A 72,089-nucleotide genomic window follows, 5' to 3' on the forward strand; every position below is an offset into this window, starting at 1 on the left:
GAGATTTTAAATTCCTAAAGTTGTGGTATTCTTTTTGAATCACCCTGTACTTTAACACATCATGCATGTTTTTTTAAGACCAGTTGCTTTTTATTGGTGATATCGGATAACATATTCAAGTGTAAGTGCAGTCTCTCAATGTCTAGGTCATTTTTGAAAAGCTCAGTTGATTTTTCCAAATTTGTTTCACCTTTGTTAACTAAAAGCAATCACTATTGTTCAACTTCAACGACCTGTGTGAGTCCAGTTAAAGCAAACCCCTCAGTAATGAAAGGTGGCACCGTTTCACAAACTTCAGTGTAAATAGCTTTGTAGCATTCCATTGGGGTTTCGAAAGTGTGCGGTGAGCTGGATTCGTTGTTTTCATAGTTCTTTGGTTTACTTTGATTCCGAGTAAGCGAAGGATCAACAACTAGTGAAGGTTTTTTTTAAAACTAAATTCCCAAAAGTGTTAAGAACTATCACGCCTTCCATTCAATATACAAATCAAGCCGTCATATATTTTTTCCAGACCATCAACACTTAGATGAGGGAATTGAATTTTTTCATTGGCATCCTCTACTGGGTTGACTGCATGGCAATAAAGACGTAAAAATAAATAAGTCTTGAATTGTAACATTCACTTAAGGTAGCCTGCATATTTGTAACCTGCATCTGTTTTGTCCTCTGCAGAAAATGTTTCAATAAACTCTAGAAGTTCTTCAAAGTTTTTCAATATTCTCGAGACACTAGGTGCTTGCATAGTCCATCGAGTCGGGCAAAGGGGTCATAGACCAGCTTGGTCGTTGGCGCTCTCACAGCGTATGCTTCTGAGAAGTCCCATCCTTTGTTGGAAACCCTTACGGGGTTTATCAAGTCCTTACCTAAAGCCATAATATACATCTTAGACGTCAGATGGCGGAGACTGTCAACAACTGCCAAGTCTAATCTGTGAGCAGTGGAGTGCACTTAACGTACTTTTGGCTGTATATCCAAAACTAACTTTTTTAGTCCTTTGAACTTACTTCTTACATTCGAGGAACCATCATAGCACTGTCCTCTTAAGTTATCCATTGACAAATGAAGACGAGCAAAAACATCTTTTGAAATACTAAACAGAGATAGTGATTTAGTGTTGGGGGTCTCGTATAAGCCAATAAAGTCTTTGTTGATGATTAAGGAATCATTGACAGCACGAATAGAAAATGACACTAGTTTGTGAATCGAAGAATCACTTGTTTCGTCAACCATAACAGAAAATTGTTCAGTCTTCTTGATTGAAGCCAATACCTTTCTCAACACAGACATTCCTAGTAGATCAATGATCTCGTTTTAAATATCATGGGACGCCCACTTATATCCCAAACGCCCTAGCCAATCATTAAACTTAGGTATGTCATTCGTTTGGAGCTCCAGCAATTGAAAAAAAATTGAGTTTACATCTTCATGCCCTCTAATTGCCAATCCTTGTTGGCACAGAAATTGCATGGTAGTAAAAATGGTCTCAAGAGCTAAACGGCCTTTCAACATATCACTACCTAACTGTTGATTCAATTGGGAGGCCACACATCAGTTAGTGATATAAATTAGTTTCAGAATACCTTCTTTATGCACAAACATAATTTCATGTAGATGGTTTTTTCCCAAGCCTTTCTTCCAGTTAGAAAACTCTACGGAAGGAAATGCATCTTCTTTTTTTTGAAGAAAATTATAATAGATTTGTAGCATCTGCCTCCTTGCAGGTTTTGCAAAAGACATTTTCGGTAGATGCTTCATATTCTATTTGATCAACCAAGACTTCTGAAATGTTCTTCCCTTACCGGGTTGTCCAGGTTTCAGCTGTAAATGATTCTCGCCTGAAGACGGCGAAGCAAGTGACGACACAGTAGTTCTTGGAGATTGACTTGCAGTATCATAAACTTCAAGCGCGCCTTTTTGGTAACAAATTTATCCATTGCTAACTTAATTCACAATACACTAAGAGGCTAAAGTAAACGAATAAAATATAGTCATATAAAATAGTGCACTTGCCACTAAAGTCGGAACACTAAACATGTCTGCAGCATGCACTGAATGGAACTATCCACACTGAAGGACTGCGACAGCTGGGTGGGCTTTATATAGCCGCGGCGTCGTAATGTCTCGAAGTATCAAGACGATGCGAGGTGGAGGGTTCCAGGCGCTTCTGCTCCAGTCCTTTTGATGTCCCCCCACCCGCAGCTCCGGCCTGCTGGCGCCAGACTCCAGCCGAAGGGTTCGCGCACCGTAACACTATCATGATTCACACACTCGTTTTCAGTTAACCTGCTTACTACCGTAATAATTCTTCGTTTTAACTAATATAATGGTTCAAATGGCTTAGAACTACTTAAACCTAACTAACCTAAGAGCATTACACACATCTATGACCGAGACAGGATTCGAACCTGCGTCCGTAGCGTTCGCGCGGTTCCTGACTGAAGCCCCTAGAACCGCTCAGCGACAGGGGCCGGTTGCTTTAACTAGTTACTGAACTTATTTTAAAAGGTAACCATCGTGAAACAAGGAAAATAAGGAATTCCAACATAATTTCTCTGATTTTACAAAGCTTAATATACCTAATAATTTTCTTAAATTATTGGGGGGGGGGGGGGGGGGGCTCCGCCCCCCAAACGAACTTTTGAGGGGGTTCGGGCTTTGAAACCATAAGCTACGAGCATTCCGTGTGTTGTAGAAGCGTGCCGTGTGTCTCATTATATCGCAGATAACTGCAGTTCCCCATTATCAAAGCATTAACTAAAGAAGCTATATGTACACAAGAAAATGCAACTTAAAAAGTTGTGAAACCGGTTGTGTGGGTTTATACGTAAATTTCATTCCGTTTAATTTTAATAGTTTTAAAACCTGTACTTAAAAAAAAAAGAAAAATGAAAAGAAGAAACCTTTTTTCTATATAAATTGTCAGCAATCGTATACAGTTTTCTTACCTGTAAAATTCTGTTCGTATGAGTGACTTGCCCTGTTATAGCAGGGAAAAGAATGAAACCAGCGGAAAAATGCTCAAATCAGAGCACAAAAAGGGTGAAGATGCTATAGTTAAAAGAATTTGACTGGTAAGTGAGATACCAGCTGCCCTCATTCTATCTTTCTCATGACCTTTAAAAATTTGTAATGGAACGTATGCACGCTTTATTATGCTGAGAGAGAAGGAGACAGGGGCAATGGGAAAGAGACGGAAAAATAATAAATACTGGCAGAGAGTGGTTTGCTATAGAATGTGTGAAGGAGATAATAACAGTGAAAGAGAAAGAGAGGGACACAGTGGCCATGAAGATAGTTGGAACTGACAGCACAGGGCTAGGAAAAGAGTGAAGGAGACGGCACCAATGGGAGAGGGATAAGGAGAAGGAGAGAGTGGAAGTGGGTTAGAGCCAGTGATAATGAGATACAGAGTCTATGACAATGACCACTAGGAAGAAGGTGATAGTGACAGTGAGAAGAGGCAGCAGCAGTGGAAGGAATGAAAGAGACAGTAGCAGCAAGGGACAGCAGGTGGGATACAGCGACAGTGAGAGGAGGCAGCAGCAGTAGGCAGAACGAAATAAACTAGGGCTATGAGACTGGAGCCGGTGAGAGTTAGTGAGGCACAAAGAGATAATGGCAATGAGTTGGGCTGAATGAGTAAATGAGAATGAGGAAATGCGGGTGGGTTACTATGAGCGACATTCAGCGATGGACTGCTGGGTGTGAGCGAGTTACAGTTAGGGGAGCCTAAAGAGCTGAGAGGTGAGTTTCTTGTTAAAAAGAGCGTGAATACGTACGCATGGGCCAAAGTCTTTGGGAAAATGTTTAAAGGGGCTGAGGAAGATAGAATGAGGCAGCTGGTTCCTTATTTTTCAATCAGTGTTCAAAACACTCTTTTTTTGTTCCCCGATAGGGCATTTTTGCCGTTGTATATATGTGCGAAGTCACTTTCACTCATAACTCGCATCGGTGGCCCAAAGAATAACCACACGCCTTTGTGGGAAAAAATTTTCAAGAACACTTCTCCGTAAATACGTATGGTAAACAATTAAATGACAGGGTCCATCATATTACTATGTCATGTTAAAAGGTCCACTTAGCTAGAATTTCTTGAAAACCATGTTCCAGTACCTTTGGATGAGGTTCCTTTGGCTACAATGAAACCTAGGTTATTTAATCTGATAAGGCGCTGCCCATTCTAAGCACTGCTTGATACTTTAGTAAGAAAAATACTTCTAGGGACTCGTGCTGCAAAATGGGATTTGCATAGTGCATCCCTAAGCGATACATATCCAAAGACGTAGTGTCTTAACTGAGACATTTGATCTATAGAATAATGAACGTTTGGCATTGGAGAGGAAGAGGGTGTTCTCCAGCATATATCACAGTTGAGCTATTTCCACAATCCTGTATTTTTCTTTTAATTTCTCTAGAACTCTTAAATTTCCCACTATTTCCATCTTTGACTTTTTCAAGTTTTGGCTTTTTTTAAGTTTCCCACCGTCCGCCATCTCTGACTTTTAAATCTCCTGACAGTATTTGTGTTTCCTACTATCCGACATCTTGGATTTTTGAAATTCCCTCCAGCACCAGCAACTGCAATGCCACGACTGTGGCGCCAGCTACTGGCGAGTATTTGAGCTATGGCTTAACTAGTTTGTGTACATACTATAACCATATGGAATAGTTTACAGTTTAGTATGAAAGCCGGTAGTAAGTAAAGTATGTTGTTCGCTAAAAAGTCAACGTCTCTTTCTTACAGACTTCGATGGAAAAATGCAACTGATTCCCTACGACTATCTCTGCTGTGCGGCTACACATATTTTTAACTGTTGTTATGATTATGATAGCTATCACATGTTATGTTCCGGTGTGATATCACTATTTGAAACAAGCGTTGACCATTAGCTATTATTTCTGCGTTTTGTAGTAAGTTTCGCAATCCTTCTCTTACATACCAGCTTCAATGACACGCAGCCTAATACAGCCAGACGTTAACTGACCGATTATTTATATCCAATGAGCACCCAGCACATGCCTAGTGGCCCACGCAGCACGTTTGACCTTTCACGTGTAACACGCTGAGAAATAGCTGTTTCTAACTTATCAACGAGATTAACCCTTTCAGACCCTAATTTGTTTTTGGCAGAAGGAAAATTTTTGATTATTTGGTAATGCTCTTAGGTGATTTTTAAAAAGGATCTTAGATGCAAGATTTATAAAAAAATATGTACTGTTGTGGTTGGCAGGAGAGCCAACACCGGGTTACTAGAGGAAGCCGAAAGGCACGCGTTTTAGCTCACGCAGGCTGGCGTGAGGTCTGGAACAGGACAAGGATATTAGAATTCAGAAAAAAACGGACTTAGCTGGTGGAACACTTAACTTTAATCCATTAATGGTGAACATCGCTCTTGACGTTACATGCTTCACAGTATCAATAGTAACTGGTAATGGCGCCTTGCTAGGTCGTAGCAAATGACGTAGCTGAAGGCTATGCTAACTATCGTCTCGTCAAATGAGAGCGTATTTTGTCAGTGAACCATCGCTAGCAAAGTCGGTTGTACAACTGGGGCGAGTGCTAGGAAGTCTCTCTAGACCTGCCGTGTGGCGGCGCTCGGTCTGTAATCACTGATAGTGGCGACACGCGGGTCCGACGTATACTAACGGACCGCGATCGATTTAAAGACTACCACCTAGCAAGTGTGGTGTCTGGCGGTGACACACATGTACCAGTTTTCAAAACATACTTTGTACCCTTGGCTTCGTTTTAAGGACTAAAATAACTAACTACGAGATATTCTCTGTTGTACTGAACAGTAAACTGATCATTCAATAGTTACCACGCAAACTGACAATAACAATATTCAGTTACACCATGGAATGTAGGGAACCACCCACATCCACGTATTCTGGCGGGCACGAGCTGGTGCACACTGCTATACTGACTTCCTGATATTTGCATGCGATGACCAAAAATTGGCACTAAATGCGCGTGATAAAAAGGTTGAACATTCACAAATGTGTACCTCAGGTTTCCATGGGAAGAAATTCTTCTCCTACAGCTAAGAATCAGTAAAAGTTAATGTACACAGTCGTAGCCAGAGGGTCTGGAAGGGTAAACATTTAGAAACAAGGAAAACACCAAAATATGGAGATATTTTTTGAACTTCTAACATTACACAAGCCTTTAAGAAAACTGTGATGAATGTCATCAACCTGGTAAACCAGAAACCTGCTTAACAAATGCCCCAAAATGATGGATTCCTATCAAAATCGTGATACAGCGCCGCAGCGCGTCAAGAACTAGAGAGAAAGCTGCAGCAACCAAACGAACGGGGAATCCTCTCACTCGTGGTCGGCCTTTCAGGAGCGCCCAGCCACAACGAAACTCCAGCAGCGAATGCCACCAATGGACAAGGATGATTGAGCTGGAAAATGGAGACTTATGATGAATTAAATAGAAATACATCTCTTCCTTAGTTATCAACTTGTACATAAATTTTTGGTATCTCATTATTGATTTCAAGACTTTGCTGTGTAAGCGTCAAAACATTTCCGTTGCATGAAGTGGCTATCGTTTCCGCTTCACAAAGTTAAAATGTTGAAGCAATTACGTGAAACTCGTAAGATTACAATAAAAGTTACTTAACACCTTACCTCCGGCGGACACAACGGAACCTCTCGAATTAGACCACGTGCGCTGACCTAAGGACATCACACACATCGATGCCCGAGGCAGGATTTGAATCTGCGACCGTAGCAGTCTCGCGGTTCCAGACTGCAGCGCCTGGAACCACTCGGCCACCGCGGCCGGCTGATATCAATAGTGAAATTTAATTTCTCATGTAATATGCATAAATGGTTTTAGCTCCAGTGGATTCTATACTGGGACGATAGTAGCCATAATATAGTTTTAAATATTATAGACACTTAAATACACTCTGTGCTAAAAATTCCTTCCTTGCATAGTATTCACATAAGCTACTTTTTCTTTAATCTCTCGGCCTTTCATAGGTAAACTGATTTTTATGTATCGTTCAGACTTTCCTCTAATATTGTTGAAAAGCAGCTAGTCATCCACAGATAAAAGGAAAACAAATCCAACACACAGAAGATAATCAACTCTCTGTTAAAGCACTGTCTTGCGGGATTTCAAAACATGTGGTGTAGCCCTCAACTACGCATCCTCTGACTCAGTTGAAATATTAAAAGTATTGGCTGGTTTCGTTGTGTAGGGGCTGGGATACGTAGTTGCCGCATTACAAGCTAAATAATGCTGAGTCTACAGTATACAATATCAATATACACATGAATCGAATGATCGAAAGTTCCTATGACTCGGCAATTGCGAATTTTGAATGTTATGTAGGAATTTATAAATGAAAGATTGCAATTAAATAAAATCTTCAGCTACTATTTTAACGACTTTAAATGATGAGTACGATAGCAGAAGTGCCTTTAATAATGTCATTTATTACTGTAAAACACTGGGCGTGTCGATGCTCCAGCAATTAAATAAAATTTAAGTTGAATAACAGGGAGACAACACGTAATTAGTTATGAGCAACAACATAGCTCGTGAGATATTCACTTCTAAACGCATAATCATTTTCACTGCAGAAGCCACGGAAATCTCGCAAGTGCACGAGTCAGCACTACGAAATATTTCTATGAAATGATAATTAAATCAAGACCCTAAGCTGTCGACAGGTGTTGATATACATCAACGGGGACAGTTGAAAATATGTGCCCTGACCGGCACTTGAACCCGGGTTCTCCTGCTTACATGGCAGATGCTCTACCCATCTAAGCCACCGAGGGCACAGAGGACAGTGCGGTTGCAGGGATTTATCCCTTGCATGCTCACCGTGTGACCTACATTCCCAACTTAATGTCCACACACTACATTCGTAGTGACCCTGCCCATTACACTCGATACTCTCTGCAGACAATCTTACCGAGTCCCGTAAGAGTTTGGGCAATGCGTGTGCATCCAACACAGAAGAAGAAGGTCAATGGCTGGTTAGCCTTAACTATATGAAGATGGTATCTGTCCTTTCGGACATGTCTGAAAGAACAAATACCATCTTCATATACATATTTCTATCTCCAGCGACCACTCACAAACTGCTCCACTCTCCAAGTCTATCCCGCTACCGTGTGTCTGTCGCGCCGTACCGTCCAGGACTTTCATATGTCCTCCCCCCTACTATTCACAGCTCCCCTGCCCTCTCTCGAAATGATGTTCCTCCCTCACTCCCATACAGTCTCTCCATTAACAAGCGCTGTGATTGGCTACAGTGCTCCCACCATGTCTTCAAGCCAATGCACACTAACAAACATATTAAAACACATATATAATACTGGATTACATTTAAATAACTTGAAATTAAATAAATATTCCTATGGCTGGACAATTAAAACGCTCTAACACACATTATTAAATACATAAACAAATTAACTGAGCATACATCAAAGGAATAGAACAGAAGTAAGCCAGTAGCCTAATGTCTCTGTGCTTTCTAAAACACAGTAAATAAATGACCAAGTTCTTCATGAATAGCATACATCAGATATAAACAAAGACATTGATGAATATATTTATAAGCATGCTGCTACCGTTTTTTGTGTAACTGTGGAGTACTTATGGCCTGATGCGATTAGTAGTAATCAGCCCATTGACCTCCACTAACTCATGTACTATTCAAGTTACATGCCTGTAATTCATAACCAATTTAAGTTCACTCTAATAGCTTTCTAAAGACATGTCAATCGACCAAATCGGATGAACAGTTTAGATTTTGGAAATTCGTTTGTGGGTGTTACGTGCATAATTTATCATCAGATACTACACTTTAAACTTATAAATATATTGGAAACCTGATTACACTATCAGAATCTTCTTGCAAATAATGATAATATACATGTTTCCTTTTGAGGTATCATGATTCATCTGGATACTATTAATTTCTATACGAACTGTGAAACGCCAGCCATTAACGTTTCACAAAGTCTACCATCTTTGGCACTCCCAAAATGTTTCCTTCATCGACACAGCATCACCATGGAATTTCCAGCCACACAGTTCAGTCGGCTGGACCACGTGATCCGGCCGTTGTGCGGCATGACGCAGTTACTAAAGTGCGTGTCATTTATGACGGCGGCCGAGTTTAGGTTCGTTCTGCGCATCTGACGTCACAAAACACAGTCAGCCAATGAACAGAGAATGACGTTGCCAGAGCTCGACTGTAGTGCAGAGCACGGACGAGTGTCTTCAGTTTTAGAAACGTTCAGTCATAAATAAAGCAATGTCTTGATAGCAGACTTTCTTTTATAGAAAGTCTTGAAAAAGCATTATTTATACCAATTTCTTCATATTCTATTAATTAATTAAACCAAACAAGCAATAAGCCTCCTAATTCAGGCGATAGCAAGAAAAGGTGTTTGTATCATTCTCACTAATCGCTTTTTCGCAATAAAGAACAGCGGTTATTGTTATTGCCTATTGTACTTCGACGAAACGTGAGTAATTCATAGTCATACCACAGTGTTTGTTGGTATTTTGCGTGACATTTTAAAGTTCTCCGGGAGAAACATGAAATTACGAGCTGCGTTAGCGTAATGGTTAAAGTGTGTGTGGCTGCTATGTGAAAGGTTCTGAGTTCAAACCTTGTTCAGTGCTTAATATTTTCTTTATTGAAAAACAATATCGAAGTGTCTTACTTCATGAATTTTATTCGTTTGAATGTAATTTTTTGAAATTTCCAGTGGCAACAAAAATCGACCATATGGAAAGTATACGCTATGGACTTTTACCTCTGCAAACTCTTCAAAATTTCGTGCAATGGTTTACTACACCTAATGCTGCGGAAAGTGTGTCAAAGTTGTCGAAACACCTTGTATCTGCACAGGCGAGCAATGCAATGATGACAAAACCGCGCACATCGCGGAATGCGGGGAGCACGTCTCTGTAGCAGCGAAAGGGTTAATACGGCCGTGGTGGCTTTAATTCCTAACTGCGCGCTCCCCCCTAAACGTAAGTTTGCGAACTATACTATGGCGCTGCTTCTCTTGGCGCGTACAACTGGCAACGCAGGAATCTCCCGCGTCTGGGCGGGCATGCGCGAACCGCCAAGATAAAAGAATTGAACTATAGTGAGCCATGGCTTGCCGAGTGGTCCAAGCGGTGGCCGCCAACTCAAAATATTTGCAGGGCTCCACATCTTGCCCATTACCTCACACACTTCCACTTACTAACATTCTTGCTTGCCAGGATGTTCAGAAGTAGTATCCTTCAGTTCATAAAAGTACATATAAAACAAATTACAAAGCTACAGAATTGAATGATTAAAACGCCAGGCCAATAGTGTTTACAAATTTTTTGTAGTGGCGTGGGAGCAGCATGAATTTCGAAACGAGCTTAAAGTAACACAAATTGTGAACGAAATGGCGTATTAAACAGATGCCCGCATTTACGTTACGTATAAATAATTTTTTTGATAAGAAACAAAATTATTTAAAAGCACTTTCACTTACGTGCGATTTTGTAAGCACGTCTTGTGCCACTCACTCAGCGCTAAGGCGCCTTCTTGTACTAATTTTTACGTCACACTACACACGCTCACACGGATTTTAGCACAAAGTATTGATCAACTCACATCAGCCATTTGAGCAACTGCTCCGCAGAAGTAGTGACTGCCTCTGAATTCCGAGTTCCACCGTTCATCGTGACAAATCTGTCTATAACGGAAACCAAAAGTAGAAACCCAACAACAAACCGTTTCCCAAACCCAACCACGATCCTCGCTAAATATTTCGTCCAGTGGAAAACGATACTTTAGGAACAAGGTCACTTTAATCCTTCCTACATCCACACACCAATAAAATGCGTGCACATAAAATTACTATGTTAATAGCCTTCATCTGACCATTAAATTCTTTGCCACACTCTTATACAAAGCATAAATCAATACATATTTTACTTAAATTCAAGAGGTCACTTACCTCCACGCGCCCTCAGTGCCTAAACTTCCCTTTTACACACGTACAGTGCCACAATAAACTAACAAATTATTTTGAATCCCAAATAAATATATAAATTATCCCTCCAAAATTACTACCACTAATTACAGATTAGAACAGCTTTTCACTTCGGCCCTTCCTCTATATACCCATACAATTTTAAACTTCTCTCGTTTCTACATATGCTGCAGCAACGACCGTAATGTTCTACCGTACCAACGCCAATCAGTCTCACTAGAATCACATTCATCCTTCATATACCAATTTGTACGAACCTTACTACACAAACCATCCCCATACACACTATTTACTTCAGCCATCTCTAAATTTTCTGCCGGCCGCGGTGGTCTAGCGATTCTAGGCGCTCAGTCTGGAACCGCGCGACTGCTACGGTCGCAGGTTCGAATCCTGCCTCGGGCATGGATGTGTGTGATGTCCTTAGTTAGGTTTAAGTAGTTCTAAGTTCTAGGGGAATGATGACCACAGATGTTAAGTCCCATAGTGCTCAGAGCCATTTGAACCATGTGAATCTAAATTTTCTGTCAGTTATTCCACACACTTCGCCGATTCACTACCCACAGTATGCACAACTTCACTGTTTTTCCCCTCCAAAATATCGACCCTTGCAGCTCCAACAAAATTACACATCAATTCACTGTTAAATACTTCATCTTCCTTAAATAATGCATCGATGCCTAAGCCATCACCACCATAAATATTCATCTTAGCAACCTTACCTGTTGATAACACTGTTTAAATCACTACAAAAATTCACAATGGAAACCTTACTTTCCCTCGTCGACATATTAACTTTACATGAATCGTACACAACTTTATCCTCCGCCGCTACAGTACACAAACTGCTGCTACCTTGTTGTAGAATTTTGGGAGTTCCAGACTTGCTACATTCCGCTGTAATCGGACAAAAATCAGCACACACTGCCATTTCTACATACTTTTCATCCAGATTAACCCCCGATCCTACTTTACATACATTCTCACATTCATACTCTGACAAACGTTTTAGATCTTTACATTCATCAATAAATTACCATTACTCTGTTTCTGTAAACAGAAATCATCTACCACCACCGGTACATGTTTAACATCAACTGCTGGCGAGTCCATTGCTAAGCCTCCCTTAGTAACATTGACGCGTTCCGCTGAAACACAATCACCCTCACTTGCAGCGGCAAGGCCAAAGCTATGCCGCCTTCACTAACATCGACCCTTTTCGCCGACCCACATATACTTGCTATTACAACACCTTCCTTACTGCAATTGGTACCATTTGCCAATACCACTTCAGAACTCTTCACACAATTTCCTTTCACAAAATTCATCTCCTTTGTAACTTCTTTGTGAACCACTGGATCTTTCCAATAATAATCATTCACTCACTCATTCACTACACATTCATAACTTACATAATTCCCGGCAAGTTTATTCCCATCACTTTTACTTAAATCTCTCACAAATCTATGCTTCCGCCGTTCGCGCCTGCTTTTATTGAAAAAGCCACCTATATAGCCTTCCTCTTTAACATACTCCATTTTACATATTTGTTACCATTATCCAAACTATCAACATTTGTACCATTACCATTATACCAAGTCCATTTCTTCGCCTGTTCAGATCACCATCCCCGGACCTGAGATGGGGCGAACATCAGTTTCCCGATCGATTGTTACGTGAGTGCACTTCGCGCGAATTTCCCCCATCAAATCTGCGTTCTTTACCCGGGTCACCATGGGATTCCCAGCCATGTGGTCGGCTGGACCACGTGATCCGGCCGTAGTGCTGCATCACGCTGTTGCTAATGAGCCGCGGCTTGCCGAGCGGCCCGAGCGGTGGCAGCCAACTCTCAACTTAAAATATTTACAGGGCGCCACAGCACGCCAGTTACCTCACAGCCTCTATTTCACACATAGCGACATTAATGTACTCAAACACACCACAAGTACTTCAGTCAGATGAGATGTAGTAAACGAAATTACCTGTACTATATTATATGCCGTGATTGTTGTGTCCCATATTAAATGTACGTGACGTGGAATCTAATTGTTATTCAGATGTAGAAGATAAACGACTCAGACTTGTTAGAATACACTCTTTAAGGCAATGCTAAAAACCAGAACATTTGTGAGTTATTTCCTGTCGTAGTGGACTTATCTGTTAAAGAAATCCAGTTTCTAATTTACTTCTCTTAAGCAAAATGAATTTCAATTGTGCTTATATGGTTATGAACGAAAATCTACCTCCAACAAAATTCAGCACCTATACTGAATGGGTATAAAAATCGCAAATATACTACAAGCTTCTAGCAATCTTCGGTATAAGTATTGGACCATATGTTTCAACAAAAAACAAAAAAAAGAACTCCTGAAGTTAGTTTCTGTGTTTCATTAGGCAACAATACTAGAAGGACAACTGAACTTCCATGTCAAACAGGCTAGCACTGCCTATGAAAATCTGAAGACGGACTCAGAATAACCAAAAACTTACAATTACGTTATGGTCATAACTTCCATCAACGGATGCCTCATTTTGGGACATCAGATTATGATAGTCTCCATTGGCTCGATCGACTTGGGCCATACGTGATGTGTTATCACCAATTATCCATTTTACAGGACTTTTTACTACAGTTAATGATATTTTGTGGCTGTGGGTGTCTGATAATGTACACAACAAATCTTCAAATATTATTGTTCTTCTTTATTAAGTATTGTATTTCATGTTACGTTTCCATTTATGGGATGTGACAGATCAGAAACAATAACCAGTCATCACTGTACGGATATCTTAAAAACGTAAGACTAAAATAGTTTGATATATTTTTTCCGGTTAATTTACACACGCCCATTTTTCTCCATGTCTAAATACTGGAGGTCAGCCCGTATTTCCGCGCATGTCTTCAGTTAGATGAAACACAATTGACTAACTATGTATGTGATTCTTCAACAGCTTCCTGTTACTGATATATTTTCCACGACAAGCGATGTATTGTTGAACCTTTCTACATTTATGATATCATAGAGATTCGCTGCCACTAACTGTGTGATCTCTGTTATTCTTTCATCGTAAGTGAATGCTACAAATGCGGGAACTAGACCACTACTTTGAACAAATACCATGAAAATTCTAAATAACCAAAATATTTCTCTCGAAAGTAGCCCATTTAAAATTTGAGGCAAAAAATTTAGTTGTACCCCACTTAGCTGTTGGATAGGATCTGACATCAGATTTAAGAGAAGAAACCACAATACAGTCGCAAATAAGACATAACTCATTGGATTCCTCTATTTTAGGACGTGCACATTTATTTGCAAAGTTACTTTATGTTTAGCTTCATGTTACCGTTACAACTGTGAATAGTTCTAACTTGATTATCAAATTTTAGATTTCCGTGTTATATAAAAGCACAGTTCATTTACTATCCTTAGTCATAAATTCGTTTGCTGTTTGGTAAGAGGATTTTAAATGTTTGATATTAACCATTTTGCCGTTATTCTTCCACTCGTACTTCTAGATTCAACATCCTGAAGTTACTAAACTTCTCTAACTTCATACAAATGCTGTCTGTCATTAAATGTTTACAGCAGGATCGGTGAAGAACTCTGCACCCATGCAGATCCCTGACTCGCGTGCGTATCTGCCTCGCCAGACAGCACACTTCCAGGATTCGAACCTGCGACTGTAGCGGTCGCTCGGCTCCAGACTGTAGCGCCTAGAACCGCACGGCCGCTCCCGCCGGCCCTTGATTTCATGTTAAATTTTCACAGTAATATAGATCGCAAGCGAAAACCAACTTGCACTATTGGTTAATTGGTTTAGGTTTCCTGAAGACATATTATAATTTATATCAGGGAAAAAGTAGCGCCGCGAGGACACACGAAAATATTTTCCAGATTTTTGTCACTAAGGTAAGCACATAATCATGGCTTATTTAGTATCGTAATCCAAAAACGATATTTCACATGCATATGTTGATTGGATATGAATTTTATGTTTTCCAGTTCATTGTGGAGACGTGGAAACTCATCACAAAGAAAACTTCGTAGAACTCAGGGACTGCTTTGATGTAAAAGAATTTTTCTTTTGGACGGAAATTACACTGTGGATCGAAGGCTCCATCTGCACATGTACACTGACGTATTCAAATGAAACGCCAGACGGTCTCCAAAATAGTTCAAAAACGGATGTAAGACTGGCAATGTCCTGGAAACGTTTAGAAAATTACTTCTGTAATTCTTTAAGTGCCACAGTTTTCGTCAACACCAGAGAGCTTAGCGACATGGGCGGTGGTTTTTGTCAGGAGTTGTCCCTTCCACAATGCTATTGTCTGGTTAACTGCATCAACTTTCCTCATCCAATAAGAAATAAATTGCATCTCACCTTATAACGTCTTATTGGTGGCGTACTGGTGTCCAGACAAGTCCACTAAAAGTGTGAGTCTGTAGTCTATTCCGGGTCTTCTGCTCTGGCTATTTTGTTTCCTTCTGAAATTCCAAAAGCATTTTGTTAAATCGGAAAATCGTTCCAGGTATGACCTTCGACATAAGAAACCTACATTGCACTAATACTAGATTTCTCCATATTCTTTGTTCAGTTCGATCAAAGACTATCGAAACAGACCGTGTAATAATGGAAACGACTTCAGAAAATTAACTATTCATGTAGCCAATTTCATCATGAACACTGGTCCTGCATATTTAACAAAAAATGTTGCTTGATGTAGAAAACAGTAGATACTGTACATGCCGTCCGTTGGCCGTTGTAAATTTTTGCTGTTTCATCGTCAATCGTAAGTTTAAAGTCGTTGCGGAAGACGTAGTAATGTCGTTCCATAAATACTTCGTGATGTCCATCGATTATGCGATTGTGTAACAGATAATGAGTGTTCTCAACATTCTCTTCGAGACAGTATGGTGATTTTCGTTCATTTTGAAACGATACTGACGATAAATTGCAAGAATGTTTCTTTTCGAGCAAAGGCCACTGGACATTTCAAGTTGCTTTATACGACAAGCAAGTGCCTAGGAATGAACAGCACTGCCGAACTGAAGAAAATAGTGCCTAGCGAATAATGTCGCACCCAATATCAGAAGCAACAGCATAGCATCGCACAGTTAAATCAGCTTTCGCGCTGTACCGGGGGCCTCCGAGCAGAGCCAGTCGTTGCCGAGACGGACCTAAAGAAGCCTTGATGTACCGAGTAGTCGCGAGACAAGCCGAGTCACAGAAGGCGCACGTGCAGCACATTATGCAAGCCTGAGATTTTGCACCACGTGTTTGACCCTGGTTTATGTGTAGAATATCTTCTATCCTTCATTTCTTGGTTAGGAATCTCCATCAGGAAGACACTGCTGTCCACTCTTTAGTTTCTCATTCTTCTGGTCTGGCGTCTTGTAGTTTATCCACCTATAAATAGGGATAACTCATGGCTCAATGTAAAGTTTATCACACAATTCTACAGCATCGCCATTACGTGCCGACACTGCGACGTTTTAAGCGCAATATAATTCTGAGAGATCCTATTTCACCTTTCACCATACGACAGGCCGGCCCGAGTGGCCGTGCGGTTCTAGGCGCTACAGTCTGGAGCCGAGCGACCGCTACGGCCGCTGGTTCGAATCCTGCCTCGGGCATGGATGTGTGTGATGTCCTTAGGTTAGTTACGTTTAATTAGTTCTAAGTTCTAGGCGACTGATGACCTCAGAAGTTAAGTCGCATAGTCCTCAGAGCCATTTGAACCATTTTTACCATACGAGAAGCCCTTCCCTTAACACGTCTTTTGACAACTTATAATTGAAATTACTACGCCGCCACGTTTCATTCTTTACCGGCTTTCATAAAAACACTCACAGTAGCATACATTCATTGTGGTGTCACCGCCAGACACCACACTTGCTAGGTGGTAGCTTTAAATCGGCCGCGGTCCATTTAGTACATGTCGGACCCGCGTGTCGCCACTGTGTGATCGCAGACCGAGCGCCACTACAAGGCAGGTCACGAGATACGGGATAGCACTCGCCCCAGTTGTACGACGACTTTGCTAGCGACTACACTGACGAAGCCTTTCTCTCATTTGCCGAGAGATAGTTAGAATAGCCTTCAGCTAAGTTCATGGCTGCGACCTAGCAAGGCGCCATTAACCATTTTAAGATAGAGTCTCACTTGTATCATCAAGGAATGCTGTATTCACATGAAGGAATAAAAGTTAAGTATTAAAGCAGCTACGTACTTTTCTTGCTACCATTCATTACGTATCCTGTTTCAGACCTCTATCTAGCCTACGTGAGACTACGCGTGCCTTTCGGCTACTTCAGTGTGGCGTAACTGTCTTGTTACGCCACAACATTCATCACATAGGCTGCTATCACAATGGCACCGACAGGATCAACAGACACCATCGCCAAGACCGGTCGACAGCTGGGTCCCAGTGCGTTCAACCCCTTCGTCAATTTTTGGCTATATTACTGAAGGTTAGGTTATAATCTATTCTATAAGGGGCAATCAAAAAGATTCCCTTCGAAAGCTGTACAGTCCAGAATCCGTATGCCAGTCAGGCAAAATCGCCGTGAGCACTGAAGCGATCATCCCATGTTCGCAGCAAGTTGACGATACCCATTTGGTAAACCACCGTGTCTTGCCTGATGATCATCCTCGCCCGACAGGAATTTTTGACCCTTCAAGGCCTTTTTTAAGGGACCGACGGGGTAATGATCGTATGGATAAATATCAGGACGATAGAGCGGGTGCTCGAGTATCTCCTACTGGAGTTAGGGTAACTTCTGCCTTAAGGCGTGCGTCACCTTGAGGTAGAAACATCCATTGTAGCACCATTCCCGAATAGTGGTTTCCGACAAACATGCTGTACCATACACAGTCCTAATTCTCTGACGGATGTCTACTGGTATTTCTCCTTCGGCAACCACGAAAAACAATAACAGCGCGTTGGTTGCGTTGGGACGCTTTTGGTAATATCGTCACCATAGTTTACGTTTCCGCATTTACCGCACAGGTAAGACACGATGCGACACTAGTACCTTGCCTGGATGTCAGTGCTTATATACCCGCACTGGAGTAAGGCTATGTTATATATACGATGCAATAAGGACCTACGGAAGCTTCTTGATCACCTATTATACTTATGCATTAGGTTAAATTTCAATCTTCCATTGTGAGACGCATACCACGGTGCTTTTGTGGTTGGAGACGAGTGCTACATTGCACCTTTTGCTATTAACGGGGCACCAAAGCCATGTGAATCAGCTATATCTGTCTCAAACGAACGTGGTTAGTCCTACACACACTGTACTCAATCATCGGAATAACCAGGCAAGTTCAACGAGTTTATGAGGTGACAGAAGAAACGTTGTGTTACATTTATTTTGTATGCCATCACGTCAAACAATAAGGAAGTTGGAATATACTAGGCTCTGATCCCCATTTTTATATCAAATCGATATGCAAATTACTTAAATTGATGAATTAATTACCATCCCCCCCACACCAACCCACAACCCCTAACCCACCCCCGCCCCTCATGGAACACCTGATTTCCCCATTCAGCACGTGGGTCCCCGCCTCTCCTCCTCCCTAACCCCGTCCCTTCCAATATCTAACCTAATGGTAAGAATTCCGAATTTTGGCGTGAAATCCAAAAAATTGTGGAAATTTCAAAAATGGCGGAAATTTGTGTGTCCCAAGGTATAGATTTTTACGTTCGACTGCAGGATGCAGTTCGCATCTCTATGGCCCGCTGAATTCCGTTATTTTGCGACATCACACGAAAATAAAGTACAGCACTGCCGCCGATTACAGATGACCAAACTGCAGAGGTCGGTATTCGATAGCGATACATCAGACAGACGTATTAACTTACCTTACATCTCCTATGCAAGCCCATCCTGCGTAAAATCGAACAAACTTACATTGTTTTGCTGTGAAAACTACTCGTCACTGCACAACGTCCTCGTAATTTGGAAACTTTTATCAGAGTAAAGGAAAAGCGAGAATTTAAACTCTGAAGAAAAAACATCTCTCTTAAGTGATTTCTTTCAGTTTGATCGACAAAGATACATAGCTTGAGAGCGCCTCTGGCATTCAAAACGCTGTCTAAAAATAAATTGTCAAGCTACTGTGTATTACAAACATTTCAGATACGAGAAATCATATTACAGAACGCAGTCTTTCACGCCGGTTGCTCACATAAACCCAATCATTTTGCGTTCACCAACAACGAGCTATAGTTGAAGAGGAATTGTTCTTTTGTAGACTACGGCATGTCCCGTTTTACCAATGTGATGATATTTCGTACTGGTGTTTACGAAATGTAAAGGACAAATAGTGAGAGCATGAATTGTAACAGAACCTCTTAATATCACCTATTACATAACCCTGTAAGATTGCACAGATACACTGAAATTATCTGACATATTTTTGCTCCATTACTCGCCTCTTGCGACCTAAGAATTCCACCAGTACATCAAAAACGAATACCGTATGTGTGCTGACATCTGAAATGTTCTGCTTCATAACTAGTCTCTCTGTAGCAGCAGATTCTGATAGTTATGTTTTGCTTCATAACTCGCCTTTCGGAAGCTGCAGATTCTGATAGTTTCATGAGGTATTTATTTACCACAGAACAGTTTGATTCACAGAATCTACTCATATGTCTGAAAATATTGTCATTTCTAGGTTCCACAGGAAGTTATAATTCCAGTGATGGCTCGTTATAAAGAGAGGTTATGAATTATGGAACAACACAGGACTTGCAGTAATAATTATTTTTATACACATAATCGTTACGGTAATATTAAAAACTATCATGGCTCCATGAGAAGAGATATAGTCGATTTCAATTAGTTTTATGAGCGAAATCCGTGTAGGTTATCGGCATTCATCATGTCCAAATTATGTATGTATCAGGTGCTAAGACGACATTAGCGCATTTCGATCCATTACCTCTAAAAAAATGGTTCAAATGGCTCTGAGCACTATGGGACTCAACATCTTAGGTCATAAGTCCCCTAGAACTTAGAACTACTTAAACCTAACTAACCTAAGGACATCACACACACCCATGCCCGAGGCAGGATTCGAACCTGCGACCGTAGCAGTCCCGCAGTTCCGGACTGCAGCGCCAGAACCGCACTGCCACCACGGCCGGCATCCATTACCTCTCACAGAAAGCTAGACGTCACATGGTGTGTTACTAATACAAAACATTGGATGGTAGAAATAAAACAAAGATGCGATGTTTCTAAAGGACAAAAATGTGTAAGACATCGCAACTTATTGAAACTGGAAGCGTTTGCGGCATTGTGGAGAGTTTATAACCAGCAGTTTGAAGCTGATGACCTATACATTTAGTCTCATCTTCCACAGTGAAGAGGTAGCAGATGTCTCGATGTTCCGTTTCGAAGAGCATTGTTTCTACATTTTGGATTCATTTGCATGATCAATGTTCCAGTGCTGACAATGCCCAGAAGGTGCCGTTCACAGCATGTGCCGAGTAATAGAAATAAAAAGAGGTCAATCATTATTTGGTAATCAACAGCAAACCAGTGGACAGATGAGATGGAAAAGACATGGTCGATATGGGACGATGTACTGTAATAAGCACCGCAGTTGATAGAGTGCCCAATTTAGCAATTTCAGTAGTTGTTCTGCAATTTTAACGCCAGCCAATGACACAGTAGAATGCTTTCCAATTTCTGTATAATCTCTAAACAACCCCTCCACTACTTTGCGAATACCATATACTAAACTGCGAATGCTAGTATATGAATGTGCAGTACGTCCACTCAGTCATTTAAATCAAAGAAGATCAGACAGCGTCCTATACCGATGCAGTTAGGTTATCTAAATATTCCTAGCACACTGATCATAGTGCGGAATTACCGATTACGACTGTCATCTTTCCCTATGTGAATGGGAGTATTCTCGTATTCATTGGATAAAGTCGGAGATTGACAGATCTCCCTGCATTGTCCTCTATCAACCGTCAGTGCTACACAGCCGCCGACTTAGCAACTGATTAGAAATAAGAGGGTACTATACCTACCACATTCCAAGTCTCGTGAAGAATAAGAGTGAGATGAGTCCATAACTGCAGTTCACCGAAGACTGTTCCACACCAGTCTTACTCAGGCACCCATTGATGTGCACAAGATCTCTCCAGACGCATGCATGCCGAGGAGGTTAGCACTCATTATTGGTGTATAGTAGACATGAGAGCGTTGTAGTAATATAACAGACGGTTAAGAAGAAACGTGTGGTTGATTGATGCTAGAGCTCCAGACGTGTGGCCTTTGAAGCATTTTACGTAAATCAGCTGTGCTACTAAACTCTGGATTAGTATTCCAGTGTCTGGAGTAAATACCAAAAAGTTAACGGCAAGAGGGAATTGATTGTGGTGCGTTAACACATGCAGTCCTAAGGCTACACGATTCTGCACATAAAAACGCTACATTTCAAAGGTGTGTGTTTTCCCAAGTATTAGTCATGGGGAATGCAACGATCTTAATACTCTAATACGGGACATATATGTCCAACAACAGACGTACAACCACCCTGCATGTTGGTGACAAACTTTAAAAGGATAAAATTACTTCCTTCTACACTATGCTGGTGTCCTAGGAAGTGACCGAGCTGTTCCTCTCTACGAAGGTATTGTCGATGAATATCCACCACTCTAGCAGCTTATAAACTTACTATAACGAAGTCGACAGACTGCTGTTCTGTGGCTAAGAAAATTGATGGATTTCATACATCTTTTCAAGAGCGAAATATATCTAGCCTCAATCACATTTCCCGCGTCAGTCGTGCTTATAAGCAAAAATAGCAGTTTTGACGGGTGCAGCTATGTCTCACTAGCAAACAGAGCGAGGAAAAAACGACATGAATACTTTCGATAGTTGATACATTGAGTTACAACCCACGCCCGCAGCACCAAAATGCACATGAAGAGTCAGCGACTTCTTACGAGGGAGTAAGCACCACGATCAGCAGCCAAAGGAGATGCAGCAGACTTATTGCTGTTTACACTAGCATTCCAGCATTCCTCTTCCACACACAAGTCATCACCTGATGTTAGCAGCGCGGAGTGGACGCGTGGTTTGAGCCGCCATGTCACGGACTGCGCGGCCCCTCCCGCCGGAGATTAGAGTACTCCCTCTGGCATGTGTGTGTTTATGTGTGTGTTATACTTAGCATAAGTTAGTTTGAGTAGTGTGTAAGTCTGGGAATTCACACATTTTGAACCTGATGTTAGGTACTCCTGCTCATGTGTAATAATATAACAGTTCTGTCTCCATGTCAACAGAGGCTGCTACATGTGGCATTGGTCCACTTTCCTACCGAACACACTACGGAATGGCTTAAGTCTGATAAACACACACACTGATTCTTCTCCTCAATATTACTACTTGGGTATGACTTGTTAAAGTTTGTTTTCAGGAGTTCATAGCTTTTTTTATCTCCTCTGAATGGTACAAATAATAATGATCTTGATTGTAGATAATGACCATAGATACTGATTTGTATAGGTATTTCATTCGTCTAGAATCAATGTAATGCCCTCGTGCATGACAATTTGAGACTTGAAGATGATGAATGTTCCCAAAATACACTACTTTCGCTCAGTAAACTAACAGAAATCGACTGCATCTAGTCTCGTGGAATCATGACTATGTTTATTAATATCGAACCAAGTGTGTGTTTAAGAATATGCAATACATTAAGTCCTCCGTTATTTCATGCTTTATAAACTATAATTGTAATGTAGCGACAACTTGAATTGTAGCTTGCTGTGAACACAGGAATGATAGTGTTTTTCCAGGCATGTGAGTAGCTTGCGTGAAACAGACTGTTCTGTGATGACTAAATATATTATGGAATTACAACACTGGAATCTGCTGCTATTGCTAATGATAGTCTGCTGGGTGACAGAAACTTTACACACAGGTCGGTAGACATGAGTTATGGATCAAAACATGCCAGATGTTAGCACACATACGGTTTTTGTTTTCGATGTATTGGTGGAATCTTAATGTCTCTACGCAATCTTACAGGGTTCTCTAACAGGTGACGTCAGGAAGTTGTATTACAATACATGTTCTCGTGATTTGTGCTTTATATTTCGTAAACGCCAGTGCGAAATATCATCGGAATGGTAAAACGGGATTTGCCATAGTTAACGAAGGAACAAGTCTTCTTGAACTATAGCTCGTTGTTGTTGACTGTAAAATGTTTGCGTTCTTCCGGTATGTGAGCAAATGGCCTGAAAGGCTGCATTCTGTAATGTTATTTCTAATGCCTGAAATGCTTGTAATACACACATGCACGCCAGTTATCTACAAACAGTGGTTTTAACGCCAGGGACGCTCACAAGCTGTGTTATTTTATCCATTCAACTGAAAGAAATCGCTCAACATGGACGTTTTTTTCTTCGGAGTTTAAATTCTCGTTTCTCCTTTACTCCGATGAAAGTTTCCAAATAACTAGGACATTGTGCAGTGATCAGTAGATTTCGCAGCAAGATAGTGTAAGTTATTTCGATTTTACGAAGGATGGGCTTGTATCGGACATGTCAGTTAGGGTAACACATCTGAGATGTATCGGCACTGAGTACCGACCTCTGCAGTTTGATCATCTGTAATCGGTGGCAGTGCTGTAGTTTTTCTTCTAACGTAGTTGGATGTCGCAAAATAACGGGTAGTGGTGTGTGAGAGAGAGAGAGGGAGAGAGAGAGATGTGAAGTGTATTCTGTATCCGATTTTGGTGATTAAACACAAATAAAATGAACTGCAAATATTTTCGTTGAAACTGGACGATTGTTATCATTGAGATTGTGTTTTACTTTTTAACAGATGCTGGCTTATAAGAGGTGCATTGACATTAAACACAACTGACACAGTGACGTTTTTTCGTTACCTGGAGGGCGTGCGCTTCCACATGGAGCTACTGGAGGACCTCCATAGGAGGTCGCAGCTGCGCTTTTAGAGAAATACCTCCATCCGGATGACCACAATTTGTCTCACTTTATTCTGTGGCCCACAGGCGTTGCATCCTATTGTGTATTTGTAGCTTTTGTCAGAATCGATGGCGCTGACTGCCATACATGTGCTTTGTTGTGGATGCATTTGACTGAAGACTGTGCTCCGTGATATGGCGGGGTGAGGGGGGCAGACTGTGGTCAACATAGGCGGCGGCAACTGCCTGTTCCCCAAGCAGCAGACGTTTGAAAAAGCGACCTGGAGAGTTCCCTGGAATTCCGGTCTTGTTGCAGGACGTCCAGTCTTCCTGAGAAATAGGTTTTATGGCATGCAAGAAGCTCCTGTCTGTGACTTACTTCTGTAGACTGAAGACAGTATATCACTGCATCCCGATGGATGTCTCTGTGGGTTATCAGCGACAAGATAGAACAGTCCTGTGGCTCTATGGTGGAGAAAAGGGGTGGTAGGGGGGAGATAACACTGCCTCTAAGAAGACAGTTCGTGAGCGCACATTGAGAAGCGCACACGTGAAACTGCCACCACTCTTCTTGGTGCAATCTTTTGGCGTCAGTTTTTGTGGTAGTTGTGGTATTACGACGATTTTTTCCAAGCCCCTGTACATGTGTTGCATTATGACCGTTGTTTACAAGTTCTCGTTTTTCCACAACAATTTCGATGTGCAATTACAACAGTGAAGAACTTCGCATCAGTTTTGGTACTGTGTACAGGCATTCCTGAATTTCGAGCAGCTGGGATGCTGGGTGATTGTCAAGAAATGCACCGGGAGGCGTCTGTGGCGAACTTTCTTGTCAAACAGCGACAGACACAGTCTTCAGAGGTGTGCTTACAGGCCATACACTTATTATATTTCTCTATGTCCAATACTAGCATCTAGCATCTCGTCCGTTGAACACAATTCCCGCCAAAGTGAAGATAGTACCTTCCACTCCAGCGTTCCTCCGCCAGATTGTAGGAGAAGGGATCATCCAGTGTAGAGTCTACCACTAGGTTAGAGCAGTATTGCGAAATTACTTACCAGCAGGGTAACGCCAGTTGCATGACATCGACAATTTCTGGGGTGTGTTGCTATTTTAGGCCCTCCTTGTGCAGCGCTATGCATATACACTATGTGATCTAAAGTATCCGGACACCTGGCTGAAAATGACTCAAACGTTCGTGGCCCCCTCCATCGCTCATGTTGGAATTCAATACTGTGTTGGCCTTGATGACAGCTTCCACTCTCGCAGGCATACGTTCAGTCAGGTGCTGGAAGTTTTCTTGGGATGTGGCAGCCCATTCTTCACGGAGTGCGGCATTCAGGAGACGTATCGATGTCGGTCGGTGAGGCCTGGCACGAAGTCGACGGTTAAAACCATTCCAAAGGTTGTCTGTAGGATTCAGGTCAGGACTCTGTGCAGGCCAGACCATTACAGGGATGATATTATCGTGTAAGCATTATGAACAGGTTTTCGATCGTGTTGAAAGATACAATCGCCATCCCCGAATTGCTCTTCAACGGTGGGAAGCAAGAAGGTGCTCAAAACAACAATGTCGACCTGTGTTGTGATAGTGCCACGCAAAACAACAAGCTATGCAAGCCCTTTTATGAAAAACACGACTAACACCATAACATCACCGCCTCCGAATTTTACTGTTGGCACTACACACGCTGGCAGATGAAGTCCACCGGGCATTCGCTATACTCACACCCTGCCATCGGATAGCCACATTGTACACCGTGATTTTTCACTCCACACAATGTTTGTGCATCGTACAATGTTTACGCTCCTTACACAAAGTGAGGCGTCGTTTGGCATTTACCGCCCAGATGTGTGGCTTATAAGCGGCAGTTCGACCATGAAATCCAAGTTTTCTCACATCCTGTCTAATTGTCATAGTACTTGCAGTGGATCCAGATGCAGTTAGGAATTCCTGTGTGATGGTCAGGATAGATGTCTGCCTATTACGCATTACGACCCTCTTCAACAACTGGCGGCCTCTGTCAGTCAACAGACGAGGTCGGCCTGTACACTTTTGTGCTGTATGCCTCCCTTCACGTTTCCACTTCACTATACCACCGGAAACAGTGGACCTGTGGATGTTTAGGAGTGTGAAAATCTTGCGTACAGACGTATGAAACAAGTGACACCCAATCACCGGATCACGTTCGAAGTTCGTGAGCTCTACGGAGCGCCCCATTCTGCTCTCTCACGATGACTGCTGAGGTTGCTCGTACAGAGTACCTGGCAGTAGGTGGCAGCACAATGCACCTAATATGAAAAACGTATATTTTTGGGGGGTGTCCGGATACTTTTGATCATGTAGTGTAGATGCGTAATTAGGAGCCATCTTTATGATTAACTGTGTAATTATCACCGATCTACTTCCGTTTCCCACCCAAGATAAATGAAGTACACTAACCTAACATTCTTCTATGCATCTGGTGCGTTTCCGACTGTCGGGGGTGCACTTGTGCTTTGCATCCAGAAGGACTGTTGTTCGAGTCCTGGAAGAGCTCTAACATTTTGAATTTTTCCGCCAGCTACCGGGTGGGGGTATAGGGTGGGACATCAGCAACACCTTGCGACAAATAAATACCTGCCGTTTTTGAAGCTGCTACCTTTTTTCGAATTTCCAACCAAAATTGGAGATACCTGGACTAAATTCGAATTTCTCGTCGATAGAATACGTGGGGAATGGATCAGGGACCCACGTGCCAGCTGGAAAAATCACATGATGCCATCCGGGGTTGCAGATGATGTTGTGGTTGCTACTTAATTTGCGTATCAGATCGATATCAAAATTAGCTTATGCTATAGAATGTACTGAAATGGTGTCTTTCCTTAAGGAACATGGCCACTCAGAAGATCAGACAGAGTTACTTGTAATCTATAAAAGAGATAAAAAGTGTAGATACATGACTGCAAAAAATCGCAACAACAAAAGGTAATGGTGTAGAGTAATGAAAATTTAGGAATACATTTGTCTAAGTAACATATTTAAGTCATTAACATTGCAAAGTCGTAGGTTAATGTAAACACGCGATAAGCCTTTGAAACCGCGCGGGATGAGCCGAGCGGTCTAGGGCGCTGCAGTCATGGATTGTGCGGTTGGTCCCGGCGGAAGTTCGATTCCTCCCTCGGGCATGGGTGTGTGTGTTTGTCCTTAGGATGATTTAGGTTAAGTAGTGTGTAAGCTTAGGGACTGATGACCTTAACAGGTAAGTCCCATAAGATTTCACACACATTTGAACTTTTTTTTTTTTAAGCCTTTGAATGTGAGATGATGCTAGATAAATAACCGGTGTAACCGCCACAACGTTGCATGCAAGCATGCAAACGTGAATGTACTGTCTTTTACACATACCGGATGTATTGCTGTGGAACAATGTTCCATGTTTGACGCACTTGGTCCGTCAATACAGGGACGGTTAATGCTATTTGTGGATATGGCTGGTGTTTTCGTGTGATGATGTCACATGTGTGCTCAATTGGAGTCAGATCTGGTGATCGAGCAGGCAAATGCAACATGTTGATACACTGTCCAACATGTTGATTGGGTATGTGAAAGAGCAGTGTCATGTTGGAAAACATCTCCTGGAATGCTGTTCACAAATGTTAACACAACAGGTCGAATCAGAAAATTGACGTACAATTTGCAGGAAGGGTGCATCAGCTATCCACAAGGATGCTCCTGCGAATTCGTTGCCCAGACAGTAACTCGAATTGTAAGGCCAATGCGTCTAGCATGCAGACAGGTTGTTTGCAGTTTCTTAACTGACCTCTGTCTAGCTAACACATGATGATCGCTGATATTGAAGCAGAAGCAGCTTTCATCAAAAAACGCAGCACACCTCCTGCCTACCTGCTCTCGCTTGACTTCAATAAAGTCGCAAACGACAGTAGTTTGGGGTCAATGGAATGCACGCTACAGGATGTCTTTGAAGTACTTGATTTCAACAATTCGTTGAGGTGTCAGGTGTTAGCCCAAATTGCTGCTGCAGATGCAGCATGATGCGAGAGAGCCACACAGCGAACACCACGGTCTTCCCCCTCGGCAGAGGCCGTTCATAGCTCGGTTTTCTTGCGACCGTGCGTTCTCGTGACAACCGCTGCCAGCATCCCTGTGCAGTGGTAACATTTCTGCCAAGCCTTTCTGAAAGTCCCAGAAGGAACAACCAGTTTCTCGTGACCCTATTTTACAACCTCATTCAAGCTCAATGAGATGTTGATTTTGGCTTCCAGGTCGCCTTAAATGCGCTTTTGACTAATATAAACTCACCGGGTCCACTCTCAAAGGCAACTTACGTTCACGACCGTTACAACGTGTATTTGAAAATCTGTTTTGCGTTGTGATAGTATGGCCACTAGCGCCACTCTTATGTGACGGGAGCGAAATTGGTATAGACATGATCTTTCAGATGTAGGAAGACAACTATCTACTTTCGTTTATTTAGCATAACTCCTTCTTTGTGTTGTGATTTTTTTCAGCCAGTATGTAATATGTAGTCACATCTCACATGTTCTCATACATGCCTTATGGATCTGGGAATTAACTATAATCTTGATTCTCATATTCATATTTGTGTATCCTCCTACGCTTTGTCGTGTTTCACTCAGAGACACAGAATCATCTTCGAATTCCAGTAAAGTGCTTGATGGAACGAGGGCATACAACATTGGAGATGATCAGACTTCCCTCGTACGGATACGTTAAGCTTGACGGCGCCTTGTGCTCTTCTAGAGGCATGGCTACGTGCCGGTACATACTTTTAACCTCTACTTCCCTCAGTCACCATACAGTATAAACATGACGTACATTCAAAACTTCACCTATAATCGGCGGATACACTTAAAATACTCAAATATCATCGATTGTGCTATTGTGCGCTGATGAAGTCTTTCATTTACAATAGTAAAGGTAAGTTCCTTTATGCGTGCCACATAAAGGCTCTTATTGCGTGCGAGTCTCATGCCGCTCATCAACGATAAACTTATATGTAAGGTAAGAAAGATTTAATTCGAAGATGACTGTCTGTATATAAGATGATATGCCACTAGAATCTTCTTAATTTGTAGCCAGAGATCACAACATCGAGAATGTGTCAAAATGGACAATTTGGGTTTGAAAGAGTATGAAATAACTGAGTCAGGTACCTATATGGTGCATCATCATTATTATATTCGAAAGAAGATGTTAACCAATGAGAAACGTTCCTGCTAAATGAGTGCAGAATTTGATATAGATAAACCAAAAGAAAATCAAAAACTGTCAGCATTGTTTGGATCGTGACTGAATAATCGACTGATGACCCTGCAGTTTAGTCCCTTTACTATACAAGCTAACTACAACCAACTGAATAATCTATCTAATATTGGCGGAAATTTGTTGCTACGTATGAGGCATAGATCGTTCATTTCACATCGTGTACAGCACCATAAGTAGTTAAGTGGGAAAAAAGGCGATTTGGTTAGTTGGTGAGGCTATGATCTGCGTGCATGAATCAAGAGTGATTGGTTTTTTTGTGTTGACGTTGGAAGCGACAGTACAAATACTGCCAATAACTACACCAGTCTCCCAGGTCATCTTTATAAGTAAGTGAGAACAGGGCTTGAACTGCAAAGGATGAGGTAGAATTTTCTTTCATCCACAAAGTTCACTTGACTTCACTTACGTTATAATATTTTCAGTTCCATGAAGACTTTGTAACAGACATACACACATCAGCCGGAAGAATATGACCACCTACGTCATAGCCGGTATGTCCACCTTTGGCACGGATAGCCGTGGCGACGCCTTATGGCGTGGAAGCAATGAGGCCTCGAAGGGGTGTACGTTGTCTGCAACCAGTGTACGATAGTGCTTGACAGTCATGGTGCTTTGAACGAGCTCCACTGAACGCATGGAAAGTTCACCATGAAATGTTCCCCTCGGAATGTTCCCTAGAGTATAATGGAGCTACGGCCAGCTTGTCTCCGTCCCACAGTAGAGGTGTCAAGAAGCTGTTCCCATGAAAGACGACGGATTCGCGTCCTCCCTCGGCATGATGAAGGTATCGTGATTCATCAAACCATGCTACACTCTACCACTGTGTCAACGTCGAGTGCCGATGATCATGTTCTCATTTTAGGCAAAGATAGCGATGTTGTGGTGTTAACATTGGCACATGCATGGCTCGTCCACTGAGGAGGAGCTTCGTTACAGGTGCTCGGTTTACTGTGTGTTCAGACACACTTGTACTCTGCCCATCATCTACGTCTGATACTAGAACCGCACCAGTTCGCCGCCTGTCCTGTTTTACTTGTCTGCCCAAATTTCGCCAACCGACATTTGTACTGAGGCGCACCCCCTCACGTCTGGACGTGGTTTCACCTTGGTTTCGTTACGTGTTGAAGACACTCATCATAGCGCCTCCTCGAACACAAGTCGTACAGTTTCCAAAATACTCGTGCTGAGCCTCCGGGCCATCAAAATTTGCCCTCGGTCATAGATACATCACGCGCCTTCTCTATTGTACCCATGGACAGCATACTCACTGATACTACACTAGCAGTTATTCCTCGCCAGGTGACGCTGCTATCGCCTGGAATGATTTATACGGTAGTAGGTTCGTGGTCTTAATGTTCTGGCTGATCTGTGCGTGATGGCGCTTCAGGATATAAGTTACACGTTATTAGCGCAGACCATGTGACTTCCGTTGAATGCTACATTAGACCTCTAGGTGACACGGATAGGGAACTATTTTTCATCATTGTTACCAAGTCTCTTTAAACAACAATCGGAACGTTCTACTTAGCGTTAAACCCTCCAAGAAAGATATCTGCACCTCTACACCGTGACAATCGAGAACCGCTGCGTGAACGTCTTTATCTTTGGAAAATCACCGATTGTAGCGAATCAGTTCTCCAGTTGCCTGAATATTGTCATCTGTGATCGATGTCAGTGGCCTACCTTCTCGATCAGCATCAGCCACGTGTCTGTGGCATTGATCGAAATGTTGCACCATTTCACTACCGCTGGACGATACACCGCTTTTGGTTCACGTATCGTGGAAACCCAAGACATCTGGTCTCTTATGACAGTGCGCCATAGTTTGGATCTTAGCGTGGAACAATATACGTAATTTACTTTTTGAATACCTCTTGCTGATGAATGTCTTAACGAGTAGCCATATTACTTGTAATTAAGAGTGATTTGAGAATAACATGAAATACGGATGATACAAATGTGCTTAACAATGAACCTTAGTCGTGATTAGGTAATCGCACCATTAAATAAACATCACATTACAGCCTACTACGGACCGTGTTAATGTTTATTCAGCATCTGAAGGCTGTGAATCCCCACGAACACAAAATTTTATAAATATTTTTAGAGCGAATTTTAGATAAGGATATTTCAATTAATTTGGACAAAGATTGTCGGCCCAAAAATAAAGTACGACGATACATAAACACTGCTTTTGTTTGTAAAAATGTGTGATGCAGACAGGCAGAGAACAGTACCACTCTTAGTGGGGACAGAGTTTCGAGGCGCCTCCCCCAGTGCCAAGCAGCCAGCTTTTGGGACGCTGACGGAGCGCGCAGTCAGCTTGGGCGTCGCTAGCAAGTGGTGAATGCAGCCGCTCGGTGAGGCATCGATCAGGCGGCGGCGGCGGCGGCGGCGGCGGTGGAGGCAGAGGCTGGGGGCGTCAGGCGCTGCCGCAGCACTCCGCCTTTTGTCAGCCGCTCTCGCTGGCCTGCTGACGGCGGCCGGCCGGCCCCGCTCCTCTGTGGTACGAAAACCGCTGGCCCCACTGCACGTCAGGAGTTTTAAAACTACCGATCAGCAACCAACTATTTATCTAGGGACCAAGCTACGTTTGACTGTAGCACCTCAATTATCGAGAATACCGTCATGGTTAAGACAAGTCACTGGTAGCGTGATTATGTCCCTAATACAAAGTAGGAAAGAGACGCACTGTGGCCTCGTTCAAGTGCGTCTGCAGAAGTTGCATTCCGTCTTCACTGTTGTTGTTGTTGTTGTTGTGGTCTTCAGTAGTGAGACTGGTTTGATGCAGCTCTCCATGCTACTCTATCCTGTGCAAGCTTCTTCATCTCCCGCTACTTACTGCAACATACATCCTTCTGAATCTGCTTAGTGTAATCATCTCTTGGTCTCCCTCTATGACTTTTAGCCTCCATGCTGCCCTCCAATGCTAAATTTTTGATCCCTTGATGCCTCAGAACATGTCCTACCAACCGGTCCCTTCTTCTTGTCAAGTTGTGCCACAAACTCCTCTTCTCCCCAATTCTATTCAATACCTCCTCATTAGTTATGTGATCTACCCATCTAATCTTCAGCATCCTTCTGTAGCACCACATTTCGAAAGCTACTATTCTCTCCTTGTCCAAACTATTTATCATCCATGTCTCACTTCCATACATGGCTACACTCCATACAAATACTTTCAGAAACGACTTCCTGACACTTAAATCTATACTCGATGTCCACAAATTTCTCTTCTTCAGAAACGCTTTCCTTGCCATTGCCAGTCTACATTTCATATCCTCTGTACTTCGATCATCATCAGTTATTTTGCTTCCCAAACAGCAAAACTCCTTTACTACTTTAAGTGTCTCATTTCCTGATCTAATTCCCTCAGCATCACCCGACTTAATTCGACTACATTCCATTATCCTCGTTTTTCTTTCGTTGATGTTCATCTTATATCCTCCTTTCAAGACACTGTCCATTCCGTTCAACTGCTCTTCCAAGTCCTTTGCTATCTCTGACAGAATTACAATGTCATCGGCGAACCTCAAATTTTTTATTTCTTCTCCATGGATTTTAATACCTATTTTGAATTTTTCTTTTGTTTCCTTTACTGCTTGCTCAATATACTGATTGAATAACATCGGGGAGAGGCTACAACCCTGTCTCACTCCGTTCCCAACTGCTGCTTCCCTTTCATGACCCTCGACTCTTATAACTGCCATCTGGTTTTTGTACAAATGGTAAATAGCCTTTCGCTCCCTGTATTTTACTCCTGCCACCTGTAGAATTTAAAAGAGAGTATTCCAGTCAAAATTGTTAAAAGCTTTCTCTAAGTCTACAAATACTAGAAACGTAGGTTTGTCTTTCCTTAATCTTTCTTCTAAGATAAGTCGTAGGGTCAGTATTGACTCACGTGTTCCAGTATTTCTACGGAATCGAAACTGATCTTCCCCAGGGTTGGCTTCTACCAATTTTTCCATTCGTCTGTAAAGAATTCGCGTTAGGATTTTACAGCTGTGGCTTATTAATCTGATTGTTCGGTAATTTTCACATCTGTCAAAACCATCTTTCTTTGGGATTTGAATTATTATATTCTTCTTGAACTGTGAGGGTATTTCGCCTGTCTCATAAATCTTGCTCGCCAGATTGTGGAGTTTTGTGAGGACTGGCTCTCTCAAGGCCGTCAGTAGTTCTAAAGGAATGTTGTCTACTCCCGGGGCCTTGTTTCGACTCGGGTCTTTCAGTGCTCCCTGAAACTCTTCACGCTGTATTGTATCTCACATTTCGTCTTCATCTACGTCCTCTTCCATTTCCATAATATTGTCCTCAAGTACATCGCCCTTGTATAGACCCTCTATATACTACATCCACCTTTCTGCTTCCCCTTCTTTGCTTAGAACTGGGTTTCCATCTGAGCTCTTGATATTCATACAAGTGGTTCTCTTTTCTCCGAAGGGCTCTTTCATTTTGCTGTAGGCAGTGTCTATCTTAGCCCTAGTGAGATAAGCCTCTACATTCTTACATTTGTCCTCTAGCCATCACTGCTTAGCCATATTGCACTTCCTGTCGATCTCATTTTTGAGACGCTTGTAATCCTTTTCGCCTGCTTCATTTACTGCATTTTTATATTTTCTCCGTTCATCAATTAAGTTCAATATTTCTTCTGTTACCCAAGGATTTCTACCAGCCCTCGTCTTTTTACCTACTTCATCCTCTGCTGCCTTCACTGCTTCATCCCTCAGAGCTACCCATTTTTCCTCTACTGTATTTTTTCCCCTATTTCTGTCAATTGTTCCCTTATGCTCTCCCTGAAACTGTGTACAATCTCCGGTTTTATCAGTTTGCCCAAGTCCCATCTTCTTAAAATCCCACCTTTTTGCAGTTTCTTCAGTTTTAATCTACAGCACATAACCAACAGATTGTGGTCAAAGTCCACATCTCCCCTGGAAATGTCTTACAACTTCATACCTGCTTCCTAAATCTCTATCTTACCATTATATAATCTATCTAATACCTTCTAGTATTACCAGGATTCTTCCATATGTACAACCTTCTTTTATGATTCTTGAACCAAGTGTTAGCTATGATTAAGTTATGCTCTGTGCAAAATTCTACCAGACGGCTTCCTGTTTCATTTCTTTCCCCCAATCCATATTGACCTACTATGTTTCCTTTTCTCCCTTTTCCTACTCTCGAATTCCAGTCACCCATGACTATTAAATTTTCGTCTCCCTTCACTACCTGAATTATTTCTTTTATCTCATCACACATTTAATCAATTTCTTCATCATCTGCAGAGCTGGTTGGCATATAAACTTGTACTACTGTAGTAGGTGTGGGCTTCGTGTCTATCTTGGCCACAATAATGCGTTCACTATGCTGTTTGTAGTAGCTTACCCGCACTCCTATTTTTTTATTCATTATTAAAGCTACTCCTGCATTACCCCTATTTGATTTTGTATTTATAACCCTTTATTCACCTGACCCAAAGTCGTGTTCCTCCGGCCACCGAATGTCACTAATTTCCACTATGTCTAACTTTCACCTATCCATTTCACTTTTTAAGTTTTCTAACCTATCTGCCCGATTAAGGGATCTGACATTCTACGCTCCGATCCGTAGAACGCCAGTTTTCTTTCTCCTGATAACGCCGACCTCTTGAGTAGTCCCCGCCCGGAGATCCGAATGGGGGACTATTTTACCTCCGGAATATTTTACCGAAGAGGACGCCATCATCATTTAACCATACAGTAAAGCTGCATGCCCTCGGGAAAAATTACGGCTGTAGTTTCCCCTTGCTTTAAGCCGTTCGCAGTACCAGCACAGCAAGGCCGTTTTGGTAAGTGTTACAAGGACAGATCAGTCAATCATCCAGACTGTTGCCCCTGCAACTACTGAAAAGGCTGCTGCCCCTCTTCAGGAACCACACGTTTGTCTGGCCTCTCAACAGATATCCCTCCGTTGTGGTTGCACCTACGGTACGGCCATCTGTGTCGCTGAGGCACCCAAGCCTCCCCACCAACGGCAAGGTCCATGGTTCATGGGGGAAGAGGCTTCATTAAGACAGTGTTTTTGTACAAATGTTCAAATGTGTGTGAAATCTCATGTCACTTAACTGCTAAGGACATCAGTCCCTAAGCTTACACACTACTTAACCTATATAATCCTATGGACAAACACATACACCCATGCCCGAGGGAGGACTCGAGCCTCCGCCGGACAGTGTTTTTCTACAACATTCTCGGAACAAGTAAGAGATTAAAATACTTGTAAGTAGACTTCCGGCCCTTGGTCATTTGTTCACAAGCAGCCTCCAAGCGACGTTAACACCCAACGATACAGCAACTTAATAAACTACCGTGCGAGTTCATCAACAGTGCCAGCAACGAGATACAAGTACACCGTCCAGGGTTGTTAATCTAATGTTCGTGATGGTTAGAATACTAGGGGAAGAACAAAGCTCAATTAACTGACTATATACCCACATGCTACTCAGCAGAGTACGAAACGCTCAGCCTTTAATGTCTGTCACTAAGTACATTCTATATGTATGTGTGTGAATAATGGTGTAATTACATGCGTGGTGATTTTACCAAAATCTTGTTCACGTAAACCGCTCTGCTCTTCTGTATAGAAGATAGTTATAGACCTGCAAAAATATTCAATTCTCTATTCGTAGCTTTTGGAAAAAATCTTACAGGACGTACGGAAGAACATTTTACTGGCAATTTATATGTATATTTTTCATTAATAGGACTTGAATTGGGAATCTCCCAAATCTGTAACAAAGGTGATTTATCATTTCTCATTGTGTTACCGGTAGAATTTTTATTCAAAATGGTTCAAATGGCTCTGAGCACTATGGGACTTAACTGCTGAGGTCATCAGTCCCCTAGATCTTAGAAACCTAACTAACCTAAAGACATCACACACATCCATGCCCGAGGCAGGATTCGAACCTGCGACCGTAGCGGTCGCGCGGTTCCAAACTGTAGCGCCTAGCACCGCTCGGCTACTCTGCACGGCAGAATTTTTAGTCCTCTACGTAATATGTGTTACATTTTCGTTGTGTATGCTCGTTTTAGTGTACTATGTTTGTAAGGCTTGTTTTATGTCGGAATCAGTCCATTGTTAGACATATGTAGCTTCGTACCAGAGTACAATTTAAACTTATGTCTACTTTGAATTGTCAAAGTATACTGTAATTTCTAACATCAAATTTCCAGTGTTGACATGGCTGCTTTTAGGTATGATCCACGTATAGACAGTGTTTTCAGTTACCGTTTTGGTTATACTTTACACAGTATTATTCCACACTGTTTCGGTCTCTTTTCTTCCGAATCTGTACCTTTCCGACAAATCAGGTCTACTTAAACACGATCCGCTATATCGTGTACCAGACAAAGTTGGAGGGTTACACTACCACAGTATACCTTCTCGTGCCAATGTTTTCCGCATGTTTCTCTTCAAGTAGCCTGTGGAGATCCTTGTACAGCTCAAACGCTTCGCAACACTTCTTTTCCTGTTTTCGAACAGTGTCACTTCAGTACGGTGCTGTGCTATTAACGAAAGTCTCAGAATTTTTTCCCCTCAATTCAGGCTGCTGTGTAATACTGGTAGACTTGTTTTCAGCGGACTGTCGTCTTTGCCTGTGCTAGAAAGTTTTTATGTCTCCATGCATCGTCTGTGTTACGTTGCCTCCAAGATAGCACGATCATTCCGTTAAAAAGGTTCTTTAATTTTTCTCCATCCTTCACTGACGGTAAAAATGCCATCGTTAACGTGGTCACTAGTCTCTTTTTACCCTAAATTTTTAGCCCTCTCCTTCCTTAGCGTTGTTACTTTTTCGATGTATAGATTGAACAAAAGGGACAAAAGATCTCATCCTATCCCTGTACCCTTTGTAATACGAGTGTTAACAGCTCATAGTCTTGTGATTAGTGCTGCTGACTCTCGACCACGGGTTTCAGGTTCGATTCGCGGCCAGGTTGTGGATGTTCTCCAATCTAAACTGGGTGAGTTTGTTGTTCTGATGAGTTTTTCCTCGTTGATGTGGAAGTCGTCGGATTGGCGACAACTATAGAAAGAGATGCACCAACCACCCAAATTCGCTGAAAGGGGATTTCCAGCCAAAAATTGCCTCATGAACATTTCGTTTCTAACCCGAGCCGTTCTTTCGTGGTCATCCATTCTCATTTTTACCTCTTTGTTCTTGTACATACTGCACATTACACGTGTGTTTCTACAGAGTGTGCCTCGTTAAAGTGAGCTCCACTTTACAGCATCGAATGATTTTTCTGTTTGGACAAATGCTGTGAACATGTCAATTTTCCTTTCGTGTTGCTTCCATAATCAAGTATAACCTCAGGACTATGTCTCTGGTGGCTGTAACTATCATAAGCCCAAAATAATTGCCAATTAACAGATCTTCAATTATCTTTTCAATACTTTTGTGTATTATTCTTATCAGCAACTTTGTTACATGTGAATGTATTAGACCTTGCTATCTCCGAGATTCTGGAAATAATTTTTTTTTTCAAAATTCTGATGGTATATCTCTGGCCTCATAGCTCTACCCATTATGTTGAACAATAATTTGGTTGCTCTTAATAATCTATTGATTTTAGAAATTTCCCAGGGAACGTTCTCTCTTCCCCATACACTGGGACAAAGTCTAGACGAAAACAATTTTTTTGTGTTGAACTGAAAGTCGAGGTTAAGCTAAAATAGACTTTTACTCTAAAGAACTGTGTACGGAACTGAGTTTAGGAATTCCAAGATACTTTCAAACGCTTCAGCTAAACTACTGTTATCTTCTTTGCACAATATTCCCTTCCTCTGTATGAAATTTTTGTATACCTTAGGTGCATAGCCCCCGAAGACAATCGAGTAAGACAACAGAGAGTGAAAATACAAAATAAACCGATTCTTTTCTCATGCGGGCAACTCTGCCATCTCAAAATGCTCCCTCAGTTGGGAGTTCGCAGGTAAGCTGGTCCTTTTTAAGACAGGTCAAACCCAACCAACCACTCGGCTTTCCTAAACCAGTGCTGCTAAGCTGAAGCGCAACTTAGCATTAGTTTCTCCTCTTCGACAAAGGAATGCACACTTCCATGGGCAATTCACGCTGACCTGAGCCACTTGGTTAGTTTGTCTACGTGTTCGCCCCTATCTTGCGATGATATTGTATCTCGGACAACCCTTCATCTACCCATATAGTGAAGGAATACCTGATGCGAGACGCAAGTTCGTCCGCGTGTTTCTCAAAACGTACCATAACCATAAAACTTATACCACTTGTGGTAAGTCGTCTACGAACAACACTGGAAAATATCTGGAACCGGAATGAAATCGGATTCGGCAACCTTGCAAGCAATTCTAACGCTGTGCGAGGATGTGCTTCACTCACAGTTTTCTCAACTCCCGCCTAACTGTCATAGTACTTGCAGCGAATCCTAATGCAGTTTGGAATTCCTGTGTAATGGTCTGGATAGATGTCTGCCTATTACACATTACGACCCTCTTCAACTGTTAGCGGTCTCTGTCAGTCCTGGACTCGCATTCGGGAGGACGACGGTTCAATCCCGCGTCCGGCCATCCTGATTTAGGTTTTCCGTGATTTCCCTAAATCGCTCCAGGCAAATGCCGGGATGGTTCCTTTCAAAGGGCACGGCCGACTTCCTTCCCCGTCCTTCCCTAATCCGATGAGACCAATGAGCTCGCTGTCTGGTCTCCTTCCCCAAACCAACCAACCAACCAATCTCTGTCAGTCAACAGACGAAGTCGGCCTATACACTGCGATGCTGTACGTGTCTCTTCACGTTCCCACTTCACTGTCCCATCGGAAACAATGGATCTAGGGACGTTTAGGAGTGTGGAAATCTCGCGTACAGACGTATGACACAAATGACACCCAAACACCTGACGACGTTCGAAGCCCGTGAGTTCCGTGGAGCGCCCTGTTCTGCTCTCTCAGGATGTGTAATGACGAAGTCGCTGATATGGAGTAACTGGCAGTAAGTGGCACCAGAGTGCACCTGATATGAAAAACATATGTTTTTGGAGGTGTCCGGATACTTTTAAGCCGGCCTTCGTGGCCGAGCGGTTCTAGGTGCTTGAGTCCGGAACCGCGCGACTGCTACGGTCGCAGGTTCCAATCCTGCCTCGGGCATGGATGTGTGTGATGTCCTTAGGTTAGTTAGGTTTAAGTAGTTCCAAGTTCTAGGGGACTGATGACCACTGATGTTAAGTCCCATAGTGCCCAGAGCCATTTTTGATACTTTTAATCACATAATTTATGTGTAACAGGCTCGTGGCCAGTCTGTGAAGTAGTACTGTTTTCTTCGGTTTTTACACGTGGGTGTCTATATGAGAGCAGAATAGCCGGTGGGAATGTCTCCATTTTAATATCTTTTATCTTACATGTGTTGAACTAATATTCAAGTCCTGTTTTGGGATTAGCCACAGATGTGATTCTAGTCGCTTGGACCGAGGGCCGCCGCAGTTTTATGTATTCAGTTCACTGTTTTTAATCGGGCCACCATTGTGTTGCGCAGCTGACATATTCATCTACTAACAATTTTGTGCATACTGGAAATACCCTTTTGCTTTGTGATTTTAATTTTAAAAAATTAACTATTTGTATGTATTTGACAATAATTTCTGTAACTATTAGTTGATTTATGATGGAATTGTTATTAAGTAAAAATATTCGTTTGGGAATGATAAATGCCGTATCAGTTTGGGTCACCCTTCCATGTGTTTCCCTTAATTTTCTCGTGATCCTTATTCTCGCTCACAATGAGTATCATCAGCGCCAGCAAATGACGATCTAACGGGAGCAAAATTCGTCATGGATAGGAAGTTAGGGTAGAGTGTGGTCTACTGCGAACAGTTCAATGAAGGGTTGCTCTCATCAGAATCGACTGCAAACCAGCAATGACAACGATGGTTCAGTTATACATGGTGACGTTGCAAGCAAAAGATGAAGACTTACAGGTAAGATATAGGGATATTGAACCAGTAATTCAGTACCTAAAAGGAGATGAAAATCTCTTAGTCATTGCGATTTGGAATGTGACTGTGAAGGAGGAAATACAAGAAATGGTTACAGGAGAACATGTGCTTGGTAGTAAGAGCGGGAGAGGAAAAGGGCTAATTCACAAGAGGGGCAGACCTACTTGGAAAATCGCGGAACTTACAGGAATATTTCAGTTAGATAACATTATGGCCAGGCCGAGATGCTAAAACCAGATATTAGATTATTAGTCGTACCCAAAAGCCGATATAACCCCAGATCACATTATTCGTAATGATGAAGAAGAGCCTAAATTTTAAGAAACCTGTGAGGAAGAATCACTGGGCAATGAAATAGGATACAGAAGTACTGAGGCTACAGATAATGGAATACAGAATAGCTCAGTAGGCAGTGAACATCTGTAAAAAGGGAAGTCAGAGAATTTGGAAATTAGGCAGTAGGTACCATGAAGCCATTTACGAATTAAACACGAATATCAGATTAACTACTTGAGCTGCTCAAGGAAATAAGGGAGGTTCAGGGAAATTCAGGAATACATAAGTACAAGTCAGTTAGGAACCAAATAAATAGGATGTTTGGGGAAGCTAAGTAAAAGTGGCTGCGTGGAAAATCTGAAGAAGTTGAAAAAGAAATGACCGTCTGAAAGATGCACTCAGCATATAGAAAAGTGAAAAACAAACTTCGGTGAAAATAAAAGAAAGGCTAAAATTAAAAGAAAGAGTGGAATGGAAATATCACTGTCAAATGCACGGAAGAGGAGATGGATGGAAAGAGAAGACTGTGAATGTCTACAAGGGGAAAACATATCTGACGACGAACAAACAGGATCCGAAAGGGAAGGGATACTGGACCCAATATTAGAATCCTAAATTAAAAGAGCTTTGGACGACTTGAGATCAAATAAGGCAGAAGGTTTAGATAAAACACCACAGAACTTCGTAAAATCATTGGGGGAAGAGGCGTCAAAACAATTATTCATGCTGGTGTGTGGAATGATTGAGACTGTCGGCATACCACCAGGCCTCAGGAAAACATCATCCATACAGTTGCGAATATAGCAAGAGTCGGCAAGCGCGTGAATTGTCGCATAATCAGCTTGACAAGTTGCTGACAAGAATAATGTACAGAGGAATGAAAAGGGAAATTGAAGATCTATTAGAATATGTTCAATTTGGCTTTAGGAGACATAAGGCACCAGAGTGGCAGTTCGAACTTGGCAGATGATGATGTAAGCAAGACTGAATAAGGAAAATCGAGACACGGTCATTGTATTTGTCAACTTGAAAGAAGCGTTGTGCAACATAAAATGGGGCAAGATGTAAGCCATGAGGTACTACGAATAATATACAAAATGTACAAGAACCAAGAGAGACAAATAACACTGGAAGACCATGAACGAAGTACTCAGTTAAAAAAAAAAAATGTAAACGAAACAGTCTGTTTCGCCACTACTGCTCTATTTATAGATCGAAGAAGCGTTGAGGGAAACAAAAGAGAGGTCCAAGGACGGGATTAAAATCACTGCGAAAGGATATCAACGATAAGATTCGCTAATGACATTGCTGTCCTTTGGATACATATTATGCGTCTTCAGTGCAGTGGTTTCAATTGCCTCCTGCATCCTCATGCCTTTGATCATTGATGATTCTTCCACCGAGCCTCATACAGATTCTTACTCCATAGAGAGAGTCCTCAGGATCTGTGATCGTCTATTTTTAATAGCTTTGTAAATACGCCTAACATTTCAAACGAAAAATGTGGGACGTGTGTAATAGGCGATAGCACGGATGTGAGCTGTTGGTGCATCAATTATGAATTGCATTCACCCATGGTTAACGTTTTAAAATCTTACAACTATTTTCATACCTATTAACAAACAAAGGAATTGGGCACTGCCTGCGTGGGGTCAGGAATCTGAAAGAGGCTACCCTCTCCCTGTCCGTCTCATTCTCCCACCTCTATCCATACATCTCCTCATCCCCCTCTCTCAATATTCATCATCTACTCCCCTTACCTTTTCCTCTGTCCACCACCACCTCTTCCCTCTATTTCTTTTGCTCTCCCCCTCCTCTGGCCATCTACTCCTCCCTCCTGTCCCTGTTCATGTCTTTCTACCCACCCTTTGTCCATCTCCTAGTCTGTCATCTGTCTATGTCTTCCATCCCTTCGTTCGCTGTAAACCTCGCCACTTACCTCTACCTGTCCGTCTCTTCCTCCCACTACCTCTGCTCAGCCACGTCCTCCCACACCTACAAGGACTAAAACTCAATCTCATAGTACTCATGCAACATGTTGTCCGTGCATGGTATCATAGACGTGCTCGCTATAATCAATCTAATGTTGTCCTAACTATCCCTAAACGAACGACACTTTGTGTGGTTTAGTTATGCACAAAGATATCTTTTAAAACCAGTGTTTTTAACTTTTGTCGGATACTCGTTCTCGATGTAGTCGTAGGATACTACGTTTTGCCGTTTTGTGGCGTGTACATTTTTCTGCTTTTGACCATTTAAAGCAAGTCACCCACCTTTGTACCACTTTGATACCTTATTAAGATGTGGTTGACTATTTATGCAGTTTTTTTCAGACGGAACTTCATTATATACAGGATGATTCCCATGACGAGAGATTTTATGCAACCCGAAACGACTGCAAAAACCACTCACGAATATTTCATATTCTCTCCCTCGCTATGGGCAAACTATTAGTTCTACAGAAAAAAAGGACAGGAAGTTTATGTAGGAAATTAAATGTAACTAATTTTGTATTGGGATACGTTATCGCCAAAGGCCATGCTTTTCTAATTATCCAAGAAAAACGCGTTTGAAGATCACTTTTGTACATCTTCCTTGAATAATTCTAAAATTACGGCCACTGGCGAATCGTACCCCTGTACAAAATTTATCTAGATTAAATTTCCTGTAGATAAATTTCCTACTAAAATACGTTGTGGCCAGAGGCTACGGTTTCCGGATGTAATAAGGAAAAACGCTTTTGTAGGTCACTTTTATACGTTTTCCTTCAATAATTTGAGAATTATAGCCTCAGTACAAAATTCATCTACAATAAATCTCCTACGAAGAGTTCCTGTTCGTTTTTGTGTAGGCCTAACAGTTCGCGCATAGCGAGTGAAGAGATTTTCGAAATCTTGAGTGTGGTATTTGAAGACGTACATTACGTTACACCCAGAGGCAGGGGCAGCAGAACAACCTTGTGTATCTGCATGGCCTATGAAACTACTTGGTTGCTATTAGGATAATCTGCCAGGGCATTGCAGTATAATCTGCATGGTTTTCAACATAGAACATCAACATACTTTCCAGGTGCACACTCGACTTCCCTTTAATATCCGCCACTGACTCTCCGTCCAATACAATATGAAGGTCCTCAACGCAGTCACAGATTTAGTTTCATTCAGCATGTGATCGTACTTTTGATAATAAGTGAGTCAATTGACTTTCGGAAGTCATGAAATATTGCACCTATGTGACTGTCTTGACCCATAGCTTTCAGGGTATCATGTGGTGAAATGGAGACTTGGGTTCCACACAGTTGATGTTTTCTATAAAAAATAGTAAGGAATTGATTAACAATATTCAATCTGTAAAATGTACACCTGACACTAGACTGGTGTCCTTCGACATCGTCAGCCTCTATACAAATGTCCCGGTTGATGAAACCATAGACCTTGTAAAAGAAAATCTTCTTAAGCATAAAAAACTAAGTGAAACTCAGATTGCTGAACTTATTGGTTTGCTTAAGGTCATATTAAAATACAATTATTTCACATTTAATGGGAAAATGTATATACAGCCAGATGGTCTAGCAATGGGCAGCCCCCTCGCCGGTATTCTAGCAGAGGTTTTCATTAACGCCCTGGAAACAGCATTTTTCAATTCTAGTTCAGAATTACACCAAAAAATCCGCTTTTATGCACGTTATGTGGACGACATTTTCATTGCTTTTGATGGCACTGACCATGAGTTAGAGCAGCTCTTCAACACTTTCAATGGTTTACATGAAAAAATCTCCTTCACAAAAGAACTTCAAAATGATAAACGTGAGCTTAATTTTCTAGATTTAACAATTTCTATACAAGATAATACCTTTTATTTCAATATCTTCCGCAAGGAAACATATTCAGATAATGTCATTCCTGCTGACTCAACTCATCCTAAAGCGCACAAACTGGCGTTTTTTCATTCCGCCATTCACCGAATGGTAACCACGCCTTTATCACCTGCGGATCAACAAAAGGAATTGAATGTCATCAAAACGATTGCTGTTAATAATGGATACAACCAGAATATGATCGATCAATTGCTTAATAAGAAAATTTCCCAAAATTGTTCGACTTTGAGTAATAACCTCCCCACAGATACCACAGAAACTAAAAAAATTATTTCCATCCCTTTCTTGAGTAACATTTCGTATAGGATTAAACGTCTTCTAAATAAAAAATATAACTGTAACGTCTCCTTTTCTACAGACAACAGCTTAAAAAGAAATCTTATACATTCAGTAGAAATTGCTAACGATTGGTTTTCTAATTCAGGTGTATACAAACTAACCTGTAATAACTGCCCCTCATATTATATCGGTCAAACAGGCAGAGCTGTTAAAACACGATATAAAGAACATCTGTTAGGTAAAAAAGGAGCTAATGTTCACAACTCTACTTTTGCTGAACACCTCTTGATAGCCGGCCATACGCCTAAACAGTTAGAATACACGGTTATCCTACACAGGGAAGTTAAAGGACGGAGACTAGATCTGTGGGAAGAGTTATTTATTTTTAAACATCTAGAGCTCAAAGACGTTAATATACTCAACGATCAGTTGAACCTTGCCTGTAGACAATTTTTCAAGGCTTTAAACCCGTACTATTTAATTCATAACATTAATGTTGATAACCTCAGTTGTCTATTTCCTCAGGAAGCTATAATGCATTTTTATATCTCTAAGCTCACTACCTTTTATGCAATGTGATTTACTCATGATGTATGGCTGCCACTACACTGGCCCTCATGTAATTCTCGCTTATCCTAAAACCTCGGATCCCAGTGAATATATATTAACTAGATTGTGGACCAGCTTTCATAATTTACGTCTTAAGATGCCATTACTGTTTATTCTTAATGTTTTGACTTATATACGTTCTATGTGCTTCACTAATATGGTAATATAATTTTATTTTGGCTGTATATGCCACTGCATGTAACTCATGGCGTATGCGCCACCTACCTTTTTGAAATATGTTCCTACGTTATTGTTTCTAAGGCTCCCACATTGTCATAATGGGATTGTTAAATGCTTTCCTTTTATTTACTGTCACTCTATCTAAGGACGCAATTAATATTTATATTTTACATGTTGCTTCAGTACCCCAATCGGCACATAGTACGCGACCTTAGCGCCACCTGCCCTGGTCGCAGTGCTACCACGCAGGCCGATTTTACTCAGTTGCTTATGCGCTCTCCAACTTCCATGTACTTAATTTTATTTATCTGACAAACCCTACTCTTAGGGCTATATTTGATTTTGACTAATGGAGCTACGGAGATGTTTGTAAAAATGGCAATGATGTATCACTCCACGTTAATATAATACTGTAAGTACAAGAAATCCTTCTCATATTCTGTAACACAAGATTCTCTTAATATATGTTAAACTTTAATCTTGACTTATACTGTGTCACCTACCATCACCTTCGAGAAAGCCCCTATTCCTTCCTAACTGTCCTCGCCCATCTCTATAATGTCATCCTCTCTACTGGCTTCTACCCTGACCTGTGGAAGACCTCCCGCGTCCTCCTATTCCTCAAACCCAACAAACCCCCTTCTGCCGCCTCTTCCTATCGTCCCATCTGCCTCACCTCCATCTTCAGTAAGGTCTTTGAATCCATCCTCTCCCACCGTATCCATCGGCACCTTGCTCAACACCACCTCCTCCCCCTCACCCAGTGTGGCTTCCAACCCTCCTTCTCTGCTGACGACCAACTCCTCATCCATGTTCACCTTCTGTCCCTCCAGCTCAACTCCCGTCGCTCCGCCATTTTTGTTTCCCTTGACCTCCAAAATGCCTATGACCGTGTATGGCATCCCGGTCTCCTCTTTAAACTCCAAACCTACGCCCTGCCTATCAATATTGTCCATCTGGTCGCTTCCTTCCTCTCGCACCGTCCTTCCTATGTCACCCTCCACAACACCAACTCCCGTATCTTTTATCCCACGGCTGGCGTCCCCCAGGGTTCTGTCCTCTCCCCTCTCCTTTATCTCTTGTATACAGCTGATATGCCCAAGCCACCCCCACCAGTCCACCTTCTCCAATATGCTGATGACAGGCAATCATCATAGGCAGCACCACTCGCTCCTTTCGCCTCCATGATTTCTACCTCACCCTTTATGGTCGTCCTATCCAACTCACCCCCACCCTGAAATACCTTGGCCTCACCCTTGACCGACACCTCACCTGGACCCCTTATCTCCTGACCATCCAGCAGAAAGCCCATTCCCGCCTCCGCCTGCTGAAACTCCTGTCCGGCCGGACATGGGGATTGCATCCTTCTACCATCCTCCACACCTACAAATCCCTCATCCGTCCTATCCTCTGTTATGCCAGCGTCGCCTGGATCTCCGCCCCCACCCGCTTTTACAAGGCCCTCCAAATCCTTGAATGCCATGCGCTCCGCCTTGCCTTCCGTATCCGCCTTCCTTCCCCCACACGGCTCCTGTATGAACTGATCCCCTTCCCCCACCTCCTCTTGTTCCTCCAACATCTCCGCATCCTTTACATTGTTCGCAGGGTTGATCCCCCCCACCGTCTGGTTTCCTCCTTCCTCTCCCCCCCCCCCCGCCCATTGCCGCGCCTCTATCGCTGTATCTCTCCCTCTCTCCACCTCCACACCCTCCATCTCCTTCATCAGGGCAATTTCCAACGCCTCCCCCTCCCGGATGACGAACTTCGCCGTGACATATACCCTTCCTTCCAACTATAACCCGGCCTCCCCCCCTCCCCAGGGCCCCCTTCTCCTCTTTCTTCCTTCTCCCAGAGCGGATTTTTCTCCATCCCCCCCTCCCCTGAGACCCTGCAACCCATACTTGACTCTCTCCTTCCCACATCCCTCCCTCCCTGGCCCTCTTCCGCGCGCCCCCCACTCCCCTCCCCCATCTCTTCCCCTCCCTCCCTTCTTCAGGTCTCCCTCATATCCTTGAACCTGGCAGATCCTCTGTATTGATCATCATCAGTGTGCCCCATCAGTGTTGTGTTTAGTGCTGTTTCTCGTGTGTGTCCAGAGGTGTGATTTTAATTGTGTACTGCCTTGAGGTTCGCCGTCAGTGTTATGTTGTGTGCTATGCCATCCGTCAACACCTTTATGCTCTAGTCATACTGTGCCTTGTGTTCTTTTAATCGTCGCAGTGTGTGGCTTTTTGTGTGTGCTACTTTTAAACAGTTTTTTATCTCCATTTTACAGTCACCCCGTTTTTTTCTTTGTCTATTGCCTTCCATGATGTTCTCCCTTTTTATATCTATGTTCGCCTTCTTCTCTCCTTTGCTGTTTTTAAATGTCTTCTGTTGTTTTGTTCTATGTCTTTCGGCTGAAGAGCAGCGTATATGCTGCTGCCAGCCCGCCCCGATGGGGAATTGAAATACAATAAAGAAAAAAAAAAAAAAACCTTGACTTATGTGTATACCTTTCATATAAATCACGATGTTCATTTTCCTCAGGCCGACTTCTGAAGAAGATAGGTTTAAACTTATCGAAACCTAGGTAAAGATTACTTTATCCTTTGCAATGGGTCGGCTGTTTTTAAATCTAATAAACGAGATTAAACGAGAGGCTAACTCAGCTGAAAATTCTGTACAGAATCTGGTAGAGGACCCAACAGGCTCTAATTTTTTTAATATTTAGCGATTTAAACACCACTGACATGTATACACAGGGTGTCTCACCTAACTCTGCCACCTCAAATATCTCTGGAACAACAATAGGTATTCAAAAACGGTTTTCACCAGCATGAACGTACGGCAGGGACTTAGGAAACCAAATACTATGCGAAATTTTAAAACTTAAACAGATACGGATTTGAACTTAAACTTGTGTACTTTTTAAATCAACACCCCCTATTATTTCGTATGAAATCAATAGCATGAAAAATCACAAACTTAATGGCTTTGATTGCATCGAAATACATCAATTACTTCCCGAGAAATGGCGAAGCTAGGTTGACGCCTAAAATAAATGAAGTGCATAGCTAGCGCACGTCCTGAGACTCTAGCGTGCACCTCACACGGCCGGTAATCATGATGTGATTGACGTACTAAGTCAGTGGAGTGTTAATGTATGGTGTGGTATTGTATAACACATCATTGGCCCCTATTTCATTGATGGCACTCCTAAAGGGGGATAGTTTAGCCCCTTCTTGAGCTGTACCTTACTTGAACTGGTCCACCTCTTTAAATGGTTCAAATAATGCGGTATCAGAATGATGGATGTCCCGCGCAAAATGTTTATTGTTGCGAAATGGCCACTAGAGTTACAATTAGTGATAACACGTTTGGTTTCACGTTTCTAAACCTCATAAGTTCTTAAATATATAGCTTGTAAAGGATAGCAACGGCGTCACAGTTTCTAACGTAATGCATCGCACGTAGTACTGTGCTCAGAGCAGGGGTTGTCTGCACTGGCGCCTGTATCCTGCCGTAAACATACCAATACCACGACAGCACGCTCTACCTTCAGTGTAAAAGTATCTCCTAATCTGGTTTCCTGAACTGCTCTAATACTGTAACGTAAATCACATACGTTGCCACATTAAAACCCGCTTGTTTGTAACTTGTCACATTTGCCGTCATCTAGTCGACATGCTGGCCTTCAGTAACGAAGAAATAACTCTGGAACAACTATATAAAAAAAATTACTCATCCTCCTTCCAGTGGTGCGGAATTATACTATGACAGTATCACTGGGCCTTCATTTGTAAAGGGAAGTTTGAAAATTCAGTTGACCTTTTCAGTTTTTGCTTTACTTCAATGACTTTGAATCCCTCTACTCGCCTGGACACGAATTTTGACATCGATAACAGCCTACATCGTAATTTCTTGGCATTTTGTGTGACATCCTTCGATAATATATAGTTATGTCAGTCGTTGAAGGCAACACGTGTTGCCCCATTAGCAGTCCAACACGTTTCATTCACCGTTACCCTGTCTTTTGTCCTTCGCTTTGTTTCACACCTGTTACGCACTAGTTCACTAGGTACATTATCAAGTGCGTAGTCAATTACTTGTCTAAATGCAAGCCACAGTTCTTCTACGTGCTCCTCTCCAACAGTAAATGATTTCAGTTCCTCACGGAATTACGATACTACCGCCTCTTTATCTAGTTTGCTGAACATATAAATCCTTCCACTCGTTTTAGCTGCCCTTTGTGTTCAGTAAGAATCGTTGCAACAATTTTCCCAAGGCCATTGACACCAGTTTCTATGCGGATAATGTCGAGGGCTTTAGTTATATTTGCTGCTCCTAAGTACTTTAGAGTTCCTTTATAAGTAGCTTTTTCGAGCAATTCTTCTAGGTTGCACTCAGAGAATGCAAGTTTTGATGTTTCGTCGGACGTCTTGTCACGCCCACCACTTGCGAAGTTTCAATTTTCGCAACTGATTGTCAGCTGATTGAAGTCTCCTTCAGTGGTGGAAGTGTGACTGGGGAGTCTACATATTAGTCAGCTTAGGTTTCCCCTATCGTTGGCAGCTACCTTTTGGAGTGAGTGTAGTAGTCGATAGAAGGATCCAACCATAGGGTTAGGTCCCCCTTTGATGCTGATTATTGATTATCGATACAACCTTGCAAGCATTTTCAGTTTCTGTCTCATTGGATTTGAATTTCTTACGCACTGTGAACTCCATTTACCATTAGTTTATCCTCTCCCACACAAGCCTTCCCTCAGATACCTCATTTCTATCTATTTAGAGTTCTTCAAACTCTGCCACTTCGTTGCGAATCTTCGGCAGTTAATGACTAGGATCTTATAGTGACACTTCTGGGTACGGAATGGCTATCGATATGTGCACTCAGTGGAGTGTTACCTAATCTGAAACCATTGTGTGGATCGACACATAGTCAACAACCTGAGTAGCAGACTCTGATGTGTAGTACACATCTGACGCATTTCACTGGAGCGACTACAGTGCTCAGCCCATGGCGCAGTTACAGGAAGTCGCAGACCGACCTGTCTCTGAACTTTTGAAGATTCTCCTTCAGTTCTAACGCTCGACTCAGGACCAGGGACTATATTGCACATTGTGAGCTTCGTTGAAGCTCCAGGTTCAGGACCGGTTTTCTCAACCATCTCTGCCTTTTGCTGTACTGTTCCAACCAGGACGTCATAGACCAGGTGACTGTCATCACTTTTTCCAACGTGAGCCAGAGTCTGAAACTGGTTGCACCCTTCTCCCTCATCGGCTGCGGGAGTACCCTTTTCAGCGTGCTGAATGCGATTCTCAGGCATACACAAGGAGTGCATTTTGTGATCCTTCCCATCCATAGCTGCCTTTCCGCTAAGGTGTACAAGTATTCGACGTACATTTGATCTTCTGACGTTTAATAGACCGCTACGCGTTTGCGTTTGCATTCTCTTGTCACAGGACATAGAACGTTTCCCAAAAGCTGAAGTGAGTCTCACTAGCTCAGCTTCAGTTTCAGTGAAAAATAGCACCTCGAACTTGTTGGTTAGTGGGCTCGGTATAACATCCTGAGTTCTCCTGATATTATGTATAAGGATGAATGTCTGAGTGGGTGACTGAAAGAAATCAAAATGTCCCGCTACCCCACAAAAAGTTGTTCTACATCTGAAAAACCACTGTGAGAACAAACTAGAGGGTGGTGGAATTCATTGTGTCACGTTGATAAGTTAGCCTCTGTACGTAAGGTGGTTAGTCCAATCATGTGTAGTGTTTATGGTGTCATTATCTGGGCACTTGTAATATATATAATTATTCCTCAATTGTTGAAACTTCGTTAGCAAACTCTTAAGAAATAATTAAATTGGCGTCTAAGTCCAAGCGTTTTCCAGTCAAAATTTTAAGTGTTTTCCAGGTGCGCTCTCGTGGGTCAGACATTCTTGTTTCCAGTGTTTGTATAGGTTCAACATACCCTGTTAATTATGTTTGCTAGAAGTCCCACGTAATGCGCAATACCCTACGATATGTCACACACACAAGCACACACACACACACACACAATGTAAGCAATATGTTCCATAAACTGATTATATTATCCAAGTGTCCAGCCCATGACTAATGTTCTCTGTAAGCATGATATACTGGAAACATCGAAACATCCCGACTCTCAGAAAATCGTAATAAGCCCAATATCAAAAAAGGCAGTTGATGTCTGTTGTGAGTAATACCGAACCATCACTTTAATGAATCTTAGTACCAGACACTAACATGAATTATGTACATAAGAATGGAATGACTGGGTGAAGCTGGCGTATGGGTGAGATCAATTCGAATTCCCGAAAAAAAGTAAGAAAGCTTGAGAAACCTGAGCCTAAACTGATCTGTAGGACTAACAGACAGATATTTATGGTACTTTCTCATGCTTTTCACTGGCATGCACTCTCTGATTTTCTAAGTTAACTGAAATTAAGTACACGGATCGAAAAGTTATCCACTACTTGTTCATATATCGGAACATAGTTAGAAAGGAAGTGAAACAGAGAAAGTAGTTGAGAAGAAACAAGTTTGTAGCCTGTCGCTTCTGTTACTCAATGCCTATATCGAGAATGAAAGAAAAGAAACCATGAATAAATGTAGAACAGCAGTTAAAGTTCATGGAGAAGACATAAAAACCGTAAGATCAATAAATACCGTATTAGTTCTGTCATAGGCGGTTGACGACGGTTGTTTAAAGGGATGACTCTCGTCATTACAACTGTTTATTATAGGAAAGTAAAACTAAGTTTAATGGAGCGTAATCGAGTTAAATCAGCTGATGCTGTGGTAATGTAAACACGGAAGGGGATGCTGAATGCAGTAGCCCAGTATTTTTTCTTTTTTTTTTTTTGCAGCGAAATGACTGGCAATGACACAATTAAAAAGATAAAAAGGATTTCAATTTCAGACTGACAACAAAAAGATCCAATTTTTAAGCCGTAGGCCTTCTAACATAATATGTAAGCTTAAGCGATAGGTAGTGTTTCCTGATGAGAGCATTTGTCTGGAATTGGAGCCATGTTTGTTAATGAAACCACTAAGGTAAAGAGATCGGAGGGTAAAAGGTTAGAAGCCTTTGGTATATGCTGTCGTAGAAGAACGCGATGATGAACCAAAACATTATAACCACCTCCGTAATAGCTTGGCTGTCCGCCTTGTAACGAAATACGTAAATGATTCTGGTATCAGGGATCCGACAATTTGTTAGAAGGTTTTTGGGGTATGTGGTATTAGATGTCTACGCGCAGGTCATCTAATTCATGTAAATAACGGACCGCTGATTTGCGTATGAGGTGATGGTGCCCGATATGACCAAGATGCATGCTATAGGAATTACATCAGAGTTTACTATAAAGCTCCTCAAACCACTGCAGCACGGATGAGGCTCAGAGACACGGACAATTAAACTGCTGAAAGATGACATGGGCCATCGGGGAAGACATCAAGCATGAAGAATGCAGGTGCTTCGCAGCTGTTAGCGTGTCTTCGATTACTACCACAGGTCTCTTGCAAAAGCAGGAGAAAGTCTCCCGTAGCATAATATTGTCCCCACCAGCCTCTGTCCGTGGGGCGCTGCACGTTTCGAGCTGACGTTCACCGCGATGACGGCGTTTGTTGAGACAATCGTCGAGCTAGTGTAGCAAAAATGTGATTGACTCGAAGAGTTGACAGGTTTCCATTGACCGATCGTCGAATCCCGATGGTCCTGTGCTCACTGCAATCGTAACTGACAATTCCGTTGGGCTAATACGTGAACACGTAGGGGTGGTCTGCTGCGGAGCTCCATGTTGAGCAATGTATGAAGAACGGTGTGCTCGGAAACACTTGTGCGTGCACTAACATGTGCTTTTTAGGCAGGGATGCCACAGATCTCCCTCTACAATGGTTTACAGAGCAGACAAGCCTCCAGCCCCACGTTCTGTAAAGAGTCGTGGACGTCCGACCACTTAGCGCCAAGTGGTAGTTTCACTGTCCCTCTACCTCTTTCCGTAGATTCTCTCGACAGTAGCACGTGACCATTCGACCAGCTTCGCCGTTTTCGTGGTACTCCTTCACAGGATCTGCGTAATAATAAATTGCCCTTTGTCGGAGTCGCTTATCTCAATGGATTTCCGCATTTGCACCCCATATCTTCCATACGGTGATTCCCCGTCCGTGTCTGCTCCGCTACATTCCTTTGCCAGCGCGTCACGTGCTCAAAACGCCACCAAATGGCATCCAACGTCGTGTGGGCAGTGGTCATAATGTTTGGGCTGATTAGTGTAAAGCTACTAAACGATGACGAGATACTGACTCAAATCGGGGATAAGAGTGTCTCAGTGGATACTACGACTCAGAAAAGGCCTCGGCTGATAGGAGATATCATGAGGCCTCTTGAAATGGAGGGAAGTGTGGACGGTACAGATCGCAAAACGATACCCAGACCTGACTACAGCAAGGTTGTTCAGAGCGTGAAGGTAATATTCATGCAGACGTGTACGGAATTGCCCAGAAGAGATAACTGCGGAGAGTTATATCATACTATTCTCCGGCTTGGAAATTACATCCATATACAGGGTTTCGAACAACGTAACAGAAGATCATGAATTTGAAATTATACTTTGGCCTATGTGAATCTGTGAATCTCCTTTTATAGGTAACAGTAATTATTTAGCATTTGGCCATTAACATTGTGACCTTTGTTCGTTATTTCCTATTTTAATTTTAACATTTTAGTCTTTCGTGCATTTAACATATTTATTTGAATGGCTGATAGTTTGATAGGTGAAATTTCCAACAATTGTTTATTGGGTAAAGATGCAAATCACCGTGAAACTTCTTGCTGTCTTCTTTCCTCCTCTTATTTGCTTACAAAATTCAAGAATAGGTAAACAACTAATTATTTTCATTATCCAGGTAAATATTCTGCCAGTTGCAAAATTTTAACCCTTTATAACTTTTCCAAACAAGGCTAGTTCATTGCAAGAAATGACGACGTTGTTCAGGTCGTTGGACTTTCTTTTTCTTCAATAATGGGGCCTCCCTCAGATTTCTTTTTTCTTCTAATTTTAATTCGATCTCCCTTGACTCAAGCCTCTTATGTTGGAAGTTATGGATATCTGCAAGTGCGCCCACACTACTATTTAATTCTGAATGACCACATGAAACTAATAGTAGGTAGAATCCTCACTAATTGTAAGATACCTGTCGAGGAGCTTACAAACCCTCGTTCCCTGTTATTAACTTTGCTTGTCATTTTGGGATCCAAACCAGAGAGAACTGATAAGCGAATTAGAGCAGTTCCAAACCAAAGAAGCGCATTTCATCTGAGGTTCGTCCAGTGAGCATTATCGCATCACGACACTGCTCGTCAAACTCCCATGAGGAGCAACTGACACAAATTAGTTTATATATCCAATATCAGTTAGAAAGTGGATTACCTATTTTAGTGTTATTAATTATTTAGTTTTGTATTCTGTTATTTGTCTAAACACTTATTTTGACTTTGTGTGATTAAACAGCTTTACGAATTGATATGACATTACAAAGAAAAGTCATGTATGCTAATATGTGTTTAATTTTGTGTCATGACGTATTATCTGAAATTACATCTCAGGTGAACTTAGCATTTGGTAAGGGATTGTTGACGACGAGCTACCTAAACCATTGGTTTGGCACAGCTATATGGAATTCATGTCCAGCACTCCTCTTTTGCCGCAGAATGTCCTTTAGAAATACGACATATGATGTAGATCGTAGTCGATGTTGCACCAGCTCAGCTCCCTATCAATGGACAACAACATCTCAACGCTTCTCTAGCAAATCCATTGGTTTTGACATAAGTAATAGACACAACTATTTGGAATTCCTGCCGAGCACTCCTCTTATGCTGGAGAATGTCTTTTAGAAATATGACATATGATGTGGATCGTGGTTGATGTTGTACCATCTCAGTTCCCTATCAACGAACAAAACACCTCAGAGCTACTCTAACAAATTGGCAGCGTGAGAAGCAACCGGGAACACAGTAATGAGATCCAATTGTTGTTTACTTCTCGTGTTATCTGAAAAGTGTTGTGTCTGATGGATCAGTTGCTGATGAACAGCAGATCCGAGTAACGTGCTACACTGTTCACGGCTGGAAGACTGGAAAGAGTGGAACAATCCATGATACAGCCTCTGAACGCTTGCGTTGCATCCTACGACAACCATTTGGTACACGTTTTGTACTATGCAAGAAATTAATACCGTCTAAATAATGCGTTATTTCGAACCGAATGACGTCCATGCCATCCAACATCAATTATGCAAAACATCGAACCCATCTTTGCTTTTCTCATACCACATAATGAAAGCCGTGGATCAAGGAAATTACGTGTATTTACTGTTTTTTTTATTTCCAAAAAGCATTTTCCTCGGCACCGCATCAGTTTGTATTAACAGCATTGGTACTGTGGGACGCATGAAACGAAGTTTCTTACGAGGTTGAGGATTCCTTGGTAAAGGAGAGTCATCGACAGAACTAGAAATAACATTAAGCTTGCCCCAAGGAAGTGTGTTTGAAAACTTATCGTTCACATTGCATATCAATGACCAGGCAGATAATTTTAACAGTAACCTCAGGAAGTTTGCAGATAATGCACTTATCTGTAGCGAGATACTGTAAGAAAAAACAAATATGACAAATATTCTATCTAATATTGATAATGCTGCAAAGTCTGTAAAGAAACGAAAAATTGTGCACTTGACCAAGTGAAAGAAATGTTATTGACGTATGACTGAAATACAAATTATTCACAATTACTAATACAAACACTATGGTGTAATGATTTCTAGAGACAAGAAATGGAATAATCACATAAAATCTGTCGTAGGCAAGGGAGATGGTAGACTTCAGTTCATTGTTAGGATACTGAGGACGTGTAATCAGTCCAAAGAGGAGACGGTTTAGAAATGATTTTAATTTCCATACCCAAGAGGACTAACAGAGTACGCTACATGTGTACAGAGAAGGGCAACACGAACGGTCGAAGGTTTTTCTTCGACCCGCTTACGAAAACCCGCTTATGATTCCTGGAAAACCTATATGATGTAAAGAAACTAGAAATATTCTTCATCCCATACGTATCGCACTCGTAGGGACTTGCAGGCGGAGTAGGCTAATTACAAAACTTACAGCGCCTTTTGAACTGTCATTCTTCTCGCACTCCTGGAAGGAATCCTAACATGTGTCACCATGCTAAGTACCTATTGCCATGCACTCCACAACAGTTGTCAGAGCACGTTTGTTGATGAACTGTTATTCCTCATTCGTCAAGTGGTGCTACCGAGCGGGAGGCATATTCCCTTGATTTTATGAGCAAATCCAGTTCGTCTCCAGACATCATGAGAGTTACTCTGTGAACAAATTGTTCTCGTTGTTTGACAAAATTTTTATAGGTAGGTTTTGAACATGTGCAATAACTATTCAAAATGTACAGTAACGATTAAAACTATTCAATTTACTATTTAAAATAGATTGTTACTTATCACTCGATTATTGACTATGAAAACTGTTGGTTCTATTGTTATGTTGTGAAGTCCAAGATGACATGTCGGCAATACTTGGTATTCTACGATAACCACCTTGCCTGTGCAGGCGCTGAGAAAGATGATTAGATTTGTAACTTACGCAGACACAAGGATGTAAAACGCCTCACCTCTACCACACAAAGAAATAATTGTTTCTGAACTTTGGTTTCAAATTAATAGGCGTAACTGATATATGACAGAAACAAATTATTTTTTTGTGTTACTAATAAGTAATTGTGTTAAGAGTTTGAATTAAGAGCAATATCTGAAAAGTACTTTGTGTACATAAATTACGTTTCTTACACCTTTACATGATTATCTGCATTCTTAACACCCTTTTCCACACATCCCGAGTATTCCATATTAACCTCCAACTGCAATTTTTAATATTTTTTGTAGTAAGGTTGTTAAATTTTACTAGGAAATATGCAAATACTTATTACCAAATTGTTCAAGTTTGTAGTCAAGTGCGTTTGAGTGATAAGAATCGATTCAGTCTCGAGATAAACTTCATCTGTGTAGTGGTAAATGTAACGCACCTGTACGAACTGGTTCTGTAGAGTCACCGTCAGTGGCCGGATATGTATCTATGTGACACTTTTTCGACCCTTTCCAGTCACCAATCACGTGATGAAGTTTGTTCCCTTCCGTAATATTTGCACTTTCCAACTTTTTTTTTATAATGAAGCTGATAGTGAGAAACGACGGAAATGTAAAAAGAGGTATTTGCTAAATTTTCTTTTTATCTAATCATACAGTTTCCGCCTACCGTTCGTAAATGGACCAAGAACGGGTAAATATTCTGATATATGCTATACTCACAGCAACAGATTGTATAGTGGCTGAAGGAGTACTTATGTAAAATTAATTAACCGACAGTAGTTGTAAGGTATTTTTGTTGCCATTAATTAGGTTTCAGAACGGCGGATAAATGTCTCAACTGCACGGCAATGGATATTACAGTGAAGTTGCTGCGACGACCTTCGCAAATAGCTGAGATCACTGCGAGATAAGTCCTCTTGCCGACAGTAGGTCGGAGCTGGTCGATTAAATCTGTGACGGGAGGCAGCAAGACGCAGCCTCTCAGCTGGGCTGAACAACAGCATTACCGTCAGTCAACAAGAGGCAGCGGCGGCGGCGGTGTCTGAGAGGCACGAGCTCCGGCTCGGCGGGGTTGCCTGCAAACAGGCGCGCATCTGCTATGCAAACGGCCAGCACTGCATCGTCTGGCGGCGGACGCCTCAGGGAGTTCCTCCAGGATTTTCAGGACAGACTGAATAGATAATGCAGATAAGACCTCCTAGAGAATTTCGTGTTGACGTCATGTCAACATAAGCAATAGGGTAACCCTTCACAGACATTCTCTCTTTTCGTCTTCTTTGAGTGGAGCAACTGTACATATGACAGTATTCAACAAAGTTTGCTATTTCAGGATGGTGCTATCACAAACAACTTCTTTTATCAATTCTTTTTTTGATTAGTGTTTGTATATTAGCAAAGAGATGTGGTTGGTGTATATCTAATAAACTGAAGCGCCAAAGAAACTGGTATAGGCATGCTTATTCAAATACGTAGACCTGTGTGCCTGCCGTTGTGGCCGAGAGCTTCTAGGCGCTGCAGTCCGAAACAGCGCTGCTGCTACGGTCGCAGGTTCGAATCCTGTCCCGGGCATGGATGTATGTGATGTCCTTAGATTAGTTAGGTGTAAGTAGTTCTAAGTCAAGGGGACTGATGACCTCAGATGTTAAGTCCCATAGTGCTCAGAACCATTTGAACCATAGATATGTAAACAGGCAAAATACGGCAGTGCGGTCGGCAACGCCTATATAATACATCAAGTGCCTCGCACAGTTGTTATATCGGTTACTCCTGCTACAATAGCAAGCTATCAAGATTTAAGAAAGTTTGAACTTGGTGTTATAGTCGGTGGACGATGGGACACAGAATCTCCGAGGTAGCGATGAATTGGGAGTTTTCGTACGAGCAAATAAAGAGCTTTCCGTGAATATCAGCAATTCGGTAAAACATCAAATCTCCGACATCACTGCACCCGGAAAAAGATCCTGTAAATACGGGACTATCGGTGACTGAAGAGAATCTTTCAACGTGATAGAAGTGCAACCCTTCCGCAAATTGCTGCAGTTTTCAATGCTCGACCACCGACCATTCAACGAAACCTCATCGGTATGGGCTTTAGGAGCGGAAGGGCCACTCGTGTACCCTTGATGACTGCACAACACGAAGCTTTACGCCCCGCCTGGGTCTGTCAACATCGACATTGGACTATGACTGGAAACGTGTTCCTTTCAAATTGTATCGAGCAGTATGGAGACAACCTCATGCATCCATGCAACCTGCACGTCAGCAGGGGACTGTTCAAGCTGGTAGAGGCTCGGTAATTCTGTGGGTCGTGGAGTGATATGGGATCCCTGGCACATCTAGATACCACTCGGACCGGTGACACGTGCGATGGCATCCTGTCCGATCACCTGCATCCATTCATGTTCATTGTGCATTCTGACGGACTTGGGACATTCTAGCGGGACAATGCGACATCCCACAAGCCCTGTATAGAGTGGCTCCAGGAACATCCTTTTGAGTTTAAACACTTGCGCAGCAACCAATATATATGAACTTTATTTAGTATATCTGGGATGCCTTGCAACGTGCTAGTCAGAAGAGATATCCACCCCCTCCTACACTTACGGATTTATGGACGGCCCTGCAAAATTCATGGTTTTAGTTCCCTGCAGCGCTAATTGAGGTATTAGACGAGTCCGCCGTACCAAGTCGTGCTGCGGCACTACTGCGTGCTCGCGGGGGTCCTACACGATATTAGGCAAGTTTACCAGTTTCTTTGGCTCTTCAGTGTACGTGGTCGCGAACTTCGTTTCTCAGATTCCCTAAGCTGTAAGGTCGAATGCCAGGATTGGTTTTTAAGGACCAGTTCCTAATTTGAACCACCCTCCACATAATGCGTCAAATAACATCTATTTTGGGGGACTCTCAGCATAATAACGGACAGGTTTGCCGCACTGAGAGCTATGTTGCAGGGATCACAAGCTTCTGTTAGTTCTACCCAATCCATAGAAACCGAGGGGCATTAGATAATCCAACAAATAGTAAATTGCTAAGAGCAGAGAAACCATAGGTTTGTTGAAACCAGTTCCTCTGGAAAAATGACTTTCACAATGTGACACAGATATAAAAGAGGTCCTTTGATGGCAGCGTCTGCACTTACATTTTCGTCAACATCTGATACTCGACAAGTCAGGTTACGGTGTGTGGCTGAGCCTATTTGGTGTACTACATTGACTTCATAATACCTGCTGCAGTTGCGAAAGGTTCAAGTGAAGAACGATTACTCATAAGTCTGAGTGGGAACTCGAATCCGTTTATATTAACGTTCATGGTCTCTGTACGAGGTAGACAGAAGAAGACGCAATACAGTGATTTCCTTTCCTGGGTACATATGCTTTTCAAATTTTAACAGTGAATTACACTGCAATGCACAGTGCTTATCCTGTATCTGATCCGACCACTGGCGGTGACTGACGTTTTCTCGTGATCCGCTAACTCGGCAGCCTATACTTTTTCAATGATTTCATAGAGTCTTGGCTGCTCTGTGATCCATACTCTACAACTGCTGTTATTTTGAAGTTTTCATCCGTGCGTAACTCGACGGCTGATATCCTTCTGATTATCAGGAGCCACTGGTAACACCATGCAGCAAAACGGTCAAGGTGATTCTGGAGAAGCCGTTGGGAACGTTGGAGGGTAGGAGCAAGGGCAATATGTCATCGGCATATTGTAAGAGGTGCATTGGCGGGGGGGGGGGGGGGGGGGGAGGGTTGGGGCATGTCTGCCGCGTACAGGAGGTAGAGGAGAGGGGAGAGGACACAGCCCTGGGGCATACCTGCAGAGGGGTAGGTGTGGGAATTGGCATTATGGATGGTAACATCGGAGGGGCGGCAGGAGAGGAAGAAGGCCATCAGACCATCAGACGGATGTAGTTGTCAGGAAGGGCGTAGGTTTGGAGTTTAAACAGAAGGCCGGGATGCCAGACACGGTCGTAGGCCTTTTCGAGGTCAAGGGAGACAAAAATGGCGGAGCGACGGGAGTTAAGCTGGAGGGAAAGGAGATGAGTGAGGCGGAGGAGTTGGTCATCGGTAGAGGTGTCGGGGAGGAGGTGATTTTGGTGGAGGTGTTGATGGATGTGCCGATAAGGATGGATTCCAAGAGCTTGCTGAACATCGATATGGGACAGATAGGACGATAGGAAGAAGCATCAGATGGAGGCTTGTTGGGTTTGGAAAACATCAGGATACGGGAGGTTTTCCACTGGTCAGGGTAGGAGCTAGTGGCAAGGATGACATTGTAGAGGCTGGCAAGGGCTGAAAGGAAGGGGGGAGGGCAGTGTTTTAGGTGGCGGTGGGTTATGCAGTCATTGCCGGGAGCAGTGTTGAGTTTAGTGCGGAGTGTGAGACTGATGTCCTGTGTAGTGATGGGAATGTTAACTTCAGATGGCGATATGTGGCTCAAGTACTGGAAGCTAGGAGCAAGGGGAGGAACACAAGTATTTGTACGGTCCATAACGTCAGGGAAGAGGGTATAATCAAAATGGGGATCGTCTGGGATGGAAAAAACATCAGAGAGGTGAGAGGCAAAGTGGTTGGCCTTACTGAGGTTGTCAGGAAAGGGACGGTCATCAAGGAGGAGAGGGTACTGGGGGGTGGGACGGTTCCCAGTAATGCGGTGGAAAGCAGACCAATACGTGGAAGAGTTTATGGGGAGCGCGCTGTTGGGTCGTGTTCCTCTGATCGCTAGACAGCAATTCAAATAAATCGTCTTAATGAGTTTTAATACGAAAAGTAAATGACAATACTTAACTTTGAATACTACACAGATGTGTCGCAAGCAAAGGGTGACAGACAAAACAAACAAGTTTCTTCAGTACATACAATTATTAATACAAGCGAAGTAATACAGTTGATGCTTCTATTCAGGTGACTAGTCTTGAAGATTCTCTTCGACTGCGCCGCGACAAGTCGGGCGAAGCGCTTATGCCCTCTTCGCATAGAGGCCGCTGCTGCCAAGCTGTCGTCCTAGAGAGGGGTCAGTCAGCGTGCAACTGGGTGACATCTTGTCACAGCCCTTTCTACTCTATCGTTCCCGACTGGTGTTCCGGCGCTTGACTTTACGCCGTAAGAATATCTACTTAAGACTTTGCATGTTCTGTAACTTCTCAATCCTGCGTCTCTCGTTAAACATTTGAGAAAAGCATACCGATTAGTAGGATAATAAGAAACGTATTATCCGTGTATTACGTACTCTGCAAGGAAACTCACTATTGTGGAGGATGAGAAGAGGTTGGCACTTTACCATATATGACCGGTATGTCACTGTGTCCTTAAATCAATACCGGTCAAGTAGCAAGCCGAGTTGCGCCCAAACACATCTTTTTTGAGGGAATAAATTTTTGAACTAGTGGCTACTACACCTACAAGAAATTCTTTTAATCACATTACGAAAGGGATTGATAGATGAGGTCCTGAACGGTTCTCACTTACTTTTGAACTTAACTGTCGCCTCTCAGGAGAAATTAACTGGAATATCTACGAAGAATGCTTGTAGGATCATTTAGGCTATCTGTCAGCTAGACTCGCTGGTAGGGTACATAAAAACTTTCAAGGACTGGCGAAGGAAAAAATGTAAAGCGGAAAGGCCCTTCGATCGAGGGATGTAAGGACGAAATGACACATTACGAGACGATTCACGTCATGCATACGAAGAAAGAGGACAGGAAAATATCAATGAGTAGCGTAACTGCTGTCATAACCCACCAAGGCGAGAAAAAGGTTGGTCAAACGAAAATATGAATGGGGAGCATTACGGAAGAGATCAAAAAGGTTTCGCTAGCAATGCCAACAAGTAAGTCCCACCAGGAAAACATTCGGATGAAGTTCGGTCGTGAATAGTACAGCAAGATGGAGCAATAAAGGCAATTTTCCTAGGAATCACTGAGAAGAGCAGACAATAACTGATACTAAAATGTAAACTTTCACGGCCGGAAATATCATGTCCATTATAATTATCCGGGCTGTTATGCCGTGATCGGTTGATGAATTCTGACGTGATTCCCAACGTTTCGTCTCCGACTGCGGGAGACATCTTCAAGGGGGTCCGTAGCATGATGGAAGGTCCAACACACACACTGGCTCGCTACTGACTGCCGCTAAATTCCGTGTCCGCGCGCCCCCGCGCCGCGGCGTGACGTCACGTGTTTTGAAAACGTCAGTGAAAATTGGCCGCTGTCCGTCACCGTCGATCGCCGTTGCCATCACCCAGTAGTGGACGAGTGGTACACATCTTCTTTAACGCCGGCATCCATATACCGTTTAATTTGACGCCCTCCTCCTTTCGGTTGAAATTATTTGGGTGTTTAGCGATTTCGATTGCCTCCCTGTAGAGCCTTTCGTAGTATCCGCTCGTGGCCGCTAGTACTTGCGTCTCCTCGAAACGAATATTGTGGTTCCCTGGCTGGAAAGCATGCTCCGCAACAGCTGATCGTTCCGTTTCTTCTCTTCTACAATTTCCCTTGTGCTCTTCCAAACGTTTAGAAACAGTTCTTTTGGTGGTACCCGCATAAACATCACCACAGCTGCATGGGATCCTATACACTCCAGATTTTTCCAATGGTTTGCGAGCGTCCTTGGAAGGCCTAAGGTATTCCTGAATCTTCCTGGTGGGCTTGCAAATTACGGTAATATTCCGCTTCGTCAAGATCCTCCCTATTCTTTCCGTTACATTTTTAACAAATGGCAGGAAAACCTTAGATTTTGCAGTAGCCTGTACGTCAGTATGATTTCTGCGAGGCTGCCTCAACGCACGTTTTATTTCGGCGGACGAATATCCGTTCTTCGTTAGTGCATTGTGGAGATGTTCCATCTCAGCGTCGAGCAACTCAGGTTCACAAATATTTCTAGCTCTGTCCGCTAACGTCTTGATAACACCCCGCTTCTGTTGTGGGTGGTGGTTCGAATCCCGTCCGTGTGCGTGGGTTTGCGGTACACTGAGTGGCCCAAACTACCATTTTCGTTTCTAAACACAAGCACATCAAGGAAATGTAGTTTGCCGTCTACCTCCTCCTCCATAGTAAACTGAATTCTTGAGTTTATACTCCACTCGCTCCTTCCGGCTCCTGGATTTTTACCTTACTGTCTGCGCCCGTCCTGTCTCCCTCACCTCCACCCTCACCTACCTTGGCCTCACCATTGACCATCACCTCACCTGGATCCCTCATCTCCGCTCCATCCAATCCAAAGCCCACAACCGCCTCTGACTCCTCAAACTCCTCTCTGGCCAGACATGGGGGTTGCACCCCTCAACCATCCTCCAATCCTCCACACCTAAAAATCCTCAATCTGTCCCATCCTCTGTTATGCCAGTCCTGCCTGGATATCTGCCTCCCCCCCCTCCCAAATTCTATAAGTCCCTCCAGATCATTGAGCATCATGCACTCTGCCTCGCCTTCCGTATACACCTCCCGTCCCCCATGCGGATCACCTATGACCTCAATCCTTTCCCCCATCTGCTCCTGTTCCTCGAACATATCCGCATACTCTACACCTCCCGCCGCCTTGATCTCCCTCACGCCCTGGTTGCTTCTCTCCTCTCCCATCTCCGCCCCCTGCCACGTCTACCCTCCATCTATACACCCTTCATTTCCATTCCCAAGGTGGCTTCCATCAACTCCCCCTCCCGGATGATGCCCTCCCTCCCTCCATTCATCCCTTCTTTCAACTCTGATCCTCACCCCCCTCCTTTCCTCCGTCCTTTTCCTGGGCTCCCTCTCCCCCTTTCATCCTCTTTTTTCCCCACCTACCCTCTCTCTGCCCCCTTCACTCCTCTGAGTCCTTTTGCATTTCCCTCCTCTGCCTTTTCCCATTCCCTCTCGCGTCTGCCCTGGCGCTCCCCCCCCCCCCCCCCCTTATGAGTCCTCTCCCTCCTTTGGTCCCCCCCCCCTTCGTTTTTCCTCTCCTCCCTCTTTGTTTTCCCCACATCTGTCCAAGTCCCCCCCTCCATATGCCCTTGGCTACGGTGTGTCATCTTTGTGCCGACATTTTAGCGCAGTGTTTACAGTGAGTGTTCAGTGGTGTGTGTCTTTTCCGAAGTGTTGCGAACGGACATCATACTGTCGCTGGGTGTGATTTTTATATCTCTTGCGAACAGAAACCAGACTGTCGCCATGTTTTTTTAATTATCTGTCTACTATGTTACCTGTCTGCTTCCTGTGTAATTTATTAGCTTTGCCAACCATTTGCTTTATGTTTCAACTTCCCACAATTTTCCGCCGTTTTACAATTAAAGTCACCGTTTTATCGCTTGCTTTTATTGTTTCTTATCTTCTTCTTACGTTTCAAAAAGTCTGTAGGATGCAGAGCAGCGTAATAAGCCGCAGCCAGCCCGCCCCCTTCGGGGGGAATCGCAATTCAATAAAGAAAAAAAAAAAAGATCCGAGGAAGCAGTTTTCCTAGACACCCCATATTGGACGACTAGGCGATACCATGTTTGAAATTGCCTTTCTGCTTTTCCCGTGCATATCAGATTTCAAGGCACTCTTTTATTTACATTCCAGAGGTTGAAAATACCGCTTCAGTTGTAAGGTTCTTTTATTATCACACGACAGGTTTCGGGCTCTTGTAAGCCCATCTTTGGGGGTTCGTTACTTGGTGCTGTGGCTCCCGAGCGCCATGGTGGAGTGTACTAGCCGCGTTGTGTTACCTATGAGCCCAGAACGTCCACCTCCGCGCCTGGAGGCCACAGGACCAAGTTACGACACCTGAAGATGGGTTTAGAAGAGCCCGAAACCGATCGTGTGATAATAAAAGAACTTTACAGCTGAAGAAGTATTTTCAAACTCTGTTGTAATGCTCAGTTGTGGAAGTTCATCCAACAGGGTTGTTTGTTAAAGATATTCATATTGGGTCACCAGCCGGAACATAACGTCATCTTGACACAATATTTCGGCGGTCCACCTGGCCTCCATCTTCAAGCGAGAAAGCCGTCGCACTTACCCGCGGGAACTGTTTCGCATAATTAGCTACTTCCTGAAGACAGCTTCCACATAGTCCTGTGCTGCTTTTCGCTAAAAGGTCATGATATTCATCTTGCAATCACTTGCTGGTATGAGAGACTGTTTTTCAATTTAATATTCGTCAAATTCTACTTTGTGTTGTGTCCATGACGTTTAATTCGTAATTGGCATTGCAACAGCAGCAGCAGTAGCACCTGACTCTAACTAATAGCTGATTACGGCAAGCAACCATGTCTTCTAAGTTTCGTAGTGTTATCATTCCGGAATCAGATGTAAACTCGAATCATAATTTAGTAATGACGAAGAGATGGCTGAAATTTGAGAGATTATTCAGGAAGAAACAATGTGCCGGAAGTTCTAAGGAGTGAATATATACTCTTGAAGATCTTTGAGGTCATTGGTACGGTGATAATGAACAGCTCAGTGGACAGTTCCGTGGAAGAGAGTTGAACATCTCTAAATTGGGAAGTCACTGAAGCTGAAAAGAAAACAAAGGTAAAAGAAAGGTAACTGCGAAGAAACTATGGGTAACAGAAGAAATACTACAGCTGATCGACGAAAGAAACAAGGGCAGAGATGTTCGGGGAAAATCACGAATACAGATATAGAATTCAGTTAGGAATCAAATACGTGGGATGTACAGGGAAGAAAAGGCAAAATGGCTGCATGGAAGATCTGAAGTAATCGAAAAAGGGGTGACAACTTGATAGAAGAAGTAACCAGAGTCGATATGTACGAGACAAGGGATCCTATATGAAGAAAGACAGCTCTGGAAGATTAATGTCAGACAAGGCAGAAATAACAAATAACATTCATTGGGAGAAGTGAGAATAAAATGACTACTCAAGTTGGTCTGTAGAAAGTATAGCACAGGCGATATTCTGTCAGACTTTCGGTAAAACCTCATCCCCAGAGTTCCGAAGATATTAAGAACCGACAAGTGCGAGAATTATCGCACAATCAGCTTAACATCTCATGCATCTAAGTCGCTGATGAGAATAACATATAAAAGAATGCAAAGGAAAACTGAGGATCTGTTAGTTGACGATCAGTTGGGCTTTAGAAAAGGTAAAGTAGCCAGGGAGGAAGTACTTATTTAGTTATCAAACGAAAGCAAATCTGAAGAAAAATCGGGTTACTTCCACAGGATTTGTTGATGTCTAAAAAGCGTTCGGCAATGTAACATGATGCAAGATTTTTGAAATTTTAGGAGAAGTGAGGGTAAGCTGTACAGTTTTGTAACCTACGTTCTCAATTTTTGCTAGATGCATTCCCATCTCTGTCTTGCTCTATAGTTTGTACCCTCTATGGCTTCCTCTAGTATCACGGAAGTTATTCCCTGACATATGCTGCGTCTCTTCCCAATTTTCCTTTCCTCTCCGATTCTCTGCAGAACCTCCTCATTCCCTACTATATCAGTCCACCTAATTTTCAACATCAGTATGTAGCACCACGTCTCAAATGCTGTGGTTCTCTTATGTTCTGATTTTCCTTCAGTCCATGTCTCACTACGATACAATACCGTGCTTCCAACGTACATTCCCGAAAATTTATTCCTCAATTTAAGACCCGTGGTCTAGGGGTAGCGTCTTTGATTCATAATCAAAACGTCTTCGGTCCCAGGTTCGATCCCCGCCACTGCCTAAGTTTTGATAAATAAACAGCATTGGCGGCCGAAGACTTCCAGCATAAGAAGTCAGCCTCATTCAGCCAACGGCCTTGTCAAAGAGGGCGGAGGAGCGGATAGAGGTTCAGGGCACTCTCTTGTCCTAGGGGTGGGAAATTGCCCCTAAAGGCGGAAGAATCAGCAATGATCAACGACATGAGGATGCAGAAGGCAATGGAAACCACTGCATTAAAGACACGTAACGTATATCCACAGGACATGTGGCCTGTATTTGAAGAAGTGTCATGATGATCTCTCCATTGGCAGAAGATTCCGGAATAGTCCCCCATTCGGATCTCTGGGAGGGGGCTGCCAAGAGGGAGGTTACTAAGAGAAAAAGATTGAATAATCTACGAAATGATAACGTTCTACGAGTCGGGGCGTGGAATGTCAGAAGCTTGAACGTGGTAGGGGAACTAAAAAATCTGGAAAGGAAAATGCAAAGGCTCAATCTAGATATAGTAGGGGTCAGTGAAGTGAAATGGAAGGAAGACAAGAATTTCTGGCCAGATGAGTATCAGGTAATATCAACAGCAGCAGAAAATGGTATAACAGGTGTAGGATTCGTTATGAATAGGAAGGTAGGGCAGAGGGTGTGTTACTGTGAACAGTTCAGTGACAGGGTTGTTCTAATCAGAATCGACAGCAGACCAACACCGACAACGATAGTTCAGGTATACATGCCGACGTCGCAAGCTGAAGATAAACAGATAGAGAATGTGTATGAGGATATTGAAAGGGCAATGCAGTATGTAAATGGGGACGAAAATCCAATAGTCATGGGCGACTGGAATGCAGTTGTAGGGGAAGGAGTAGAAGAAAAGGTTACAGGAGAATATGGGCTTGGGACAAGGATTGAAAGAGGAGAAAGACTAATTGAGTTCTGTAACAAGTTTCAGCTAGTAATAGCGAAAACCCTGTTCAAGAATCACAAGAGGAGGAGGTATACTTGGAAAAGGCCGTGAGGTACGGGAAGATTTCAATTAGATTACATCATGGCCAGACAGATATTCCGAAATCAGATACTGGATTGTAAGGCGTACCCAGGAGCAGATATAGACTCATCACAATATAGTAGTGATGAAGAGTAGGCTGAAGATCAAGATATTAGTCAGGAAGAATCAATACGCAAAGAAGTGGGACACGGAAGTACTGAGGAATGACGAGATACGTTTGAAGTTCTCTAACGCTATAGATACAGCAATAAGGAATAGCGCTGTAGCCAGTACAGTTGAAGAGGAAGGGACATCTCTAAAAAGGGCCATCACAGAAGTTGGGAAGGAAAACATTGGTACAAAGAAGGTAGCTGCGAAGAAACCATGGGTAACAGAAGAAATACTTCAGCTGATTGATGAAAAGAGGAAGTACAATCATGTTCCGGGAAAATCAGGAATACTGAAATACAAGTCGCTGAGGAATGAAATTAATAGGAAGTGCAGGGAAGCTAAGACGAAATGGCTGCAGGAAAAATGTGAAGACATCGAAAAAGATATGATTGTCGGAAGGACAGACTCAGCATACAGGAAAGTCAAAACAACCTTTGGTGACATTAAAAGCAACGGTGGTAACATTAAGAGTGAAACGGGAATTTGACTGTTAAATGCCGAGAAGAGAGCAGATTGGTGGAAAGAATACATTGAAAGCCTCTATGAGGGTGAAGATTTGTCTGATGTGATAGAAGAAGAAACAGGAGTCGATTTAGAAGAGATAGGGTATCCAGTGTTAGAATCGGAATTTAAAAGAGCTTTGGAGGACTTACGGTCAAATAAGGCAGAAGGGATAGATAACATTCCATCAGAATTTCTAAAATGATTGGGGGGAAGTGGCAACAAAACGACTATTCACGTTGGTGTGTAGAATATATGAGTCTGGCGATATACCATCTGACTTTCGGAAAAGCATCACCCACACAATTCCGAAGACGGCAAGAGCTGACAAGTGCGAGAATTATCGCACAATCAGCTTAACAGCTCATGCATCGAAGCTGCTTACAAGAATAATATACAGAAGAATAGAAAAGAAAATTGAGAATGCGCTAGGTGACGATCAGTTTGGCTTTAGGAAAAGTAAAGGGACGGGAGAGGCAATTCTGACGTTACGGCTAATAATGGAAGCAAGGCTAAAGAAAAATCAAGACACTTTCATAGGATTTGTGGACCTGGGAAAAGCGTTCGACAATATAAAATGGTGCAAACTGTTCGAGAATCTGAAAAAATTAGGGGTAAGCTATAGGGAGAGACGGGTCATATACAATATGTACAACAACCAAGAGGGAATAATAAGAGTGGACGATCAAGAACGGAGTGCTCGTATTAAGAAGGGTGTAAGACAAGGCTGTAGCCTTTCGCCCCTACTCTTCAATCTGTACATCGAGGAAGCAATGATGAAAATAAAAGAAAGGTTCAGGAGTGGAATTAAAATACAAGGTGAAAGGATATCAATGATACGATTCGCTGATGACATTGCTATTCTGAGTGAAAGTGAGGAAGAATTAAATGATCTGCTGAACGGAATGAACAGTCTAATGAGTACACAGTATGGTTTGACAGTAAATCGGAGAAAGACGAAGGTAATGAGAAGTAATAGAAATGAGATCAGCGAGAAACTTAATATCAGGATTGATGGTCGCGAAGTCAATGAAGTTAAGAAATTCTGCTACCTAGGCAGTAAAATAATCAATGACGGACGGAGCAAGGAGGACATCAAAAGCAGACTCGCTATGGCAAAAAAGGCATTTCTGGCCAAGAGAAGTCTACTAATATCAAATACCGGCCTTAATTTGAGGAAGAAATTTCTAAGGATGTACGTCTGGAGTACAGCATTGTATGGTAGTGAAACATGGACTGTGGAAAAACCGGAACAGAAGAGAATCGAAGTATTTGAGATGTGGTGCTATAGACGAATGTTGAAAATTAGGTGGACTGATAAGGTCAGGAATGAGGAGGTTCTACGCAGAATCGTAGAGGAAAGGAATATGTGGAAAACACTGATAAGGAGAAGGGACAAGATGATAGGTCATCTGCTAAGACATGAGGGAACGACTTCCATGGTACTAGAGGGAGCTGTAGAGGGCAAAAACTGTAGAGGAGGACGGAGATCGGAATACGTCAAGCAAATAATTGAGGACGTAGGTTGCAAGTGCTACTCTGAGATGAAGAGGTTAGCACAGGAAAGGAATTCGTGGCGGACCGCATCAAACCAGTCAGTAGACTGATGACAAAAAAAAAAAAAAAAAAAAAAAAAAAAACTATTAGACTTCTATTCGCCTGGAATGCCCTTTCTGCCAGTCCTACTCTGGTTTTGATATCCTCTTTGCTCCGTTCCTCTTGGCTCTTGTACATATCGTTTATTACCCGTCTCTCTCTACGGTTTGTCTCTAATTTCCTCACAATTTCGAACATTTTGCATTATTTGAGATTGCCGAACTCTTTTTTACAGGTCGACGAATCCTATGACTTATTTTCCGTTTTCTTCTGTTTAACTTTTTTAATCTGGCATTTTCGTAAGTGTATATTCATTCAGTCTGTAGTGCAGTTGTTGCTCACTTGTTTGTTTTGAAGGGAACAACCCGTTTTTAAAGCATACCAGTCAGTTGAACTCCAGGTCACGGCTGATACACGCATGTGTTTCCCTCGTAGTATGTATATTAAATTTCATGTGTGTTTTTCTGATTAAGAGGTTCAACCTTGCATTTCTGTAAAGGTGAATTCATTCAGTCTGAAGCGCAGTAGTTGCCCACTGACAGCCAGCTACACAGGTCATTAACACATCAGCGTTCATTAGTGACACATCAAGAGGGTAACAAGTTGCATATCTAAGATTCCATATTTCTTGATAGTTTACTTCTTCAGTTATTCTTGTTAGGGTGGTTAGGATGTGTGCATGATTGTGAATGCAGGAGGAGCTGGCTACATTCCGCGAACAGCTGAATGCGATTTTCACTACAGTCGCTCACCTTGAGGTTCCTGCCTCCTGGTGTAGCAGTGGTAGATATTCTGACGTGTCGCATGTTACACCTCAGGTGATGCTTGTCTCACCTGTGGGCTTTGCTTCCCAGGCATCTCCTAGTGCATTTGACACGGTTGATGCACCATCACAGCAGGGTGAGTTGCGGGTGGTAACGCGTTCCTGTCCCTCGAAGAGGAGGGACAACGTGGAGACGGGCGGCTTGTCCTCACCCGTGGCCGCTCCGTATACAAGTGTTGATCAGGCACTCTGTGGAAGGTGTTTACTAGTTATCGGGAGCTCCATT

Source organism: Schistocerca americana, chromosome 5 (genome assembly GCF_021461395.2).
Source record: "Schistocerca americana isolate TAMUIC-IGC-003095 chromosome 5, iqSchAmer2.1, whole genome shotgun sequence".
In the NCBI taxonomy this organism is placed as follows: Eukaryota; Metazoa; Arthropoda; class Insecta; order Orthoptera; family Acrididae; genus Schistocerca; species Schistocerca americana.